The sequence below is a fragment of the Adiantum capillus-veneris genome, chromosome 18 (assembly GCF_014529385.1).
Source record: "Adiantum capillus-veneris isolate H3 chromosome 18, ASM1452938v2, whole genome shotgun sequence".
Lineage (NCBI taxonomy): Eukaryota > Viridiplantae > Streptophyta > Polypodiopsida > Polypodiales > Pteridaceae > Adiantum > Adiantum capillus-veneris.
The window spans coordinates 100,278,289-100,350,377 of record NC_140948.1 but is presented as its reverse complement, the minus strand read 5'-3'; the positions used below and the strand labels follow the sequence as shown (position 1 = coordinate 100,350,377).

Genomic DNA, 72,089 nt, shown 5'->3' with positions numbered 1-72,089 from the left:
CCCCTAAGGAATCACATACTTGTTCAAACACTTCAATGTGTTTCCTAGCATCTTTGTCCCCATTGAATTTTTGCGTGAGTTTGGCAATTTGTACTGCCTTACTTCTAGGCTCTCTATCAGATGCATGACGCATATTTTCCGCGATAGATCGACCTATGGTTTGAGCAAACGCTGCCAAGTCACCTATGTGAGGAGGCAGGGCCGGTGGAGGTACTCTTGGAATCATATGTGGGAGAGGGACGGGTGCCGGTCTTGGCATATGTGTGGATGATGCAGGATATGGAACATAACCGGGCATAGGTCCACTCGGATAAGGGCTAGGGAGTGGCACTCGAGGAGCATAAGCAAGTGGTACTATTGGAGGTGTGGGGGCCATGTGTGCATAAGGGGCTAGAGGCACATATGGTCGAGGCCCCATATTAGGTACTACGACACTAGGTAGTGGCACTGCGCTAACCGTAGATGTCATCGGTACATTCTTTGTCAGTCTTATCCCTGGAGTGAGCACTGTGTTTTCCTTGATAGAGGGTTGAGCCAAGTTAGGGAAGCTAAAGTTTTCGCTCGGAGGCTCAGATTGCATAGAGACCCCAGGTGAAATGACGTAAGATGGGTCCATGGGGCTCATTAGAGGAGTCTCCATTTGTGATAGAGTAGGCTGTTGAGCCTTGCTCGTATCCAGAAATCTCATGGGGCCAGTTGAGAGTATATTTACCCCTCGGTTTTGCCTTTCTGATTGAATAATGCCATGGATAACATTACAGATCATTTTCTGTTGATCTTCGATGCTCGTGGCACTAGAGGTGGATTGTACAATCTCTATCCATCCTACATGGTAGGCTTGGCCAGAGTGTAGATCCGTCAACACCTCAGTGTGGAGGTCGTATGTCCAATGATCATTAATGAACAATCCTTCTAGAGTCGACGTGTTAACGGTTTCTTGTGAGGTAGAAGCAATGTTGCTCCCCGTGGTTTTACTTGTCACCAACGGTACTCTAGAGGGAACTTCTGAAGGAGGCAGCTCAACAGGGCCTTCTTGGTAAGAAGTTGGCAGGATATCCACATGGACACTCTTTGGGGGTGTGGGGTCCACGTGCGATGTGAAAGGAGAGTCCACTTTCCCACCCCCTTCGTGTGCTTCATTTGCATCAGGTTCCGAGCGAGTAGCTCTACCTAATGTTTCCATGAAACGGCTAAACATACTAGTACTAGGCTGTGGAGCTTCGGGAGGTGCATGGTCTTCTCTCTCAGTGTTTTGGGTAGGGTATGCTTCCATGATTTCTGAGTCGGAGGAGGAATCACTAGCGACTATTTTAGGGTCTTGGGTGGTGCTACCTTGTGTCCCCGCTGAGGGTCTAGAGCTTATCGTGGATGGGTAATGGGTGTCCGTATGAACAGAGGCACCCTCAATATGCTCGTGTTCTAGCACCCGCCTAGAGCGTAAGTGCATGTGCTTTTGATACCCTAAGGTGTCAAAAAGCTGCTCTAGGAGGCCTTGTGACTAGTTTTTAGCGTGTTTTTTGTTTGTTTTTTTGCTAGATTTTTTAGAGCGTGTCGTGGAATGGGCCGTGTGATAGCTCGAAACGAGCGTATCAGTCAGAGGGTCGTGCTGTGCTTTACAGCCCTCCGTTTGGTCACTCTATGCCCTCGGAATCCCTAAAACTGTCAATTTCCAGTAGGGAACTAGGCCCAAACTAGAAAGTCTAAGGGTGCAAGTGGGAAGAGAAAGGAGGAGAGTGGAGGACTTGTCCCACATGCTCTCATTCTCTCTTGAGGGAGTAGGGTATATATATAAGAGTGAGTCTAGTCTATATCATAAGACTGAGGCCTTGGCTTGGGCTTGGGCTTGGGCTTGGGAAAATGATCTCGATCCCGATCTACCTTTTATACAAACCAACCCGTCCGTTTTAAGAGTCACGTTTTTTATTTTCGAAAAATTTAGCCGCTCACTCGCGTTTTTATTTTTCGATTTATTTATTTTTTTTAATAATTTTTTTTCAGAAATTTATTATTATTTTTTTCAAAAAAACCTTTTTTTTTAATGCAAAAAATACAGAAATTGAAAACGCAGAAATTGAAAATGCAGAAATGCAGAAATGCAGAAAATTGAAAAAACGCAGAAATGCAGAAAATTGCAGAAATTGAAAACGCCGAACTTGAAAATGCAGAAATTGCAAGAAATTGAAAAAACGCAAAAATGCAGAAAATTGCAGAAATTGAAAACGCCGAACTTGAAAATGCAGAAATTGCAGGAAATTGAAAAAACGCAGACAATAGCAGAAATTGAAACTTGACAGAAAATGCAGAAAACGCAAAAAACAGAAATCTCCACACACTCCTTCCCTGCCTTTCCTATGATAGAAATTGCACCACAAGGAAGCGTAAAGTGCTAACCGAGCTTAGTGTAAGGCATATCCCCAGCAGCGACGCCAAAAATGTGCGCTCCTTGCCGCACTGTCGAAGCAAGGGACTTGCCAATACACCGTGTGCGAGCCACAAACGGCTCCAAGCACACAACAAGCCTAAACTAACAAGCTCAAGAGAACAAAGGGTGTGTCACTCACCGCTCTACGCTCGCCTTTGTGGTGGATTCCTCGCCGCGATGAAGAAGAAGCTGCAGTCGTGCCGCGCTCAACCGCTTCGCCGCCGTCGTGCCTTCGTAATGCTCGATCGCACACACACTCTCCCTCTCTCTCTCTCTCTCTCACACACACACACACACAAGGAGGTGAAGAAGAAGAAGATGGAGATGGAGATGGAGCAAGAGCACTCTTCTATTGCACAAATGAGAGAATGAGTAAAAATTAGGTTTAGTTGGCTTTTATAGGAGCTCACCCCATTCACACTTGGGCGCCCATGCTTAGCCAACTAACCCTAGCATGTTCGTGTTAGAGTGCGCCTCTCATTGGCGATCACTCTTACCCTTTTCCTATTGGTCCGACAAGCCCGGTACCTCACTCTAAATAATACAACGTTTATAGATCATAGGGTGTCCGTGTGCCGTGAGGGTTAACAAAGGCTATTATGAGGGTCAAAAGAAACTTTGGTTACCAAAACCACAGACCTCGGCTTATGCGATGGATAAAGGTTTCAAAAATCATCCCCAAAAGCAACAAAACTCATATGTATATCACCAAAGGAAACCAACCAACAAAGCTTGCCAAAGGTACACAGGAAATTTCAAATCCAGCTGGCCTTCATACCAACATAAAACTTCATCGATAAATAATCCCAAAAATGATACGACATCAAAAACATCATGGGAAGTGCCATCTACAATTCTTCAAGCACAAGGTTACTATCAAGGAAATCGGAGAATCTGGCTACCAAAGATGCCAGGTAAACATTCTTCAATCAGACGACTTCAGCTTGAAGATAATCGCAATTTCACGGAAGGCAAAACCAAGGACAATGTCACACTCAAGGCAAAGGATATCTGCAAAGACACGCTAATCACACGATGCAGATACAAATGGGTGCCAAAAGAACAACACATAACGAAGAAGATTGAAGTCATCTCTAGCTCTCAAGAAATGTCAAGACATGATAAACAAATGTTACGGAGAATGGAGCGAGCCAATCTTCTCAACCAAGGGACCACCAACAAAAAAAAGAAATTTTGACAACCAAGGTCACCCAGGTATGGCAAAAGAAACCAATATTGCCAGTATGGTCCTTTACAAATCCTCTCTTCGAGGATGGGAGTTTTGAATTTCAAAACCTATTCTTGGTCGAAAGCTCCTGAGAGTAAGTCAAGTCGCCATAAAAATCATGGCATAAGAGTCAAGAGTCGGGCAGCTAAGCCACTAAATGAGCAAGAGTCAGACCCAAGCTTCATGTCTTAATATTTTTTGTGGTCTATGAGTCTAGATATTTAGATCATAGCTCAAGCTAGAAGAGTTGAGCATATTCTAAAATGGGGTCACTCATGCTGGATAGGTGAGCATAAGAGTCGAAGTCTACTATTTTAAATGGTGGAGTGGCAAAGTAGTCCAGAAAACACTCACGCACATGAACACGGTGAGGAGAGTGGAAAAAACCTCGTCGACAAAAACCCTTCTTATGAGTAACAGCAGCTCTTGAAGTCAAATATATTTTTGCTTCTCTAGCTACGTTCACTCTTGGAAGCACCCATTCAAACTCCTCTCGCACCGCATATTGTTTCCCATGCATCTATATGTGCAAGCATATATAATGTCCCATCATTGGACACTTGCATTTGACACGATTTGTGTTCCACCCATGCACTTACACAACAAAATGACGATGACGAAGCGGTAACAGGTTTCATCAGCATTTGCTCAACAACAACGACTCTGACTTCAAGCTACTAACACTTATCCAATGTATATCAAGTCAATAATAGTAGCCATATGGCCATAAGTACTTTAACTCAACAAAATTCGGTTACATCAAACATAAGTACATATAGCCTAACATTTAATGGTGACTAAAGGCATTTTTTTCCCACTGGGTTTTTCCCTTTAGTCCTATCCCGGATCCAAGACCTTCATTTTGTAATATACGACACATTTTATTTTTACTATTTTATTTTTCTTATATAAACACAGAAAAGCAGACCAACGACATCCCCAAACAACTACATGCTCATCAACTAGAAAATCAACGGGGAGCGGCCCATAAAAAATTCAAAAAGGCTTCAAGATTACAGGTACACATGCAGAATGACACCCAAAGAACAAACAATACAGAGCTGCCAAGATAAAGACTTACTGCAACAACAAACCTCACTCGACTTATTCACGCTACAACAACAAATCGGAGGGGGAGAGCTATGGCTTCAACTACACTACATGTACAAGAAAAAGGTACCTCTACAACATACAAAGCATCTGGTAGAAGCAACTGCAACAACAAAAGCTTCAACCAACACCACACCATGAAGCACTCATCAAGGCCACTGCAGACATAGGGTCTTGTCGGGGACGACAAGACTTCGGAGGGGGAGAGTGTTGAAAGGTCAACCTTTCAACAACCCTTCCACAAAGATTCCATAAAGATTCCTCAAATATTCTCTAAAGATTCCAAATAAAGATGCTGATGAAGTGATGATGACAAAGATGGATGTTGTAATGTGAAGATACAAGCTCATGGACATCATCGAATATCCCATTATTATTATTTTGAGCCATTACTGCCACTTTTGTAATGTTTACGGGAACTTCATATTTTAAGTCGGCAATTGTATTTAGGCCACAGATGCGCCACAGATGCGTGTTGGATGAGCAAAGCCATCTCACGGTGTTGTAATTAAGCTCTATAGAAGCCTAGGGACAAATCGAGTCATTTTGGTCGGACATTAGGTTTTCTAAGGTTTAGTATATAAACCAAAACCTAAAGCTTTGTAAAGAGACTTCTAATAATCTGATCTTCTGTGTCGTTGGGAGACTGCGAGAGAGTGAGAGAGAGTGTGTGTGTGTGTGCTACAGGAGCTACGGTGGTCGGAATCGCAAACAGAGAGTAGCAGTGTGTTGCCCACGAGGAGAGCTATGTGTTGATGCTTACATCACGCACGTTCGCCTGTGTTTTGGCAGATTCACCCACGAGCTACTTTTCGAGTTTCAGTGAGTAACTGTTGTCCGTTTTTGCATTTCAGCATATCCACGCGATCAGAGCGAGTAGAGCTACACATTTGGCAGTTTAGTTTTTGGAAACATCAACCTGCAAAAACCGGCCAGACATCCTACGTGTTTTTTGCACGGAGGGTATTGGGTAGGTTTTTTTGGTCACGGACCTTAGGAAGAGTGGCCTATTGGTGTTGATAGGATATCCCTCAAGTTTCGTAACGTTTCGAGAACGTCTAATGGGCTTTTGGCTTGCGATAGCATCATAGGAGACTCTCACATTCACAGAACGGATGGCATGTAGATTTGATATCTCTGTAGGAAGTAGTCATTAGTCGGTCGAGTAGAGGTTGACACCCTTTGCTTGCTTCCACGCGCCTGCGGGTCGAGCTCCGTCCTTAGTTGACATTATATGTTAGGTGAGTTCTCGCTATGATGACGTCCATCGCGATGTATCCGTCCAACAACTTATGATGCTTCACATCACCAAAGCATTGGTATGACCCCATTTTGTGCCTTGTATGATCAAGAATGTGTCTCTCCACTCAACTTTTTGGATCCTACCATAAGAGTTAAAGCATCTAGGAGGATGCTCGAAGAAATTCGGATGGTAAGAGATCCAAAAGAAGATTCAAAGAAGGTGACAAAGTTTTTCTTCGGATTCATCCAAAGAGAAGTAGCTTATCACTTGGAAAGTACAAGAAGCTTAGCCCACGCTATTGTGGTCGTTATGAAGTAATCAAGTGTAAAGGTACCTAGGTTTACAAGTTGAAGTTTCCATATCGCGATCAAAGTCCACGATGAGTTCCATGTAAGCTTACAAAAACCCTATATTCCCAGTGATAATAATCAACTCCTCAACGATGAACAAATTATCATACCCACCCAAAACATCTTAGAGTTCCAACCCTCTAGAATTTTGGAGTCTTGAGAGAAGGTCCTTCGAAATATAATTCTTAGAGAACATGGTGTTAAGTGGCAAGACTATCTTGAAGAAGATGCAACATGGGAAGATGAAGCTACCTTAGAGAAGGACTACCCTCACTCTTTCTGAAGACGAGGACATCTGGAATCCCTAAGTTGGGGAGATTGTAAAATACCCAAGATTTATCACTAAAAACTATTTCAATTACTTTGCAAAAGTATTTGAGGTTCACATTTCTATTAATCTATAGAGAGTTTTGACGGAACAATCGGATCAGAAATCAGATTCCATTTTAGATCTTTACGAAGAGATAAATTTATGCAAAGTGGCATCGCAACAATCCATAATTAAGTTATGGCATGGGGATGATAATATATAAGATTATTGACCTTGGTAATGAGTTCGTTGAATATTAAGACACACTCTAGGATTTTTTAGTAGGTCATTTGGACTCCAGGTTTATTTAACTATGGCACTTACTCACTTGGGAACAATAAGTTGCTAAGGTTAAGAGCAATTTAATGCCTTAAGATTGTGATTGAGGATAAGAGTTGATCCATGGGGAAATTCAGAGAAAATTTTGGCTAAGTTTTGTGAAAGAAAGAGTATTTTTAGGAAATGAAGGGTGTTTCTAAGAAAGAAAAAGTATTTTTAGTAAAGGAAGAGTATTTTTAGGAGAGCAAAAGAGGTAAGAAAAGACTAGAGCTTCTTTTTTCTCGAAATAGGCAAGCTTTCTCCTAAAATTAGGGTCTTCTAAATTGCGCATTGGGAATTGCACGCACGTTAAAAAAGAAGGCGCGAACACTCACACGGACTTATCTTCTTTCTTTTCACTATTTTTAGCGCTTTCTTTTGCGATTGAGAGCCTATATAAAGGGCCCTCTTTCTTCATTCTCAAACACACAAAGAAGCTCTTAGAAGGAAAAGCTCCATTGCCTTGACCTAGAGGTATCTTCTCTCCCTCAACCTCTCTCCATCTCCATCTCCCTCTCCATCTCTATCGCCGTTGTTCTTTCCCACAGATTATAGAATTCTCTCTCTCTCTCTCTCTCTCTCTCTCTCTCTCTCTCTCTCTCTCTCTCTCTCATGCACGCGACCCAATGATGGCCTCAAAATGAATGGCAAGAAGCTCCAAAGAAGGTACAATGGAAGGTGTCAATTAATCCAATCGTAGCTAAGGTGGAGGTATCAATTGTCCAACCTCCGATGAGAGAGCGAGAGGTAGTCAAATTTGTTGCAAATCCAGTAGGCAAATTTATAATTTTGCATTATTATAGATGGTGACCTGGTAAGTCAAGCCTAGGAATCCTCTTAAACCGTCCAAAAAATGTGGTTGTATCATGAGAAACAAGCATATGGTTTCATTGAGTAGTAAAAGAATTGTTTGATATTGGGTGTTAGTTGATCATGTATGAAGAATCACTTAAAGAGAAGAATTGCTAAAGGAATATCTTTTTCTAGATGGAACTCGCGGTTAGTGAGATGATCCCGTGGTTAGTGGAGAATAAGTTGAGGTTATCATCTCTCTTTTTGTCCTTGCGGTTAGCAAGATGCCTTACGGTTAGTGAGATACCCCTTGCGGTTAGCGATTAGGAAAGTTTGTGCATTTTGCAATTAGCAAATAAGTAAATTCTTTACAAAGGCTCTAATGGTTAGATAGAGAAAGTCTACGGGTAGTAAAAAACTCATAAGACAATAAGACAATTCTTTTTTGTTGAAATATAGCATTGACTTCATTAGACCTTGTTTGAGAAAGAATTGTTTGGGTGATGTTTCAAGGGCTGTATGAAAGAACCTATGCCTGGAATTAATAACGGAACCCTGTTTGTAGATGTAAAACAATGTGGTAGTAATTAAAAAACACGAGGAATGGGTGAGTGCGATGTGGAAAGTGGGAGACTAGTATCCAAATGGAACTATGTCTATAGATGGGTCCACCCAATTAGTCGAGTATTTTTCACTAAGATAAGAATAAGTTTTATTTCCCAAATTCATTTTTCATGTCACACCACTAACAAAACCTGAAAACCTTGTTCATGCTCACTGCTCCCCCCTCACCCTCCTTGCTCGTGCTAAACCCTCGCCTTGCCCCCTTCTCTCACTCATGACCACCCCCGCCTCCCTCTCCCTTGCTCGCGTTGCCCGCACCCATCCCTACACCCCCATGCTTGTGCATCCCCTGCTTGACCTGCAAACTCCTCCCCTTCCCTCCGCCCTTCCCATATGTCTCCTTCCTTTCCCTCCTAGCACTGTGTTTGTTGCTCGACAAACCTTCAATGAAAGGACTCTCAGGAATAAGTTAAGTGTCAATGCCCCATTCATCAGCAATAGAAAACACATATGAAAGCTCGTGCTCCGTCTCACAGAGGGACTCAAATGAAGCCCCCTCATCTGACCCCAATAAGCCTACCATCTAACTTCCTATGGCGCCAGTAGAGCAAGTGAGCCTTGCAGCACAAGTGGAGTGCTTCCATGCCATCTCTGTCATCTGCAAGATTATTGGCAGTCGTCCCAATCGAGGAGAGGTGCGTGACCTTCTACAAGTATGCCTTCTAGCAAAGGTGGGGAAGATCATTGACGTCCAGATTCTTGAGCGAGGGTACTAGAGAGAGTTTGAGACTCCTAATATGGCTGTCAAGGTCAGCTCAAAAAGCCCATTGGCCATCCAAGTGGTCAGAGCTCATTTTCAACGAGCGCCATGTGTTTGATCTAGCATCGGATGTTCTTGTTGAGGAGGCAGACTTGCCTATTTTGGTTTGTTTCCTTGGCATGCGAAGGGATTACTTACCGCTTCTTTTCAGGATTGGTTTCAAGATCGGGAAAATCTTGGAGATCTCGTGCACTGCAGCTTCAGTTGTAGCCAAGGCTATTGGTGTGCCTTTAGTACGCATTCTGGTTTGTGACACTCATACTCTCCCGAAGGTGACCCTCCTACCTAGGGTGAATGGGGGATGGTTACGCCAAAGGGTGGAGCATTTGGGACTCCCTAACTAGTGCTTCATTTGTAGGCAATCGGGCCACTTAACAAAGGCATGTCCTCGTAGGAGATCTCAACCCACAGCGCATGCATAGCCTCCCAAGGTTAAGCACGCCTAGTAGACGGTGTTGGGAATGGGATCGTGCTAGCTATGGTGGATGAAAGAGAAACATAGCGTCAATGTGTGAGTGTGTGTGTAAGCAAGGTTATCACTCAACTGAATTAGGTTCCAAGATAGAATTAGCTTGGACTCATAAACACAATCTTGAGTATTGACTTGACTTAGCACAATCTCACCATAGACAAGCATGTAGTGCAAAATAGAGTTGTGTTTATTCATTCATGAAATGAGCTTTAAGTAGCTCTACAGCTTTGCTCCACATAATTCCACTCTTCTCTCCTTGACTCACACTTTAGGACAAAGCTCACACTTTACAATCCTCCCCTTGAGGTTTGGACTATGACAAAATACTGAAGATGTATGATCCACACAGGATGATAAGCTGGTATCCACACAGGATGGTAAAATCCACACAGGCTGACAAAATCCACACAGGATGATAATATCCACACAGGAAAATAAAGTCCTCCCCTACAAGTAGAGAGGCTGCATCTTCAAAGTACTAGGTTGGTCTCTCCTTTGTCTTCTTCGTCTTCTACTATGTGAGCTGATCCTTTGTTAGGTCTCTTGCCTTCATTGCTTCTGCTACTGCTGCTTTCTCCACTGCTCTACTGCCTCCATTTGAGTAGCATCAAGAAGGTGGGTGTCCCTTCTTACCACATTTTTTGCAAGGATTGTTTGTGTAGCAGTCTTTTGCTACGTGTCCCATTCTTCCACATTCATAACACTTTCTTCCAGTTGCTGATGTTGATGGTGAATGTCTTCCCCTTGAGGATGTTGTGACAAAGGCCCCTCCTGATGGAGTTAATGATCCTCTTTGCTTTCTTTCTTCTGCTTGGACTGAGTTGATGACATCTTGAAAAGGTGGAGCTGGTTCTTTTTCTTCAAGAATTGTGACTAAGTGGTCATAAGAAGGTGGAAGTGCACTTAATAGTATGGCCACTTTGTCGTCTTCTGGTACTTCGACCTAGATGTAAGTGAGTTGTGTGACAATGCTTTTAAGCCTATTTACTAGGCTAGCAATGTCCTCCCCTTCAATCATGCTGATCTTGTAAAGTTGTCTTTTGAGACTAACTTTACTTCTTTTGGCCCTGGCTCCAAAGTTGCTTTCTAAAACATGACATGCATCATGTGCATGCATACATTCGTCTATGAAATGCACATAATTGTCATGCAAGGAGGTGATGATCATTCCTAACGCTTGTTCGTCTTTGGCCAAATTATGTGCACTTGCTATGAGTGTAGATACCCTAGTGTGCACTCCATTGGGTTCTGCTTGTTGCTCTAAGCCAATTCTGATGACAGACCACAAACATTTTTTCATAGGATATCCTCTTAATTTCATTTGCCAGGTGTGAAATCCTTCCCCGTTTAATTTTTCTATTCCCTTGTCCCCCATTTGTGCTAACAGAGGGGTCTTAGCTTAGGAGACTCTCCTAGCCAGTGTCTACCTCTTTTACACGAGCACAATTGATGATAGAAAATTTTTTTACAAAATTTTGTGCTTGGTTGCAAATTTTAAGATTTATTGCATGAGAGAGAGAGAGAGAGAGAGAGAGAGAGAGAGAGAGAGAGATTTCTTTAATTTTTTGTGAAGCTCCTCTTCACAAAAAAAAAAGAACTGTTCTTTGACTTCTTTGAAGTCCCAGCTCGAAGCTCGATGAAAAAACCGCCTTTGAATGCTTCCGAAGTATTTTTGTAGGAATTCTTTGATCACCTTGGTTTCACTGTAGGTGGGAAAGGGTTCCAAAGGAGGACCTTTTGCAACTCCCCTTGTGGTGCTCGGGGCTGTGTGAGCCGGTTCTTGTGCCAACGGGCAAGGCGGGTAGGGCCGGGCAAGTGGGGCAGAATCGGGCAGGCAGGGTCAGGCCGGGCAGGGGCTCCGGACAGTCCGGGCAAGCGAGGCAGGCGCAGACAGTCGGGCAGCCAGTCAGGGCAGGCGTGGGTAGGTCGCCGGTCGGAGCGTTCATGCACGCACGGCGTTCGCCAACGGGTGTGCAGGCAACAAGGGCCACCGAACGGTGATTCCGATTTGCAGCCGGCCGTTTGGACCCGAAATCAGCACTTCAATGTAGCTGACCACTAGCCTCAGATCCGTCGTGGGCACCCAAAGTGTGGCCCCTCAAAGAGCAAGTGTTGACCCTTGTTTATAGGATGTTCCCACCTTGGTAGGGCCCGCTTGAACTGCTTTGGGGCTTATTTTCTACAATGTTTTGGTGGGCATTAAAGGCCTTTTAGGTGCACACACACACAATTTGGGCCTTGAATTTGCAGGGAAAACTAGAGAATGAGGGTGTGTATGAGAGCAAGATTGAGCAAGCTTTAGAATAGGCAAAAGAGATGCGATTTTAGCATGGGTGGGCTTGACGGAAAGCACTTGAATGGGGCTACGTGCACACACCAAATTGCAAATGCCTTCCTAAATAATGAACAGCTATTGAATGCAAGATGCAAGTTCTTAATGGCTAAATTAATGAAATTTTATGCTAATCAATCTTCCAATTAGCTAGTGAGTAGTGGCCCAAGAGTCTTTAGCTTAAGAACATGCTCATGCTAGCCAATGGAACACTAATCAAGCATGCGGTATGCAATAGAAGAACAGATCTAATGGATCTATCTAATGAAAAGTAATGCTAATTGTACTAACACACAAACGCATAACAACAATCCTAGCTAGCACACGATAGCTCTGATACTAGTTGTTGGGAATGGGATCGTGCTAGCTATGGTGGATGAAAGAGAAACATAGCGTCAATGTGTGAGTGTGTGTGTAAGCAAGGTTATCACTCAAGTGAATTAGGTTCCAAGATAGAATTAGCTTGGACTCATAAACACAATCTTGAGTATTGACTTAGCTTAACACAAGCTCACCATAGACAAGCATGTAGTGCAAAATAGAGTTGTGTTTATTCATTCATGAAATGAGATTTAAGTATCTCTACAGCTTTGCTCCACAACATGTGGGATAATTCCACTCTTCTCTCCTTGACTCACACTTTAGGAACAAAGCTCACACTTTACATACGGTACCTACGACACACGGTCTGGTATCTTGACAAAGGCCAGTGATCAGCCAGTTGATTGTTTGCAGCAGGTGCCCGGTGATCGTTGACAAGGAAGGGCTCACCACACTACCCCCCCTGGTGGTCGACCTCCTGCAACTGAGTAGCATAGCTGAGTAGCATTGGGTTCAAACACCGTTTTGACCCCCACCAGCAGGAGCCCCCTGAGAAGGCCCCCTCCACCTTTAGACTCCTTTGTTCTGCCTCCTCCTCCTTCCCCTCCTCCCCCACCTCCTCCCCCACCCCACCTCTCGCTCCTCGTGTTGCTCTAGTGGGGCCCTCAGCCTCATCACTCGACCCAACCCACACTCCTCATACATAAGGGACCAGACACACATCTGTAGTGAGACGATCTTTTGGTAGTGCTTTCACTATGAGTCGCATGGCTCGAGAGGGACAACCCCACTTGAGGATGCCACTTCAGGTTCAGACCTCTCCTTTTGTAGTAGTCCCTTCTTGGGGTTTGACCAGCTTTGAAATTCATAGACAATGAGACTTCTTTGACTACAGCTTCACATGTTTCCTTGGTGACCCTTCTCCCGGACCTAGAGGAAGATTGCTTTCGAGTTCCTGTCCTATTTCTAGTAGCTGGACGCATTGAGGCCTTGGACACATCGATAGGTTTCTCCTTTCTACTATGCGGCAGGGATCGTATAGAGTGGACCTTGCACATAGTTATTAAATGGCTTCAAGTCTAGTCTATAGTGTGACGTCGTTGGAAGCAGCAGGTTGCAGGCACATTGTGGTGCACTTGTTTTCTGCAACTCAAAGACCCCCTTGCTATGTATTTGTACATGAGGATTCTTGGACAGAGGATGTAGCCCTATGGATTGCATGCTTGGCTTGGGCCTAGGTGGGATAGTCACTTCAGATGCGTTTGTTTAGAGGTCGCTCGGATACGGATTACTCGCAATCCAAGATGGCCTCAAAGATAGCGAGGTTGGCTACTGCTACAGCATCTGTTTTTTGTCACTGACTCCATGAGGATCCTCTCATGGAATGTGCAAGGATTAGGAGGGCCCCAGTTTTAGCGTTAGAGGGGCCAGGTGTGTCAGGAGCTTCAGCGATGCCTTATGGGTCGTGAGATTGATATTCTTATGCTACAAGATCATCATCTCTGTGAGAGCCGCATTAGACGATGTGGTCAACTGCATTTGGACCTGGAGGTATTGAGGGAGGGGAATGTATGACTATTGTAGACTCATGGCAGTAGGCCATTGTGGGCAGTGGTATTATTGCGCCACGTAGGGCTCAATGGATCACTGTGCAGGTTCAGGGTTGCTTCATGGATTTCTTGAACATATATACACCCAATGTGGCAAGTGCATGACCAGAGTTTTGGTCTCATATTGTAGAGTCTTTGTCGCATGCAGAGAAGTGGTGTGTTAGGGGAGACTTCAATATGTTGGAGGACCCCTTTGACACGATTGTGGAGGTGGCCATGCTACTATGCATGGGGCTGAGTTGGCAGTTTGGGAGCGTCTATGTATGACTTTGAGGGTTTTTTATGTCTGGCAACACTCAAGCTTTGTGAGGCCCCCATATAGCGTGTATTTCTGTTTATCTGACCGCAGAGTAGGAGGATTGAATCTGTCTCAAATAGATTGCTTCTATGCCACGGACCACATCTATGACATGGGGGGATATGTTTTCATCCTGGAAGGGACTACTTTTTCGACCATGCGCTAGTGATTCTCATTGTGACAAACAAACAAAGGAGGGTGGGTGCGATGCTATCCACCTTGAGTGGATCTTGTTGGATCCAGAACTTAGAGAGAAAGTGGAGGCACTTTGGACAGAGATCTTGGACACGCAGGATAACCCCACTAGTAGAGTGGCCTCTGGACTGGCTGAGCTTAGTTGCTTCTTCCTCCAGGAGTCTGCAGTTCACTTGGCTGTAGCAAGGGAGGAGGAGAAGCGACTCATAGGAGGCATTGTTTCCTTGTAGAGGATGCAAGAGAAGCATCCATTCAGTCCTTGGTTGGAGGAGAAGATGCAGCAGGCTAGAGGGAGGCTAGACAAGAGTTGGCTAGCATTGAGGAGCAGCATCATGAGTTTGTTTTCATTGGCAGGCAGCTCAATGAACCCAGGTGGGTGACAAAGTTACTAAGGAGTTTTATGAGATAGTGCGGCCACACCATGTGCACACCAATGTCAGCCAATTGAGGAGACACAACGAGTCAGTTGCTTTAGAGCCTAAGGAAATGCGTGCAGTTGCTATTGACTTTTACCATGATCTGTTGTGAGTTGATCCTCAGTCAGACGTCAAGATGCATGCAGAGAGCAGGTTTGGACATAGATGCCTTTCCTTGTTAGTGAGGAGATGCGATAGAGACTTGAGATTCCTCTCCAAATAGAGGATCTCCATGAGGCCCTCAGAGCACTCCCCCAAAGTAGTTGTCTAGGGAGGATGGTTTGACTCCCAGCTTTTTCTTGAAGTACTAGTACTTGCTTGGTTTAGATCTTTGTAATGCATTCTAGTACATTTTGCACACTGGTAAGATGCATGAAAGCATGAGTGAGGGCATGATCTACCTTATTCCCAAGGAGGGTGGCTCCATGGATGAGATTTGACAGAGGCGACCCATCACTATCCTCAACTCATCCTACAAAATTATGGCAAAGGCTCTGAGCTTGAGGATTCAACCACTACTAGAGAGCATTATAAATGGGACCCCGACAGGTCTTGTCAAGAAGCATAGTATCCTTGACAACATCTTCACTTTTTGGGAGGTGTCTACCCTTTAATGTCTTTGAGGAGAGGATTTGGTGATACTCCTTCTCAATGCTGAGAAGGCATATGAAAGAGTTGATTGGGACTTCCTGGAGGGCACTCTACGCAGGATGGGTTTCCTAAATGCTTGGATCAGAGGTGTGCCAGTCAAGTTCCCTTGGCAGGGGGGAGAGGGGAACGCTCCATGCTCAAGAATTTGATCAGATAGGGTTTCCCTCTAGCCCCCTTCCTCTTTATATTCTATGTTGAGGCGATGAGCAGATTCTTGACTTCTCAGTAGGTTGGCTTGTGTGGCCTGGAGATCCTTATTAGGGCAGATGAGATCCTTGACGCTAAGTTTGTTGATGACTCAGCCTTGTACTTGGAGGGCTAGGAGACCAATGTGCACAGGTGTGAGAAGGATCTTGAGCTGTTTTTTTGTGCATCAAGAGCAGTGATCAACTTGAGGAAGACATTAGCGTTCTAGCTCCTATGCTTGATTGGTTGTTAGGTGAGGGTTTTAGATGGATTCCCCCAGGGACTGCAGTTTGTTACTTGGGTTGTCAGGTTGGCTTAGACTTGTTCCCTAAGAAGTAGACTGCTCCCCTCCTCCTGTCCATTAGAAGGAAGTTGCTACATTGGAGTTTGGAATGGCTCTCTTTGGCAGGTAGAGTTGTACAGGCCAACCAGTGTTGTTGTCTACTATGTGGTACATCACATCTTGCTGGATCTTCTTGAGCTCTAGTATCAGTTAGCTAGAGAGACTGATCAAGAATTCTCTTTGGTCAGGGAGGTGTGACACCCAGTTAGCTCGGGCCAAAGTAGCTTGACAGGTCAGCACCTTACCATGTTCTCAAGGGGGGCTAGGGATCATAGACCCATCACAATAGAGCAAAGACCTTCTTGGAAAGTTTGTTGTCAGAGGACTCCTTCCAAGGGAGGAGCCTTGGAAGGAGTTTTTGCTTCATCGACTTTGAGCTTGATTCCCTCATGCACGAGGCCCTTGGAGCCCTTCCATAAGGTGGATCTTCACAAAGATGCGCAAAGTTGGTTTGAGTAGGAGTTTGGAGGATCGGTTTGTTGCGAGCCTGCTTTAGTCTTGAGAGCAGCTGAGGAGTGGCCTAGAGTAGCACCAGCGCACCTACATAGAGGAGCGGTTGAGAAAGCCCCTTTTTTGGAACCCCATGGTTTGCACTTTGAGAGGCCACCTGGTTGGTAGTAGGCTTCATGTTTCTTGGGGTCCCATGGCAGAGGGCGAAGCCCACACTCTCGGTGTTTGGCTTCAATTTTTAGGGTTGCCTGAGGAGAATAAAGCATCCTACTAGGAGGCCTGAGAGGGGTACAGAGCATGTGCCAATACATTACAGAGACTTTATGGGCTGAGTGGCTCACCCCTCTAGAGGCAGAAGATCCCAAATGGATGGGGGCCTTCACGCGACTGAAGGTCCTCATCGCAATTCATGCTTACTTAGAGTCCATAGCCCCCATGTTCTTTGATATCCAAGGAGAGGTTTGCCTACGCAGAGTCTTAGTAGAGGCTCCACAGGTAGCAGAGTGTTTTTTTCAGAGGATACGTGTACTGGGTATCTGTGGGAGGACTTGTGTCATAGATCCTGACACAACAGATCTTGAGACAGGACACTAGTGGCTTTGGGCTTGGGAGAGTTGCCCTTTGGCATGAGTGCAGTGGGACCCTAGAGAGTGGTTTTGGAGAGACCCTTTCTCTTCAGCCGATCACCCTGGCATCCCCTTCTTTCAATACATTGTTTGATTGGGGTGACACCAACTGGCAGCACGGAGAGAGGCTCATCCTATTGTAGCACTTCATCGATAGGAGGAGGGCCTCATAGATGAGTTCTTTCTAGGTTTTTGGGAGTGGTTGTGGGACTCCAGATAGTCGAGACAATTCACTTTGTTCCAATGGCTAGTTGCACAGAGAGCTATAGCATTGGGGAGCTGGCTAGTGCATAGTGGCTTGTCAACAGCCTGTGTAGCTTGTGACCATCCTTTGGAGAGTCAACATCACTGTCTATGGGACTGGCCCATGGCACAACACGTTTGGCTTTGGGTACTTTGATTGATGCCAACTCTTTCCACAGCGCAACAGTACATTTGGGTTGTTGTAGACTGGTCCACCCTCACGGGCCGTCCGCTCCATTTTGAGCTAGCCTCCACCAGCAGGATGATAGTGATCTAGGGGGGCCAACCTACACTTCAGCCTACCATAGAGCTTACCCCCCAGGAGTGGTGCAGAGTGAGAGAGGTGTGTTGGGAGCTCGTCCGTGGCATGACACTTTGGTTCATTTTGCGGTGTGTTGCTTCCGCATCTCGAGGCTTGCCTTGTCCCACCAACGGAGACTATTCATGACTTTTGGTTGGAGCTGATTCATACTCTCAGGGGTGAGTTTGAGAGACTTCAAGGCAGGTCTGATCGCATCCTAGAGCGTAGAGAGGCTTTCCTATTACTCTAGCGCCCATGGCATTTCTTCACCATGGTCTAGGGTGTGCCTAGATGACACTATTGGCCACCTATGTGGCTCTTTCCTCCTCCCATTTTGTGATTTAGCCCCATTGTACATATATTTGTTTACTCACTGGGAGATTCTCCCCATGCTTTTGATGTAGCCCTCTTTAGTAGAGGTGGTTTGTAGCCCTATGGGTAGTTTTATTAACTAATGTAAGGATCTTTTTCCTCGAAAGAAAAGAGAATAAGTTTTATACCACATTTAGGACTTTATAAATGACAGTCGTGCCTCTTCACAACATGGGGAAAAAGGCATTGTTTATATATCTTAGGTATGTCAATGAAATTTTATCTTTACAATATAGGAACTAGTCCCCATTATAATCCTCTGATTTATCAACTTGGCTTGTGGTGTATGACCCTTACACCCACGATCACAATGGATAGAGCACTTCCTCTCTTCTATTGCTCGTATCCTTACTTCATTGAATTGAAGTAGGGTGTCATCAATGGAACTTCAAAATAAAGGAAGGCCAATTATCAAGTCATCCCAATCATCTGGTTGGGGACCTCACAACATGGAGCGCATATCTACATAGATCTACAAACAAACGTGTGGTAGAAATTGATGACACATAGAGTTTGAACCACATTTTTGACTCATAAAAAAAGAGACTTATTACATGTACTCTAAGGGTACAAGGTTCCTTAAAGTGAAATATCCCAAAAATGTAACTATTTGGAGACAGGTTGTAGTACCACTTGAGCCAATGGACAAAGCTCTTGAAAAACCACCTCTACTTGGGCTAGAGGGCTATCTCTTTTCACACTCAAGAATTGTGAGAAGATTAAATATTGATGATGAGAGTTTGGGTGTGTACCTTTGGGAAAATGATGCTTTAGTATAGCTCTCATGGAGTGTGAAAGCCAAACTAGAGACATTGTCTGACTATAATGTATTGTATGACATCACCCAAGATGAGTCAGATCTATTACCTTGTTACAACATTAGGGGTAAGTATAACAAGGGGTTCAACACTATGAGTGAAGCCAAAATGGAGAAAATAACTTTCAAGGGTGATTGAGTTAGACATCAAATGCTTGGCGATAAGAAGGTGGATCCTCAACCACATCAAGCTTTCTTTGGGAGTGTGAATCATGAACAAGGATATACACATCAAATTACAAGGCTAGATGAGAGCAAAGACTTCATCCCTGGGGATAGGATTAATGGGGGACTTAACCCTTCTAATCCACAAAAATGGGTGGTAATCAGGAAAATAAAGAGCCAAGGGAGTCACATTGCAATAGTACTTATTCCAAGACCTGGAACCGATGGGACCAATACCTCTAGCACATAGACAAGTAGGAGTAGACTCTAGGAAAGTAAGATGTAGATTTCTTGAAGTGGGTTAAAAAGTAAAGATTCTGACGAGCTTCAACCAAGTCTTGTGAGCCAAAAGAGTATATTTTTTTCATACACAATATGAGGGTTTCAAGATGATCCTTGAGGCCTTGGTTTTAGACACTAGGAATTTTTGCCCCACTAGAAGAAGATATAACTTCTACTACATTCACTAGCGTTTTTGATTTTCTATCCAGATGTTCAGGACAATCTATGATCAAATGTCCTATGCCACATTCATTGCAATGAAACCTTTGGCTGACAGCAACTCTCGTTGGACTATCCTTTATTAGATGATCTCGTCCATATTGATAACACAATCCTAAAGGTTTTTGTTGTTGTTGTTGTCTAGCATAAGGTCTCTATGGATAAGCCATCTGCTTAACCTCCCCTAATGAGCAATGAGCATTAAAGTTCCTTTACCTATCATCATTGATTCACTTGAATTTGTTGTGCTTGTTATAGTCTCTCTATTACTTGAGGATGGAACTGAATTCCATCGATCATAAAATTCACGTTCTACTCGTTTATGGTCATAGGGTTTCCTAAAACCATAACTTTCTTCATCAATATATGGCGTTACTAACATTAAGGCTCCTTCATCTGCACTCCTTTCAGGATAAATATACCCGACGGTGACTGATTCTCACCTGGCAATGGAGGTTGTTGTCCTCAAACTGGTCTTAGTCTCTCTGCTCCTTGTGGTACTTCTATCTGTCCTGGGGGATACCTCAGTGGTGGTGATGCTCAATTCAAAAGATTACCTTTCATTGGAGGCTGATGTTGTTGATTCTAGTGATATTGCCTCTTCCTTATGTAACCTCAATCGTAGTAGCACTCCTCTGTAGTGTGATTTGTCCATTTTTAAAATCAATGGCACACCCTTTTTGTCTCGACATTTGCTATTACAGATTAGCACATTTCATCACATGACTCAACCTCTTCATAAGCTCCTTCGCTATTTGATCCACATCTACAACCATTTTAGATTGCTCTACCTTACTCGTTGTCTGTCCACTTATCACCAATCTTGAGTCTACAAACTTCTCATCCGTGTCCTGTGAAGCTTTGCCATAAATCTAACAATTATCTACCAAGTACATGGATTCTTTTGTCACCTCATCTAACATCAAACATTTCTTCAAATGAAGATCCTTTTTAAGGTTCTCATCCTTCACGCCTTCTATGAATAGCAATACTAATTTGTCTTGTTGAGAAACTTCTCGTGGTGGACACCTTTCCACATACTACTTCAATCTCAGTGCAGCTTCTTTTACTTTTTCGCTCTCTTTCTCCTTAAACGAGTACATATGAGAGACAAGATCATGTTTTCCCATGCTTAGAAAATTCTTGAAACAAATTCAGAAAAATGTCCTTCGGTCCACATAATCTTCTTTCCTAGTGGTTGGAGCAATGTTCGGGCAGTACCCTCCAAGATTAATCCAAATCCTTCATACTGCGTGTGATAACTAAATATCCGCTCTGCTCGCAAAGCCTATCTAAATGTTGATAAATGGACATAGGGATCTCTTGATTTTCTATACTTCATCCCTACACATTTTGCTACTTGTGATGGTCTCATGGGTCATGGCTCTATCATGTACCTCATCATGTGTGGTACTCCATAATATCCTTCATTGAACACTATCGGTGTCGTTATTCTTACAGGATCTCTTATAGGAACTCTCTCTGGTTCTCTTGGTGGCACTCTCTCTAGAATCCTCTCAGTTATCTCATGCTAGTGTGTGGAATGGTTGACCCCATATAGGCCAAATTACCACCTTTCACATTCATGTGTTCTGATTGTGATGAACTACTCACTCTTGGCTCAAAAACTTTTTGGTATCATGAAGCTCACCGTGCACGTTCTTGGATCCTCATAACCTGAACCATTAATCTCACTTCTGGCATTAGTGGAGCACTTGCCACTGCTCTTCCAACAATCAATCACAATCAAGTGATATGTCAAACACGAAATGGAAATTTGTGAACTACATTTTCAAAAAAGAAAAATCTCCCCCCTTCCTACATGATTGTATCAAGGAGCTTCTCACTCAAGGTTTCCTTAAGGATCCCTACCCTCCCTTGGGGAACTTCCTCATGGTTCCAGCTTGCCTTGGACTATGCAAGCAAGAGATTTTTAACACTTAAATAACATCGCTATCACATGTATAAGAGAAAAGTCCAAACACCCAAACCAAGGGTAAAGGGGTGGACTTAGAATGTCGAAATGCTTGATTTTGCTTTGTGCAAGTAGGTAGAATAGGTATGTAGAAGAGGAATGTATGTGAGAATGGAAGGTACATGCTTTCAAATAATGCAAAAATGGCACTAATATCAAATTCCAACAATAAATTGGACCTATCAAATTGTTTTATTGTCACTTTGTATGTGCATTTCTTTAATACCACTCCACTCTAGTCTCTCCTATGATCCTCTTTGTTTCCTTTACAAAGCGACGACAACACTTGGAAGATCTGGCAACCCATATATTTGCATCATCATCATGGCCTCCTTCCAAATAGGGGTTGAGTTAGAGTCTATGTAAGGCCTTCCTCACTTGATTCAAAAAAATCCTATACAAAGCATACATGAGATGATTTGATTCCCACTCATACCTTATTTGCTTGGTTCAGGCAAATTGATGTTGGAGGGGTTTCTTGGTCGTAATTGTCTCTCTGGGTGTTCAAATAAGGCATGTAGCCAATCATTTTGAGCATTTTGGACACAATACTAAGTTCAAAAGTTCCAAATAATCTTTCATTTTATGATTACATGGAGACATTGTCCTTGCATCATACGAGCAAGGAGGGAAAAAAGATGTAGAGGTCCCAAATGATGCGATAGGGATGGGTGTCGATTCTTGGAGGGGCCCTCCTCACATAGTGTTGGCAAGAAGGTAAAAGATGACTTGAGAGCCCAAACGGTGCGATGAAGGATGTACTTAGAATTTGGGGACCCATTATTCATATCATGTAGGCCAAAGCAATAAAGCACGGGGAAACCTCCCAAATGACATGATTGAGCTTGTAGAAAAAAGGAAGACCAAATCTAATCATGCCATATGGGCTTGATGGAATGTCTTGGGAAATCAAACTTGTGACCATTGTAACATAGCTATTGATGCCACGTGGAATCACCTTATTAGTGTCATGTGGCATCAACAACTATATTCCAATGGTCATAACGGGCTTGTATAAACTTTCTTGCGCGTTTGTGACATTATTTTCACCTCTTGCAACAATCTGAATGATGGCACCCCATATTGTTTCATTATGCATCCTATTTCATCATCTACGCTTTCTCCAGTGACATGTTTTCTCACTCTTACCCTCCCAACCCCTCACAATCCTAAGCCCACAAGATGCAAGAGTGGTGTATTTTTCAAGCCATGCAACTTCTCTTCATGTTGTGTAGTCCCCTACTCCAAGCCTTGACCACCATTTTGAACAATGCGATAGCACCGCTTCTTGCAATCAACTAAGCTCCATATCATGTTGTGTAGGAAAAATTTCCAAATTTAGTGATCGTGTCCCACACTATGTGATAGACTTTATCCATGCCATTAGCTAGCCCCTTCATTGCATCATGTAGGTGGCTATGTCCAACATTCCTCGGTCCCATACGACACAATAAGTCCCCTTTGTGGAAGCAAGTAGCACCTTAATTGGTCATTTGGGACTTCTTCTAAGATCTTCCCTCGCATCTTGCCAACACTCTCTCCCCCTTTTTGGGGTGCAAGCATACAATGAGGGTAAAAATTATGAACTTGGACTCTATAAATCTCCAAGCATTAGAAATCACCCTTCAATAAGTTGAGTCAAGTTGCAAAGGTATACTTTGGTCAAACTGTTTAAATAAATGTTGATTATCCTCTAGCTAAAAATCACTATGTTCCTTACTTAAGAAGAAAACAATGAGTTTGGAAGCACTACAAGGATAAACAAGGGATCTTAGGATCCAAGAAGCTTTAAAAATGTGGATATAAAGAAGCAAAATACTACTTACATTTTTTATTGTCCATGAATGCTTGGTAGTATTCTCATAGTGTGTTAATAAACATCACATATGTGTTCAAAATGCTGAAGGTAAGAAGACTCCAATTTTTATTGGATGAACCAAGAAAAAATTGCTATTACAAATGAAAAGACCCTAAGCGTGAGTCCTATCTTTCAGCATAGGGATATAGGATTATGTTAAAGTGTAGCTTTGAAGTTTCCCCTGCTTCTTAAAAATACATTTAGTTATTAGTGGATCAAGCACAAACAGTTTCTTGAAAATATCCTCAGGAAGTTCCCTTGCCAAAATCTTGAGAAAGGTGAAACTATAAATTTAACAAAAAGAAACATCATAAAGCAATCACAATACATACTTTGATCCATGGAAGAGAATAATGTCAAAAATCCCTAGATTGATATCAATGAGCATATCTTTATCTTTAGGCAAGATATTAAGATATTTGACGTTTTCCCAATACCCTCAGTTAATCAAAACGTTCTTAGCAAAAGTTGCCTCCTATAGACAATGCAAATCTTGAGATTGTTATGTCACTATTTCAAATTAAGTGGTCTTCATCATGCTACATAACTTGTTAGATGTCTTTCTCACAACCCACATAAAGGGCAACCTAGGAATGAGTAGACAAGTGGCCTTTTGGGATGTTCTTATCTTCTTGTAAGACTTTATAAGAAACCCTCTTTCATACACTTCTTTCTTGAGAATAGATGGAGTAGGTTTTGCATCCTCTTTGTCATCCCTTGCTTTGGGGGCATAAAATTCATTTTGTGGCATATAAACCTTCCCAACAATCTACTTTGTCCTAGTCATATCCCAAAATATAAGGGGTTTGGATTGCACAGGCAACACCCATAGTTACTAGTACAATATTGTTTGATTTTCAAAAATCCTTAAGTTAGGTTTCCTAGGTCTTTACAGGCATGCCATTTGGGCATGTGCATTTGGCTACAGGTAAGTGAACACTATGTGCAACTGCCAGGTACGCATCTGATTTGATTTTACCTCATTTTTGTATATTTTTCGATTGATTCTTTCCAAGTAGGATGTATATCCTTCTATGCTTTCATCCATTTTTCTCCTTAGAGACATGACAAGGTCATGTAGGAGAGCTAGGCATTTATGCACACATGAGTGATGATGTCACTAGGATTGCCAAGTAGGCTACACTCTAGGATTCCACATAAGATTTATCATATGGTCTATCACAAAGGTTAACTAACATGTAGTAAGTGCACCCGTGCATAAGATAATTAAGTAAATATGTAGGCAAATAGAGTGTTATAGAACGAACAAAGATGCTCAATTATGGCATAGCAATTTGATGTCAAAATTCTTGATCGATTTCTAGAACGAAATGGTAATTTCCAAATTCAAAATTTTTGTGTAAAGAGAATTGAAAAAGTAGGTAAACATGTTTTCTTAGTTCTGGTTGGTCCCAAATTTGTAGCATTCTTCTTTGCATTGTGACCGTTTAGGAAATTCACGAGGAAAGATCTTACTACGGATGGCAATTTCCACTTTTGGTAGTTTGACTTGAAATTGAAATTTCTTTTTTGAAATTTCTTGAAGTTTGTAGAAGCTAATGTAATTTTAAAGTAAAGTTTTGTAATCGAGGTTGTCATAAATTCGAACCTTGAAGAACTTTTTGGAGGATTGGTTGTGAGGAGCTTCTTAAGATTTTTTTTAAAATTCCAAGCATTCTAGCACCTTTTTAATAAAAGATGTAAAAGGGAGAGGTTTGATGAGTAGATGAGTAGATGAGCAAGTAGATTGATGGCAACCTCGTGATGAAGAGAGGAGATCACAACTTGTTGTAGAAGCAATTTTAGACCACCATGTAGAAGAGAGGATTCATACTCACGGCAAGGTGACCTAGTTTGGAAGAAAAGACATCAAAATTTATGCAAGTTGACATCAAAAGAGTGTGTGGTTGTGTGTGTGCCTGCATGCGCGCGCGTGTGAGAGTGGCTTCCTATAAGTTCGATTTAAAGAGTTTCTTTCTCTACGAATTTCTCTTCTTCTTCACCCTTATTGTAGCCACACAATTTCTTGTGGTGGTTAAAGTCTTTGAACTAATCTGGAATTATTTTCTAGCTTAACAAAACATGATCGTCACATAATCTACTTCAAGCAAGCGATGTAAGGATTTCTTTGCAATTCTTGAAAATTTGAAAGAGTTTTAATCCTAGATTTTGATTTGTTTGCCAATTCCAAAGCTTTTTAAGTGCTCGACCTTGCTCAATTCAATTGTACCTGATGTCAAGCCACCACACCAAAGCTCTAGTATGAATGTTTGCAGAATGAGAAGCCAAAAAATTCCCCTAAGCGTCAATTGCACACATGTTTCTCCCACTTTTCATTGATAATTAATGCTTCTTTCTTAGATGATTTCTGGGTTGAAGTTATGGGGAGAGAGAGAGAGAGAGAGAGAGAGAGAGAGAGAGAGAGAGAGAGAGAGAGAGAGAGAGAGAGAGAGAGAGAGAGAGAGAGAGAGAGAGAGAGAGAGAGAGAGAGTGAGATTGGTTAGCATGTACACACTGTGCGATGTGTCTATGAAAGCACGAAAAGTACTTGATGAATTCAATCTCCTAGAATATGCTTATTTTGTCATTCAGGGATATTTTATTTCATGATATGGTCAATCAAAAAAAGGGAGATAGAAGCTCTAGGTCCTTATTGAACAAGCTAAAACGAGGGCTTCTCTTTAGGTGTAATTAGTAGCTAAAAGGCATGTGTTATTATGTTAGAAGTTGACATGCACAAACAAATTCACGTGACAAGACAATTAGTCCAGTGTCCTTGGAAGAGAACTTTGTACTTGGCCATGATTTGGTGGACATGCATGTCAAATATAATGTGCTTTTGATGCACAAAAGATCATTGATGTGATTTCTATCTGGAATGTCATCTCTTCAATTGCACCCTTTGCACGACATGCTCAAGAAGGAAAGGGTGAGGAAGCTGGGATGTTTTTAGAGGATGTGCAACGAGGGTTTCTCTCTTAACATGGTCTTCTTAAATTCACTTTGTGCTCTTGGAAAAAATATTGTGCTAAAAAATGCTTTGGACAATATGTATGTAAAATGTTAAAGTATTTTTTAAAATGCAAAGGAAGTCATTGAGGGTTTCTCTCTTAACATGGTCTTCTTAAATTCACTTTGTGCTCTTGAAAAAAAGATTGTGCTCGAGGATGCTTTGATCAATATGTATGCAAAATGTGAAAGCATTTTTTAAAATGTAAAGGAAGTCATTTGGGAGGAGAGTTAGTTGTCACCCTCAAGAGGCCTTGGAACTTTCAAAACTAGTACGTATATAGGGAGAAGCACAATAATGGTTGCATGGATGATTAAATACATAGGGAAAAATAGAATAGTTTTGTAGTTTTATTATACTATGCTAATTTGTTTTAGCTATGGGATCAATAATGTAATCCTCTCTCTCTCCCCTCTTTCTTTGTCTCCTTTAGTTTCCCCCAACACACAAAGGCACACCCATGATCAAGGCAAAACCTAGCCTTACTGCATAGCTATGAGATCACTAGATGATTAAGGCAAATGAGAGAAGTGAAGAAACAGATTGAAAAGCATTAACTTGTTTAGGTATGAAGAAGACCCCTGAAATTGTCTAACACTGACATAAACTTACAAAAATTATAGGTTTGACAATCTTAAAAATATTATCAAACTCTAACATAAATTTAGCAAAATTACAAGTCAAGTTTTGTAATTTAGGGACATTTTTGGTGAAGATATAAGAAGGCAATGTGTTTGGTGAACAATATAAGTCGTTGTGTAAGTCAAAACATTCACATCACTAGAGTTTTTGAAATACATGAAGACTAGAAGAGACTCCTATTTGACATACTACATTCCTAGTTTCAATGCTCTAGCTTGTCCATGCTTTCTGAATTACATGGGCATTTTAATGTACTACTCGTCCATGGAAATGTATTGTTCAATTTTATTCCCAGCAAGGCAGAATCTAGCTTTTTTCTTTTTTGGCCATATTGACAATTGTGAGTGGAGATGTTATATCAACTTAAAGAAGAATATACAATCATCCTCAAGCATTGGTATCACAGAGGGGAGAATCTAAATCCTAATGACGGACTCATGAAAATTTTGACCTCCAAGATGACCAGAAAAAAAAGTGCCTTTAATCATTTTGAATATGAGCCCCAAATGCAAATTCCCAGTGTATAGAGTGACATTTGCTCTGGTGCTGACGAGGAAGGTATGGCGCAACCGTGCTCTCTTCCCGAAGATGCCCTCTTTCTGGGCCTCGACAGCTCCACACAGTTAAGTTTTTTCTTTTCAAGCTCTGCATTGCCTGCACATATACGTGTTTGTGTTTTTGCGTTCTAATTTTAGTCCATTTGCACACGGAACGCACATGCAAAGGAGCTTGCGTGGATTGTATCTAATTGGTGCTGTTAAGGGGGTGGGGACATGCAACACCCAAAGCAGCCCCTTCTGTTATTTTTGGAAATTACCCTTGTTGCATGTTAGAACATGCGATGGATTAAGACATCGTGAACTTCAGATACTGAAACAAGGTTCTGTTCTTCATTTTTCAATCAGAAGTTCACGCCAAAAATCGTGGGATAATCAATAGTAATGCAAATTTGTATCACACATTAGGAATCTGGTCTTCAAGGCTTCCTTCAATGCATAATCATGTTGCACGAGCTTAATTAGTACTATTTTTTTTGAATATATGTATCACAGATTAGGAATCTGGTCTTCAAGGCTTCCTTCAATGCATAATCATGTTGCACGAGCTTAATTAGTACTATTTTTTTTGAATATATGCTGGACATTAGGAAAAGATCCAAATTATGGCAAACAAAAATGTGATTTGTCTTGATTTTGCCTGCCCGTGGCTCCTCTATTCTAATTAGAAATAAACCCATATTTTTGGACTTATGCTTGAAAGTAAAGACCAAACATGATATTCATAGTGCATATGATGTACCACTTGATTGGCTAGGGGCAATTGCTGGCATGGCACTAGAAAGAAAGAAAGAAGTTCTATCAGCTCTGTTTCAGAGAGAAATTATACTTGAATTTTCGAGAGAGGAAACTGATCAGATTCTAGAGAGACATAGGAGGATTCTCACTTTGACTTGAAGTTTGGCATGGACCACCTTTCTAGAGAGAGAGAGAATTTGTGACTGGTAGACAAACGCAAAGGCCAATTGCATCTGCGACCTATATGCAGAAACCTTACTCTAAAAGTTGTCACACGTAGCTTACTACTTGAGGCGCAGAAGAATTTTGGAGCGCATCCAGCTTTTCATGATTGACAAGTTGAAGAATACACTTGAACTTAGTTTCTCCAATTGTCCTAGTGGAGCTGGTTGAGCCGCCTGTAGCCCCAGATGATCATGAGAAATTCGTTGGGTACAGGGATTAGCATGCCAGCCACAAGGTATATCATGAGGTTCTAGTTAAGTGGAAGGATAGAGACGAAGATGTGTTTCCTTGGGATCGCTGTCGTGCTAGTACCAATGGATTTCTCTTTCAGGGGAGGGAGCTCAAATGTACAGCGAGACTGCATTCTGGAGTGAGGTTGGGAGGTTATCTGGGGCATAGGGGTTGAGGGCACTTGGGGAAAGACCTCATGCAACCGGCTAAGTGTGGGCAAGCAAGCCACCACTACTTAGGCCGGGGGAAGAGGAAATCGTCACTCTCTTCATGGCAGGGCAGAGTATAGAGTTCGCGCCTCCTGGTGTGTGGCCGTAGTGCACAATCTCACCACACATGACTGTGGTAGCATATCAACTATCTTTTCATCTGTAAACGTACCCTTTAAATGCTTGTGCTTATGTGTATACAAGTTTCTTAGAATTATCTCAGTCTTTTGACGTCCTGCCACATGTGTTAATTAGCAAGTTTAAATTTCATCGGTTATGTATACTTCTTGGACTTTAATGGTTTTTACTTCATGTGTTTCTTGGAACGACTTCGTAGCAATGTTTGTGTTTTGTTCATTCTGTTGTTTGTAAATGGGACATGGATTTTTTTGGGAAGGTTTTAATAAGCCAGTAAGTACACAAGCACTGTTAGCGTTTTTTGTATATTTTTCGGTTGTTGGATGATTTTGTTACCTTGCATCTCTATATAGAACACTTCAAATCATTGATTTCGGACTTTCGCTTCTCTAGGTCATTAAAAGCAACAGTACTGGATGCGGGTTTCCAAGTTGTGTGTACACAGGCTGTACATTTTGATTCCGAGCTTCCCCATTATAACACCAAGGATGGAGTGCACAGAGGATTTGAAGGGGAGGTGACGGCACCTGTCTTAATGTGGGTGGAAGCACTTGAGGTGCTTTTTGACAAACTCAAAAATGGTAATTTCCCCTTTGAAAGGGTGAACGCCATTTCCGGAAGTGGCCAGCAGCATGGTAGTGTATATTGGAAGTCCACATGTGCTGGTAAAGCTTTGAAGACGCTAGATGCATCAAAAAGTTTGCATTCACAGCTTAGGGATGCGTTTGCCACCATAAATTCTCCTATTTGGATGGACAGCAGCACTTCCAAGCAATGCAAAGCCATTGAAACCGCAGTGGGAGGCCCTGATGTGCTTGCTTCTATTACTGGATCTCGTGCATACGAGCGCTTTACTGGACCTCAGATCAGAAAATTATATGAATGCCACGAAGATGTTTATAATAACACCGAGAGGATATCTTTGGTGAGCTCCTTTATGTCATCTCTTATGGTAGGGGATTATGTCGGGATTGACTATTCTGATGGAGCTGGGATGAATTTGATGGACTTGAGGCAGAGGGTGTGGTCAAAACAAGTGCTAGATGTAAGTCTCTTCTTAACTGTACTTGGGTTCTCTAAGAAGAATTTGTGCTTTTTGACACTGTATGTACACTTTATCTATATCTTCTCAACATCCGGCATTTTGGTGCTTCATGTTTTGCGTAGGTCACTGCTCCAATGCTGGAGGAGAAGCTTGGCAAGTTGTCCCCTTCTCATGAGGTAGCGGGAAAGTTAAGTGGCTATTTTGTTGAGAGGTAATGAAAGATATTTTAGGGAAGTGGCCACTATGCATCAAATGAATTTTGTGATTCTTCATGTCTGGATATGTAGGTATTCGTTTAGCCCTGGTTGCATTGTGATACACTGGTCTGGTGACAACCCAAACAGTCTTGCAGGTGCATTCTCTGCTCATTTTGAAGCAAGTTTTTGGACTTAGCATTTGAGTCTCCTTAGTCCTTAATAGTCTGTTAATACACTTATAATAATAGAAAAATCTCAAAGTTGTAAACTCACTTAGGATCAAAATAGCAAATTTCAGTCACCTAGAAAGAATCTGCTTACACTCATCTTGAAGGGTTTTAAGTTTTCATTAATAGGGATGCTCAAAGATCAATCATAATACTGAATTACATAGGTCCACTTCACACTTTATACTTTTACATGTTTTTTACTGTTCACACATGCAATCTTGAGTTTTTGCTTCTTGGAAATGCAATGGTTGTTTGAGGTCGATTCTCTCTCTCTCTCTCTCTCTCTCTCTCTCTCTCTCTCTCTCTCTCTCTCTCTCTCTCCCCCCCCCCAACACACACACACACAACAAAGGAGGCTGATTTCTATCACTTGAAAAGTCCATCAAACACCCAAATGGTGCCAATTCTGAAGGCAAGTACGTCACAGCAGGCCTGAAGGCAATAATTTGGAAATTGTAAAAACTGGAAATAACTAGCCACATGGCATGTGTGAAAAGTGAAAGCTAGGGAAAAACCTCTCCTAAAGAGAGTAAAAATTGCCCTATCAAGCTAAGTGGGGAGAGGATGAGAGAAGTCTCTGAAAGATAGGCACTTCCACCAAGAGCAAATTCCTTTAATGCAAATCACCATCAGAATCCACCAGCGTTGAAAAGGACAATGAACATCTGCAATGGCAAGAGCTTGAATGTCGGGCATGTAGAACCTGATAGTAGTAGGCAATGGATAGAAAGAAGGAAGAGAGCTGTCGGTGACGAAGATAAGGGAGAAGAGGCAACGGACATCACCAAGAAACTACAAGAGGATGCCACAATATGTGTAACAAAGCACTGCACTGGACCTGACAAGGAGTGTCACGAGATTGTGACAAACCATTATATATATTTCTTTCCCTTGATTTTTATTTTATTTTTGGGGCCCTCTTGTTAAAATCACAAATGCTTGGACATTGCATGGCCAGTGTGAGATGGCCGTTGGCCAAGAGTTTCACCCGCAGGAGTCAAGGCCAGGCAGTCATGAGATGGTTGGGCCGATTGGCACTGGAATTTGACTCGTAAAGAAGTGGCTAGGCTCATTTAAAGTCATTTAGGCCCCTCGGCAGGACTTCATAAGTTGGTGGGTACTAGGAATTAAACCAAAAGGAGCAAACTGGACACATGGCAGTAGGAGAGCAATTTGTAGGTCAAAACTCACTCCAGAAGGTCTTATCCAAGAGGAGGCACCCAATTTGAGGATGGGGGACTGGATTTTGAACATTGTGAACATAGTGCGTGTGTGAGTAGTGGGTACAGGTGATCACAGCTTTAATGGAAAGCTTGCCTTCTCCCTTGACTCATGTAGTGCGATGGTTTGCTCTCATGCATCTCTCTCTCCCCTTTGCACATATGGTAATGCCCCTCTACTTGGGCTTCTCAGATGACCATGTACAGTTATGGGGGTTATATGCGCGTTTGCCAAGGCAAGAGCCTTCTGTACAGGAACCGGATTAGCTAATTGCTAATCCCCTTTAGGTATGCATAGTTCCATCGTGAAGAATTGCGAAAGTTGAGAGTTTTCTTGCGTGAAAACTCGTCCGATTTACAAGGGAATTGTCCCATTGCGTGTGGGAGCCTCTTAGACACATGTGGACGTGTTTGCTCTGCTCAAAATGATGTGAAACAAAAAATTACAGGCTGCTGTGTTTTTTTGCAGGTTTAGGGTTTTGCATCTAAACTGCAAGTGATTGCCAAGGGAGCCTCGGGAAAGCCGTGATTGCCAGGGTTTAGGGTTTCTCTTCTAAAGTGTAAGTGATTGCCAGGGGAGCCTCAAAAAAATCGTGGGTGCTTGTACAGGACAATTTAGAGAGATTTTCCGCGAGGAATCTCCTCTAATTCAAAGGGCAAGTGACCCTACAAGTGCGGGGAGCTTGAGGGCTACCCACACGAGTGATCGACACTTGAATCAGAGTGCAAAACAGAAAATTACAGCTTGCTGTAATTTTTTGCAGGTTTATGGTTTTGGCCAGTTTTGATGCTATAGGTCCGAGGAGCTTTGGGGAAGCTAGGGAATCACCGAACAAGTGCTTTGGTGCAAATTAGAGGCCAAAAACAAAGAATTTAGGGTGCTGTAATTTTTCGCCAGGTTTTGTAAAGTGCTCTAAAGTGCGTGGAAAGTCACTGTTTACTTGGGATTTTGTCCGTGTAGACTTCTACTGTGGTTATGCTGCCGAAATCGAGTTAGGGAATATCAGCCTGATAAAAGTGGGATAGCTTGTAGAAGTCGACAGGTTTTTCTCAAGTATAATAAGAACACAGAAATACCAAAAGGGGCGCCACTCTTTGGGGCCAACAGGGTGTCGCTGTCTGCTTGGAAGCACTCTAGCTGCCAAGCTGTGTTTTGTTTGAAGTGTAATTCCTTGTCAGAGGTTTATTTGTGAAGTTCCTTTGTGTCGTAAAGTTAAAGTAATGATTGGGGGAAAGCTAAAGTCTACCGCCTTACGGGCCGGTTTCAAGGAGCTAACAGCCATGGTGGCAATTAGTCCACTTGCTGAAGGTGGCTTGTCAAGACCAGAAGTGGGGAGGGAACTGCAAGAAGACAATAAAGGAGGCTCCAATTTTGGAACCTAGTAGAAACCTAGTACAACGAGTTGAGAACAGAACAATAAAGTCAACAAATGTAAACCTAGATAAACTCAATGCGAAGAACACAAGGATTCAAAGAAGGCAAGAACATAGAAGAAGATAACAAGAAATAAGAAACCAAGGAAATCAAACGAAAGAAAAATACTCTAAAAACAAACTTCACTCACACCTACGTACCCACAACTCTCTTTGTCACAAACTGTTGACGTGTCAAGTCACTGAAGACCAAAGCCGACTTGCAGATCCCAGTCAAGGGGCCTAAATCCTAAGAGGAGCAACAGAAGAAGTAGAAGCAAGAGTAGCAGTTTTACCAACTTACAAAGTCTTGCGTGCGGCCCAATCTTTAAAGAAAGTTCCCACCAAATTATGGAACCCCGTCTGATGGGGCCCAAGCGCCTAAGGGCACAAGCTAGCACGCACATGTTCGCGCACACATACACAGTTCTTGTGTGAAAACTTGATGATGTGGTAGCTGTACGAATGTCTGCGATTTGCACTAATGACTTGGCAAACTGTATGGATTTTTGTGAATCGCACTGACTGCTGATGACGTGACAGATTGTACGGACAACCCTTTTGCGCTAGCTTTTGGGCCAGATTGCTTTTTGGGAGTTTTAGCTTTTCATGTAACTGCTTTTGAGAGGCCAAGGGCCTTTAAATATCACTTGGAGGTCTCTTCTTTAGCATTCTTGCAAGAGCGGAAGAAGAGCAAGAGCCTCAGGTTGTTGTACTGAGTTGAAGCAATATAAAGAAATATCGAAAGGCACACCGGGGTTTGGGGCTAGTGCTCTCTTAGGGTGGAATTCCGCCACTCCGTGTCTTGTGTGCTGGATCTCTTTCAGTTCAATCATTATTTGAAGTGCTTAAAGTTGTTTTGCCGAGGTGGCCTGCTAATCTACTCGAATTTTCCGTGTTGCCTCCCGTTCTCGAAGTGTCAGGAGGGTTCGTCTGGTTCTTGCGGGATTCTTTGTAAGAATCCATGTGTGTCATGAGAAAAGGGATCGGATTTCTCGGTAGAAGAGAAATTGAGTGTGCTCTGATACCACTGTAACAAACTTGGACACCCCAAGTCTGGAATCCGGCACGACACAAGAGAGAGAATCACTTTAAATACTTCACACACAAATCACAGTTCAATTGAGTCGACACGGCCCGGCGTAGTTCCGTGCCCAGAGAGATTGGGCCCAAAGGCTGGCCCTTTCGGTATTTCTTATTGAATTAATAATTGAGCAAAGTACAGTTGCCCTTGGGTCGCCTCTCTCATCGGCTCGTCAACACACAATGAGCTAGAGGGAGCCCAAGAGACTTATTTAAAGGCCCTTGGCCTTGGAAAAGCAATAGATGAAAAGCTTTCAAACTCAAAAGTAGTGGACTCCCAAAAGCTAGCGTTGAATCGAGCGAACGCGTTTCATGGAATTCCGTATCGTTAGCCACGTCAGCAGTCTGCACGTTATGTGGGAATCCGTACAGCCAGCCGCTTTGGTCCTTTTTATTCTTCCTAGTGTCCCCAGGGCCGTGTCGGCAAGTGCCCATAAGTTGGGACACTTGTTTGGTGTTCCACGTGATCAGTTTGTGACAGAGGAAGACGAGATAGCTAGGCAGCTTCAAGCCTATCTTGCCAAAGGTTTTATTGAACCTAGTAAGTCTCCGTGGGGCGCTCCGGTTCTTCTCGCTAAAAAGGACGGAGGAATGCGCTTCTGCGTAGATTCCAAAGGTCTCAATAAGGTCACCGTCAAGAATAAGTATCCGTTACCTCGCATGGACGACCTTATGGATCGACTCTCGGGTGGTCATTATTTCACCAAGATCAATCTACGTTCTAGGTACCATTAGATACGGATACATTCGCGTGATGTCCTGAAAACGGCGTTCCGTATACGGTATGGACATTACCAGTTTTTGGTTTTACGCTTTGGGTTAACCAACGCTCTTGCCACTTTCCAATGAATGATGAATGATCTCTTTCGTTCATATTTGGGAAAGTGGGTTGTGGTGTTCCTCGACGATATCTTAATTTATAGCAAAACACTCGAGGAGTATCTGCAGACTGCAACACCTTCGTCTTGTCTTGCGTGTTTTGAGGCGAGAAAAATTGTATGCAAAGCAAAGCAATTGCGAGTTTTTCGGCACCGAATTGCTGTATCCGGGTCATGTCATCTCGGTTGATGGCATTCGCATTGACCCTGAGAAGATACATGCTGTGCTGGATTGGCCCATTCTTCGCACGATTATGCAAGTAAAATCTTTTTTGGGTTTTATTCGCTTTTTAAAAAAAATTATCAAAGACTAAGCTCGTATTGCCAAGCCCCTTACTCGTTTGTTAAAAGGCGTCAGAAGCAAAAAGCGTAGTGTTAGTCCGTTCGTCCGTCCGATGGACCGACGAGCTCGATCAACGCTTCCAAACATTGAAGTGACTTGTTACCAACTGCACCGATATTGCAGATCGTGGATCCGAATAAACCCTTTGTGGTGGAAACGGATGCCAGTGATTATGCTATCGGTGCTCTTCTTTACGAAGATGAGTGGCCTATTGCATTTGAAAGTCGCAAGCTCATTGACGTGGAGACACGTTATTTCACACAAGAGAAGGTTCAAGGAATTGTTGGCATTCATTCATGCTTTGAAGGTTTGGCGCCATTACCTCTTTGGCGCTTGCTTCGTGGTATGGACAAACCACCATTCTTTGAAATATCTCTGTGATCAACCTGACCTTCGTGGTCGAAAGGCAAGGTGGGCCGAACTTATGCAAGAGTTTAACTTCGAGATTCGCTACCGTAAGGGTGCTACTAATATGGTAGCCAATGCTATTAGTAGAATTCCAGAGGTCAATACTCTTTCGTCTGTTGAAGTTTCCATCGACTTCTATCTCTCTCTCAAGGGGCGTTGCCAAAACGATCGTCACTTTGGTGCAATATGGCAATGGGTCCTAGAGGGAATGCGTAACCCGGAAAGCTATCACTGCACCGATGTTGCAAATTGTGGATCCGAATAAACCCTTTGTGGTGGAAACAAATGCCAGTGATTATGCTACCGGCGTTGTCCTATATGAGGATGAGCGGCCTATTGCATTTGAAAGTCGCAAGCTCATTGACGTGCAGACACGTTATTTCACACGAAAGAAGGAATTATTGGCGATCATTCATGCCTTGAAGGTTTGGCGCCATTACCTCTTTGGCGCCTGCTTCGTGGTATGGACGGACTACCATTCTTTGAAATATCTCTATGATCAACTTGACCTTCGTGGTCGAAAGGCAAGGTGGGCTGAACTCATGCAAGAATTTGACTTCAAGATTCACTACCGTAAGGGGGCTACTAATATGGTAGCCGACGCCCTTAGTAGAATTCCGGAGGTCAATCTCTTTTGTTTGCTGAAATTTCCACTGACTTCTATCTTTCTCTCAAAGGGCGTTGCCAAAACGATTGTCACTTTTGTGCAATCTGGCAACGAGTCCAAGAGGGAATACGTGGCCCAGAAAGCTATGGCGGTCCGGACACCTCTGAGCTGGCTATGGAGAGGAAGGTAGCGGAGAAGTATTCCATTTGTAATGGAGTACTTTTCAAGCACGGCGAAGTGTGTGTGCCCATTGATGAGGATAACCGCAAGCAAATTTTATACGAGTGTCATGATGCCCCCTAGTGCAGGTGACCTTGGCATATACCGTACTTTTGCCTTGGTTGGCCGGTATTTTTATTAGCGGCACATGAAAGCTTTTGTTGAAAAGTATGTGCGGTCAACTCAACAAAGCTGAATGTCAAAAACCCGTCGGGTATATCACATCCTTTGCAAATTTCTGATAGTAAATGGTCAAGCATTTCTGTGGATTTTGTAGTTGGATTACCCCGAACTAACCGTGGGCACGATGCCATTGGGATCGTCGTTGATCGACTCACGAAAATGGCGTGATTTATCTCCACATTCCATCGTAAAGAGCCACGAGTTAGCTCAACTTTTTGTGGAACACTTCTACAAACTATATGGTTTGCCCGATGAAATTGTCAGTGATCATGATCCAAAATTCACATGTAATTTTTGGCAAATGGTCTTCTAGAAATTGGAGACCCGTCTTTGCATGTCGTCCTCAGATCATCCTGAAACTGATGGATAGACCGAACGCACAAATCAAACTATGGAGGACATGCTACGAGTATATGTCTCCCGATGACAATTTGATTAGGAACAATATCTCCCACAGATTGAGTTTGCTTATAATAGTACAAAGCATTTGGCTACTAGTTATAGCCCGTTTATGCTTATGTACGGTTACCAGCCGAAACCACGAATTGCCACCGGATTCAAAGGGATCAAGATGCGATAGGTAGACGATTTCTTACACGATATGCAAGAAATGCTTCAGATCGCGAAAGAGAGCATAAAGATGACACAAGCTCGTGCTACTGTTTATGCCAATCAACATCGGCAACCCCACGAACTCCAGGAGGGCATCTGAGTGTACCTTAGGGTATCGAAGGATTCCGAAACGATCGGTGGTGAGTTTGGCTTGTGTCTTGTCTTGTGTGCAGGATGGATCCGGCGAGGGACTAACAATGCTGCGATCTTTTCTTGTCGAGAACTGTCTTCTTAATTCAATCATTCAACCAACGAGCAATTGGGGTGGTCCTCAGTGGGGGCACCAAAAGATGGACATGGGAAAATGGGATACACTCAGAAACACACACAAAAGCCTCTCTGTAGCCCAGGGTATCCACAATATCCCAATCCTCTTAGAAACACTTTCAAAAAATACACTTCCTCTAGCAAGAATTCAATTGCAGACCACCCAATACGCAGACATCCATTAAGATCAACACTCCCCACACATTTATAGTGCATGTATTTCTTGGACCAATGCCGCACACAACACCTCTCTCTCTCTCTCTCTCTCTCTCTCTGTGTCAGGTGACACATCCAACCCTATGTGTCCGTGGACAAGCTACAACACGACAAGGGTTCAGTCAGTCCAGTCAATCTAGATTTAGAAGTGATCTGGCACTTTTGTGAGTCTGTTTGCAGACCGTGCATGCCCAGACACTTAGTAGATGCATATCCTTTGGTTGCACACAGCATGATTACAAGCATTCCCATAAGAATCCTTCAGGGGAATTTTTTAGTGCATTTAGCCTATTTTCCCTAATTTTGACATTTTTCACTTATTATTTTTAAGTGACTTTTGTTGGAAAGTAGGTAAGGCAAATTGAGTAAGTTTGTATATAAGCAAACCTAGACTAGCACTAATTGGAGAAGAGGCAACAGGAGCCAAGCTCAACAGGCAGCTTCTCAGCAAGAACCTTGGTGGTTTTCCTTTCAAGCAAAGATCCCATCACCTAGCGTTTTTCCTCCAACAAGCATCCCTAGCGTTTTTGATCTTCATCGCCATCACTTCCAGCCATTGGCGTTTTCAGCAAGAGCTTCATCGCTAGCAGACCCCTCACCTAGCGTTTTCGAGAATTGCAGCCCGTCGTCGACATCGATCTAGCCTAGACTTGCATCAGTCACATGCATTCAGTTTGTACCAGTTTGTGCAATCAATAGTAGACCACTCTCGCCGACGAGAGTGGGGCCTTTGGAGGAGGGTTTTACAACATCTCTGGTGTCGTATTCTCTTCTCTATCTCTCAGTCTCATACACCTTCACGCACAGTGTCCACTCACTTTGTTTGTGTTCATTGCACTCTCTCATTAAGAAACGGAAGGCTCTCCCTTCCATAAGAAAAAGGAACCTTGAGCACAGTTCGGTGCACTTATCTTGAGCAAAGTTCAAACATTCATTCCGCTGCACCTTACATTGGTATGAGAGCTTTGACAGTGTTCTGTATCACTCAAGGAAAGAACCACTGAATTTATTTTGCTTGTTGAGGTCGCACGACCCCAAGTTGCTTGGGCGTGTCGATTCCTAATCGTGTTTTTGAAGAGTGACAGGAATCCCAGGAAAGAAGGGCTTGTCCAGCCTCCCCTTGTGCCTCTTTTCACTCATTGAGAGCGGACCTTGCACTTAGCGGCCGGCCAATTGACGTGAGGTGGGAACATTCTACTCTTATGAGCTACAACATGGCCTCTCTGTTTGATGAATCTTATACAATGTTTGTAAAAACGGAAAAGCTAAAAAACTATAAGCGGCAATAAGGGGTGGGAAGGAGAGGGAGAGAGGACTATGGAGGACATTGATTTTATCCGCGATCCTCCAATGAGAGGCATCTTTAAATACTGATGTATATGATGCTTCGATGGCAAGAGCCCCCCCCCCCGGCCAAGCACTCTGGCAAGACGACTCCTATGTTGTGTTAATATCATAGTCATAGGGGACGCCCATTTTTGGGCTTCCCGTCCCCACTTGCTGTCCCGCCCTCTTTTTTACACTAAAAATCCATTGGAGCCCCGTCCCCCGCCCCCACTCCTCGGGACGTGTCCCTTGTGACTATGGGTAGTATCATGTGATCTTTTGTCGTAATCTCCATTGATGTCGAGAGGGCCCCCTTATTTGGGGACATGGAGAGCACCCCAACTCTTATCGCCCGATCAAGCAATGTGTCTCTGGTTTAGGGTTTAGGGTTTACCATAAGAGTAGCATGCAACCATGTGATAGCTTCTTTTTAAGGTTATACTAGGAAAAAAATTAAGCTGCTTTAGTCAAGTCTTTGTTTGTTACATGTTGCTCACTTTCTGTGACGATGCTATTGCCAAAGCTGTGTAGAAATGTCTATAGACAGGCCTCATGCATTTCATTAAAGAAATCTTTTTGCAAACTTTTGTGTGGTAGTACTTGATGGGCATACAATGCTTGCAGGTTTAGCTTTGGACCGTCCAGGTGATTTGGCTATCAGCTTGGGTACAAGTGATACGGTAACTCTCTCTCTCTCTCTCTCTCTCTCTCTCTCTCTCTCTCTCTCTCTCTCTCTCTCTCTCTCTCTCTCTTTGTGTGTGTCTCTTTTTACAAGAAAAGAATCTTCTACTACAAAATTTAAAATATGCCGATCACCATAGATTGTAATCCCAAACTTCATAACTTGTAAATTTTTCTTTGATTGAAAACCAGCTCAAGTGGACATAGCTTAAGGTAAAAACGCAAACTCTACAATGACATACTACAATATAGATGTACTTGAGATAACAATTCCATTTTTTATTTTATTTTAGTGTTTCTAATAAATCTTCTCAAGACAAAAATACTATGGTTAAATGTTGCTTATGTCTAGCTATCAACTTGGATAGGGGCAACTCGTTCCAAATGAAACTAGTAGTTAATAAGCTGTATGAGGACAATGGAATGGGATCCATAGTAAGAGGTGGTGGCAGTCCGTGGCTTTGCGGAAGTAGACGTGATATTTGTAGGAGGATCTCTCTGTCTATGTACCGTCTATAAACGTGTCACTTGGGGGGCTCGTGTCTACTTCTGTTGGTACGCTTTCTTTTCTTAGCCTTCTCTCTCTCTCTCTCTCTCTCTCTCTCTCTCTCTCTCTCTCTCTTTTTGAGGGGGGGTGAGAAAAGGGGCTATATTTTGTGTACATAAGAGGCCTCTGGAGATGCGCAATGGTCTATCACCCAAAGGAAGTACATAAGCCACGTATGTAGGCTATGTAAACATCAAGATGTCTTTACGATGTAAAATGAACCAGTGGGGGGTTGCATAATGCCATGTGATGTGGGCATGATCCTGATTGAAAAGAACCGATGATCTCGCCCATGTGTGAAGAAAGATGCATCGACTCTACTCCTCTGTGTGTGTCTGTGTTGTATGTTTTAACCAAATGCCAAGTCCCCTACTTGGACGCCCTTGGGTTGAGTGCTATTTGCCTCAACTAACACCATGTCTTTGCAATGTGACGAGACTAGGAATTAAGTTTTAACTTTTAAATGTTTTCGTCCCATGCAACTCTTATCAATTTAGCTAATACCGAATCGTCTCTCTCCCTTTTAAAACAAAAAGGAAGATTCATACCAATTTGCAAGATATAACTGAGTATCTCATAAGCCATTGTTGGCCTATCTTCTAAATAATAAGACAATATGAACGACCATACAAAGGAAAAGATAGTAGTTGTCAAGGAACAATGTATAATAAACCACTAGGTGGTGAACAGGCTCTCAAGCTGCTCTACAACAATATTGAAAACTTAGAAGATAACCCTTGATCTTAAAGAATATACATTGCTTTGCTCAATTGTGGTGCAAGGCACAATATATGCTTCCACCCATCGACGCCCCAACACCACCACCGTCTGCTTCGACACCACCTCTTTTGTGTGCCCAACCACCTCCTCGTGTTCCTTGATCCATCATCCTTCATAGCTAGTGTTGTAGCAGCTTGGCAGTTCTCACGGGCCGAGCACATGAGTGATGGCAGAGGCTCTTAAAATGGTATGGTTGTACATTTTGCAGCAACCGTAGAGAGCGCGCTCTCTCTACTAGGTAGCGGCCAGAGTCCCATACTCTCCTTCACCCTACCTTTTGTTGGCATGGATGTTTGGACAAAGGCTTCCATTGTGGAGTTTTTCCTTCGCCACACTTTGCAGACCACCCAACCTTGGGCAGGCTGCATTCTATCATGCATTGCCACGGACGGCCTTGGGTAGAGTATGGAGGCGATACAATGGCCACATATAGAGGACAACTAGTGTTTGCTGCTAGTTCTTTCTGTGGACCATACTACACCGCCCCCTCGCATCATACGAGTATGGTCCGAATCTGCAATTGCCAGCACACTTCGATGCTTTGTAGGTTACTATGGCTCTTGGTTTTTTTTTTCAGAGAAAAAGATCCTTCTATTACTTAATGAAACTGCCCATAGGGTTACAACCACCTCTTCGAGAGAGGGCTACAACAACCATGATGGGGAGACTCTCCCAATGAAAAAACACTATATGTACAATGAGACTAAATCAAGAAATGGGAGGGAGGAAAGCCACACAGGTGGACGGTAGTGCCATCTGAGTACACCCTGGACCATGGTGAAAAAAGGCCCAAGACGCCAGAGTCGAAGGAAAGCCTCTCTGCGCTCCTGCATGCGGTCGGAGCTGCCCTGGAGTCTCTCGAGCTGTCCTGTGAGAGTGTGGATCAGCTCTAGCCAAAGATTGCGAATAGTCTCTGCTGGTGGTACAGGGCGAGCCTCAAAGATGCGGAAGCAGCGGGCCCGCCAGATGAACCACAGTGTCAGGCCATTGATGAGCTCCTAGCACTCCTCTCTCTCACTGCACCACCCCTGTGGAGTAAGCTCTGTGGCAGGCTGGAGTGTAGATCGCCCCCCTTGCGTCACTATCATCCTGCTGGTGGAAGATAGCTCAAACTGAAGTGTCGGGCCCGTGAGAGTGGACCAAGCTGTTGCCTCCCAAGTGTACTGCCGAGCCGCGGAAAGAGCAGGCATCAGCCAAAGAACACGGAGCCACACGTGCTGTGCCAAAGGACAGTCCCAAAGACAATGACGTTGACTCTCCGCAAGGTGGTCACAAGCTGCACATGCTGCCGAGAGACCACTATGCACAAGCCAGCTCCCAACTGTTGTAGTTGTGTGCGACCAGCCACACTGAAACAAAGTGACTCGCCTCGGCTGTCTGGAGTCCCACAACCTCTCCCAAAAAGCTGCCAAGAACTCAGCTGTGAGACCCTCCTCCTGCCAATGAGGTGTTGCAGCAAGGCGAGCCTCTCTCTGTGCTGCCAGTATGTGACGTCCCAGTCGAACAGTGTACTGAAAGAAAGGGATACCTGGTGGTCTGCAAAAGAAAAAGGGTCCCTCCAAAGCCACTCTCGAGGGTCCCACTGTACTCGTGCCAGTGGACAGCACTCCCAGGCCCAGAGCCTCCACTGTCCAGTCTCAAGAGCTGCTGGGTCAAGATCGATGACACAAGTCAAGTCCTCCCACATATGCCCACCACTCGGATCCTCTGAAAACAGCACTGCCACCTGTGGGGCCTCTACTGCAACTCGCTGTAAGCGTCCCCCACCCTGTAACTCGAAAAACAAGGAGGGAACAGTCTCTGAGCAAGCCCGAACTGAGATGAGAACCTCCAATCGCGTGAAGGCTCCTATCCATCTGGGCGCTGCTGGCTTGAGAGGTCTGAGCCACTCAGCTGGTACTGCCTCTGAGATGTCCTGGCACATGGTCTGCACCCCTCTCATGCCCTGTAGCTGAAAGCCCTGTAGCTCCTCTGACAAGCCTGAAAACTGTAACCAGTCACCTAAAGAGCGGTCTGGACCTGCTGCCATGGGACCCCAGGAAACATGAGGCCCACTACCCACAAAGTGGCCTCTCTTCGTGCTAACCATGGGGTTCCAAAGAAGGGACTGTCGTAGGCGCTCCTCCGTGCAAGTAGGCTTCCGCTGCTCCAGGCCTCGCCACAAATGCTCCCAAGATCGAAGCAAAGGAGCGCGTGCAAGTAGGCTGCCGCTGCTCCAGGCCTCGCCACAAATGCTCCCAAGATCGAAGCAAACTCACAGCGAAGCGGTCCTCCAGTCTTTTGCTCAAACCAACTCCGCGCATCTCTATGAAGATCCATCTGGTCGAAGGTCGCCAAGGGCCTCCTGCCTGAGGCACCCTAGCACAAAGCCGCTGTAGCAAGAACTCCTTCAAGGGCTCCTCACCTGGAAGAAATCCTCTGATGATGAACTTCCCAAGAAGGGCTCTGCTCTGTTGTGCTGGGTCTATGATCCCAAGCCCTCCCTGTGAACCAGGAAGAGTGATGACCTGCCAAGCCACTTCGGCATGGGCTCTCTGAGTGTCACGCCCTGACCAAATGAAGTTCCTGAGCAGCCTCTCTACCTGGCTGATACAAGAACTCGAGAAGATCCAACAAGAAGTGATGTACCACATAGTCGCCAACAACACCTGGTTGGCCACTACAACTCTGCCAGCCAAAGAAAGTCATGCGGAGCTCCAATGTAACAACTTCCTCCTGATAGACAGGAGGAGGGGAGCAATCTACTGCTCAGGAGACAAGTCCACTTGAAACCCTCACCTGGCATCCAATCGGGCATAGGAGCACTACCAACCGAGAAAGCCACTATCTTTCTCCAGTTGATTAGTGCGTCAGATGCACAACAGAAGGTCTCTAGAGCCTGCTCACACCTGTGAAGGTTGGTCTACTGGCCATCCAAGTACAAGGCTGAGTCGTCAGCAAACTCAGCGTCCAGTAGCTCATCTCCCGGAATAGGGAGTGCTAAGCCCCGTAAACCAACCTTCTGCGACCCCAAAAACCTGCTCATCGCCTCAATATAGAACAGAAAGAGGAAGGGGGCAAGAGGGCAGCCCTGTCTAACCGAACGTGTGAGCATGAAGCGATCACCTCTACCTCCTGACAAAAGTACCTGACTATGTGCTCGTCTGTACAAAGTTGACACCCCTCTGATCCAAGCATCTGAGAATCCCATCCTGCGTAGAGTGCTCTCTAGAAAGTCCCAGTAAACTCTGTCGTAGGCCTTCTCAAAATCGAGAAGAAGAATCACCAGATCCTCACCACGGAGTCGCGCTAGGGCAGAAGCCTCGCAAAAAGTAAAGATGTTGTCAAGGATACTGTGGTCCTTGACAAAACCAGTATGAGTCCCATGTATAAGGCTCTCTAGAAGTGGTTGGATCCTCAAACTCGGAGCCTTGGCAAGAATTTTGTAAGCTGAGTTGAGGATGGTGATGGGGCGCCACTGTCGAATCTCATCCAAGGAGGGTGTGAGGTAGATCAGACCCTCACTCATGCTGTTAGGCTTCTCTCCTGTGTGCAAGATATATTGGAAAGCACTACAGAGATCTGGGCCAAGCAAGTCCCAGTACTCCAATAAAAAACTGGGAGTCAAGCCATCCTCACCCGGACAGCTATCACGGGGGAGTGCACTAAGAGCTGTGTTCAACTCCTCAAGCTGAAGTGGCAGCTCAAGCCTCTGACGCATTTCCTCAGTCACAAGGCAAGGCATCTGTGCCCACACGTGCTCCCTGCATGCATCCTGACACTCTGACTGAGGCTCTGCATACAACAACTCACAGTAAAAGTCAGTAGCAACTGCACGCATGTCCTCTGGCTCAGAAGCAACTGACCCGTCGGGCCTCCTCAACTGACTGACCTTGGCATGCGTATGCCGAGGTGCCACTGCCTCGAAGAAAGCACCAGTCACTCTGTCACCCACCTGCGTCCACTGAGATGCATGTCGATGGAAATCAAACTCATGGCGCCTCTCCTATGTGCTAACAAGCTCCTGGTGAGCGTGCTGTAACTTCTCCTTCAACCAAGGACTGTCTGGATGCTGCTCCTACATCCTCTGCAAGGAAGCAACGCCCCTTCTGAGACACTGCTCCTCTTCTCTCGCTGCAGCCAGGCGAGCCAAAGACTCATGGAGAAAGAAACGACTAAGTTGAGCTAGTCCCGAGGCCACTTTGTCAGCAGGAGAATCCTGCATGTCCAAGCTCTCTATCCAAAGAGCCTCCACTCGCTCTCTGAGTGCAGAGTCCAGCAAGACCCTCTCAGGGATGCGAAGCATCGTGCTCCCCCTCCTCTGCCTATCTGCCACTGTGAGGACCACTGGTGCATGGTCCGAGAGGAAGTCCCTGCCAGAATGCCAACTGTCCCACCTAAGTCAGAGAAATGGTCACTAGTGTAGAAGCGATCTATCCGCGATAGATTCACTCCTCCCACTCTGCGGTCTGAGCGAGAGAAGGCCAGGCTGTCTGGGGGCTTCACGAAGCTAGAGTTCTGCCACACATCCGAAACCCTCAGTCATACAAAACCGCTCCCAAGCTGCCAGCTCAACTTCATGCACAGTAGCATGGCTAAAGCAATCCTGTTAGAAGGGTCCTCCAACATGTTGAAGTCACCCCTATGCACCACTGCTATGCCTGCGGCAGAGACTCAACAATCTGTGACCAAAACTCTGCTCGTGCACTCGCCACATTGGGCGCATATATGTTCACGAAGCCCACAAGGCAACCCTGAACCTGCATAGTGATCCACTAAGCCCTGCCTGGCACAATAATCCCTCTGCCCACAATGGCCTGCTGCAAGGAATCCGCAATAGTCATACATACCCCACCTTGAATGCCTCCAGGTCCAAAAGCAGCTAATCAAAAAGTATCATATCGTCCACGCAAGAGTTGACCACATCGTCTGATGCGGCTCTCGCACAGGTGATGCTCCTGTAGCATAAGGAGATCAATCTCTCCTCCCACAAGGCAACGCTGAAGCTCCTGACACAGTCGGCCCCTCTGACGCTGAAACTGGGCCCCACCTAATCCCTGCACGTTCCATGAGACCATCCTCATGGGAAGCGAGAGAGAACAGATGCTGCCGCAGCAGCTAAACGTTCTATCTTCGAGGTTGGCTTGGATGGGGAGTAATCCGCATCCGAGCGTCCTCTAGATAGGCGTGATTGCAAAGAGTGCCTGGCCCAAGCCCAAGTAGACCGAGCCGTGCGTAAAGCTACCTCCTCTGTCCAGGAATCCTCATGAATGTGTACATAGCATGGCAAGAACTGCGTATCAGCAAAGAGGTGAACCACAATGTGTCTACATCCTGCTGCATTTGGAGGTGTCACAGTAAACTTGGCCAATGGCCAAAGAGTCTGAAGCATGTCTGTAACTCCTAGGTCTCCCATGTGATGAGAGAACTCTAGAGCCTGTGTCTGAAGCCACTCCAAAACTGAGTTGAGAGTCCACTCAGTCTCGTCCCTGCCGCAAAGGGGAAACGAGAAGCCAACCGCTGAGTCCAAGGCCTCTATCCCCCTAGCTGCAGGTCTAGTGAGGAGTCGCCGAGAAAGCGCGTAAAGTCGTTGGCAAAGAAGTCCCATCGGCGCCTAATGTCGAAGCTCGTCAGACCACGAAGGACTGCTGCAAAGGGAGACGTCTGTACTTGAAGAGGGGGTCGCAAGAAACGCTGTCCCTCTCTCGCCAAGCGACTCGTGGCAAAGGCCCTGCTAAGAGATCTCCTAGCAGCCGAGGATGGTTTTGCCCCTTGGGTCGACTGTGGGACTGAAGCGGGAGGGAGGGGTGACGGAGTAGGGGAGGGAGAAGAGGGGTGAGGGGGATCGGCAAGGGTAGGGGAGCAAGGAGGAGAGGCGGAGGGAGCAGGAGGCGGGGGGGAGGTTGAAGGGGAGGGGGGGAACTCCGGGGGGGGGGGGGGGGGGGGGGGGGGGGGCTGTCAAGGGTGAAGCTGGGGTGGAGGTTGGGGCAGGGACCTCGTCCTGCTGAAGAGGACCGAATCGGTTCCCCGTGGGAACCCACTGTTGCTGGGCAGGCGCGTGAGGACCACTCTGAGTGCCAGGCTGTCGTTGTGGCACTTGCCGTCGTTGACCACGAACCTGCTGCCAACCCTCCTCCGTTGGGGCCCCAGGCTCAGAGGGCGGCTCTGCCTGTGTGCTGTGTGTCTCTGCCTTCTGCTGCTGGCCAGCCCTTGAAGGCTGGGGCCTCCTCTGTGGACAGGATGCGGCCCTCGATTGGACGAGCACGTAGAAAATGCCGAAAGTGTCAACGACTTCAGCTGAGCAAGACCCGGGGAGGGGGTGAGGGTAGCGAGGCGGAAGAATTGGGAGTGCGAAGCTGGCGCGGCGCGGCTGAGGCTGAGGCTGAGGCTGAGGCGAGCGAGCGGGCGGGCGGGCGCTGGCTGCGCGCTGGTCCGAGTACAGGTAGTGGGCAGGCAGCTGGGCAGCGCGCGCTAGAGGGAGGGAGGGGGGAGCGATGGCGCGAGAGAGGGGGGGGTGGGGGGGGGGATGCTGAGCGTGCGCGGGGCCGGGGTGTGAGCGAGGGCAGTAGTGAGCGCGATTTCTTGAGAATCAGTGAGTCGTGAATTTGCGTATAACAAGATCTGGCCATCTATGGCTCTTGGTTTACAACAACTTGCTCTTTTTTTCTTGGTCAGCTCCTCTGACTTCTACCACATGATGAGGATGTTCTTCCCTTGGCTCTTGTTTCATGGCTTCGGCTAAGGATCAAGAGAGCTTGGCGTTGATTTTCAATCTTGTACTCGTTACCACGGTTGATATATGCTTATGAGGTTTTAGGTTCATCATTGCTTGTCACATGGATTTGCATATTGATACTTGGAATGTCAATGGATTGCATCACACTAGCATCAATGGTGGAGATGTGGATATAGTTCTTGTGTAGGAGCACAAGAAATGTATGGACAATTACTATCGATGGGGCAAGTTGTTACATGGGGATTCTCATCATAGTAGCCAAGGTATGGGACGAGACGTTCAATACGCAGTGTACAATACGTGCACTAGACGTATTTTTTAGAATTAAAAAAAAAAAACGTCAACTTTTTTAGATATGATACTTTAATAAGGATACATGGGGTGGGTCATGCATCTCCTCAATGACTCTTCGATGTGTAACCATAGCACACATAAACAAGCACCATGATACTCTAAAAGACACTTGATCAACTAGCAAAAGACCTGACAATAGAATACGTTTTGAGCAAAAAAATGCTAGAATAGAAAACGCTATGAGATGAACTATACGTTTGAATACGGGACGTCTTGTATTCTAAATAAAATACGCGTATTTTGTATGCATTTTTGTAGGTCCCTGTTGGTGACAATGTGTATGTGACCATGGCAAATTGGTACATGGTAGAGCAATGTGGATTACTTTGGACATTGATGACTCTTTGGTAGGTGTGATGTGTATATATGCTCCCACTTTCCCACTTTGGCACACTAGAGAGTTGGGTTTTGGTTGGAGATTGTGGATGTATTGGCTAGTGTGGATTCGGGGATTGTTGAGGGTGATTTCAACAATGTAGAGACTTACGAGAATTAGTGTGCACTTCAGCCACCTTCTTTGCCATTTGTTGCTCCATGTGATGCTTGAGACAGATTCCTTTTCGTAGTTTCTTGTATAGATGCCTGGCATATCCCATCCTTGACTCGCACTGCGCAAACGTTTTAGTTTTCGTGGGGTTTCAAGAGGCAGTCAGGTCACTTACCGGAGCAATAAGATAGATTTTACGTTGGTGCATGGGCAACATCTCATGGTGTGACAATTGCGGTTTGGCCCATTACAATACTCCTGATCATGCCCCAATTTCCTTGTATTTGAGATTTCAGACCTCCTCTATGCCTAGACGAGGATCAGGCATCCCTGATTCAGTGTTGGAGGATGTAATTGTCTGAGACAGTTCGGGATGTTTAGACATTCTCTAGTTCCGTGGATCCAAGGGTCCATTTGGCTACATGCATTACTGCGTTTTCTCAAGTTATAAACAGATGTCTGTAGAGGGGCGATAAGCTTTTTTCCGGCCCGGCACCTGATCGTAACCTGTGTACTGAAGGGAACACACATTGACTGGCATTCCAAGGTACGAAAGTTTGCGTATCTTTCGCTAAGGTCGACCAGCCAAAATCCACTAAGGTAAGGGAAGGAGAACCCTCCTCCTGAAGCGCTGCAAACTTAAGCCAGCATGCACCTATCACTAAACAACAAAGAAAGTTAATTGAAAATAAGAGTTAAGTGGATCATGGGTTTAGCCATGGAATCTGCCTTAAGGATAGGAAATCCACAAGTCATCGATACCTAAGTCTGTCGGAAGCATGCACAGATTTGTCAAGGGCAAGCAAGAGTTAAGGCAAATAGCTTTTGTCTATTCGATTTATTACTAGAAGCCTAATGATTGTATAACTTCAAGCAATACGGATAGAGGGATTTGAACCCCCACGACTGAGTAAGGTCACAAGGACCTAAACCTGGCATGTCTGCCAATTCCATCATATCCGCACATTGATTCTTACTTCGAAATGTTCTTATTGAGTTGGAAAACCAACCCTTTTTCACAGTTGACCAAATAAAGCCAAGCCAATGGTAGAGCAAAGCTTAGATAGCGTAGCAATTAGGCTGCCACTGTACATTTTAATTCTCCCAGGAAAGCGGCGTGACTTACTGCCCGCATCACAAATTATGACGATTCCTTAGGCTTAGCTCTTAAAAAGCGAAGCGTTGCGCCGCTAATGTCCGAGGACATTATCTATTCGGCGTAGTTTCACTAACAGGAACACTAAAAAGGGCTCTTGTATCAACAACGCCCATACCTCTCATTGAACCATCTGTGGCACTCATAGCTACGGCTCTTACTTTATTGTTGCCCAATTATTGACTTCACAAACAAACAAGTAACATTAATTTTTTGCTGGGTTTGTTTTTTCCTTCGACTACTCTAAAATAGTGAATTGTAGATGCTAGGCCTGTTCCCCGCATTGACATTGACTTAATGAAAGAAGAGAATCTGTCATTCACTTCCTAACCTTATGGCAATAAGTGCAGAAAGAAAAAAAGCATAAAATATCAAATAGCAGGTATAACCTACGCTATGACCACTAGGAAACTGCGAGGCCTATCCTATAGTAATCAAAATAACCTTTCTAAAGTAAAAGGAAAATGCCATAAATATATGTAAAAGAAAAGAAGATAACCTTTATCATGAACGGATATGAATTGAACTAATATAGTTCTTCTAGGAATTACTTTCGCCATAGCGTGTTCTTTAAGTTTTAACAAAATCTGCTTGAAAAAGGCTAAATGCAAGCTAGTGTCCCTTTTTTCACCTTCTCTGCTTGGCAAGCTCTTAGGGATGGTGCCCTTGAATTCATTGCAAAGAGATCTACTCACACTGGATGCTTACAGTTTCTCAGTGCAAAAAGAATTGTGTTAGACAGTGAATTGTTATTGAGATGCAGATAGTTAATTTTGGCCATGAGACCCAGCTCGAAAGGAATGCTGCCTGTGAGGCGGTTATTTGAAGACGCGAGCCATTCCAAGCTGCTGCAGTTCGCAAGGGTAAGCGGGATACTTTAATGAGGTTCACATTAAGCGTAAAGTAAGGTTTTATTTAGCTGGAGTTAAGTTGAATCGAACTGCTACTTTGTTTATTGCTTAGGGGGCAGAGAGTATTTTAAAGCCCAATGCCCCTTTCTGAGAGTTACCTCTAATATTTTATTATAACTCCGGGCGCATCGAGGGCAGGTAACCTCTCCCTCTACCCAGTTTCCCGGACAGAACTATTCCTTTATAGTCTCCCCTACTTCTCTCTTTAACGGCGGACAAATACTTTGATACATGGAAGTTCTCGTTTCAGGAGATTAAAGCCGCATGTTAAAGAAGGGAAGAGGCAACGTCGAAGATTTAGTTGTGGTTCTAAACTCGATTCTAAGCCGCACTATGCCAATCAGTGCAAAAAGCGGCAGCCATTCTACGTATTCCCTTTCATCTAAAGGCCAAATCTGCCACTATAGCTAACCATTAGGATAGGAACTACCATGAATGCAGGAGACTGCCCTAGCTAAGCGAGTTATTATTAACACCAAGGCAAGGTTTGAGATTTGACGGAAAAAAGAGGAAATGAGTAAAGCTAGAGCAACAGAACAATTATCTACTATCTTAGAAGAAAGAATTACCAATTATTACACTAAATTGCCAGTGGATGAGATCGGTTGAGTGGTAGCGGTTGGAGATGGAATTGCACGTGTTTATGGATTAAACAAGATTTAAGCACGAGAAATGGTAGAATTCGCCAGCGGCGTGAAAGGAATGGCTTTGAATCTTGAAAATGAAAATGTAGGAATTGTTATATTCGGTAGTGATACCGCCATTAAAGAAGGAGATATGGTTAAGCGCACTGGATCTATTGTGGATGTTCCTGTAGGAAAGGCCATGTTAGGTCGCTTAGTTGATGCGTTAGGAGTACCTATTGATGTTAAAGGTGCTTTAAGCGCGATAGAACGAAGACGTGTAGAAGTCAAAGCTCCTAGGATTATTGCACGTAAATCTGTTCACGAACCTATGTAAATAGGGTTAAAAGCGGTAGATAGCCTAGTCCCTATAGGTCGTGGTTAATGAGAACTGATAATCAGCGACTGATAAACCGGAAAGACTGCTATAGCTATTGATACCATTTTGAACCAGAAACTAATCAACGCACAGGGCACTTCCGATAGTGAAAAAGTGTTTTGCGTGTACGTAGCGATTGGATAAAAACGTTTAACCGTGGCATAATTGGTTAAGATTCTCGCAGAAGCTGGTGCTTTAGAATATATTATTATTGTTGCAGCTACGGCTTTAGATCTTGCTCCCTTGTAATTTCTGGCACTATATTTGGCTTGTGCTATGGGAGAGTTTTTTAGAGATCATGGAATGCACGCATTAATTATCTATGATGATCTCAGTAAGCAATTAGTGGCATATTGATAAATGCCATTATTGCTACGTTGACTACTAGGTCGTGAGGCTTTTTCTGGAGATGTCGTCTATTTACATTTCTGTTTATTGGAAAGAGCCGCCAAAAGGTCAGATTAAACTGGTGCAGGTAGCTTAACCGCTTTACTTGTCATTGAAACATAAGCTGGAGACGTTTTTGCTTATATTCCTACTAATGTCATTTCCATTATAGATGGATAAATCTTCCTGGAAACTGAACTTTTCTATCGCGGAATTCGGCCTGCTATTAACGTAGGATTATTTGTTAGTCGCGTTGGGTCTGCTGCTTAGCTTTGCGCTTTGTGGCACCTTGAAATTGGAGCTAGCATAATATCGTGAAGTTGCCACTTTTGCGCAATTTGGGTCAGACCTCGATCCTGCTACTCGGTATTTGCCACATCGCGGCGCTAGACCTACTGAGGTACTTAAACAAGCATAATATTCCCTAATTCCTATCGAATAATAAATTGTAATTATTTATGTAGTGGTCAATGGGTTCCTGGACTAAATCCCTTTAACGCAGATCACAACATATGAAAAAAAACTTCTTGACAACCCATACATATTTTCAAAGATTTGAGAAGAAAAGCTCTTAAGTAAAGAAATAACAAAAGAAATTCATTTACTTTGTTTAAAATAAGCTGCAAGCTTGAACCTGAACAGAAAACTTGACATAAATGAGTAACTCTACTAAAAAAAGAAATCTCTCCTTTATTTTTAATAACCTCACCAGAAATCTCTCCTTTCTTTTGAATAACCTCACCGTATATCTCTCCTTTATTTTGAATAACCTCACCAGAAATCTCTCCTTTCTTTTGAATAACCTCACCATATATCTCTCCTTTATTTCTAAGAACCTCAACATATATCTCTCCTTTCTTTTTAATAACCTCACCATATATCTCTCCTTTCTTTCGTTGAGAAAGGTATTCTTGTTTGTTGCTCTTTTTTTAATTTTCTTAAATCTAATTGGGCTTGGGTTTGCTGAAACAGCATACTGTATGAATGTGGGCGCTAGTAGTTCTTCAATAGTAACTCAAGCGTCTTCACATTCACAGTTTATGCAACTAAAGGAGGAGGATTGCCGTTCAATCTTATTTGAAACTTGGCAAGATTGTGATAAAATACTAAAAACCTGCCAACAAGGTAGATTGCCCAGCGCTGAGAACGGTTATGAATTCGTTTCACAACTGTAGCCTACGCAAATAAACAATCTAGTAAACTCTATCTCTGCCAAGTTAAACCCCTCCATAGTCAGCAAAGCCACAATGCAGGAATGGGCTCAGATTTCGGTACTGTTTAAGGAGGCAAACTCCCGTCTGTTCACGTCGTTCCATAAGGACCTTATTCCTGGCTTGATGCTCATCTCTGGGGTATCTCTCCCTTTAAGCATGTCCCCGGAAGAGGGCATAGAACTCCTCTTGAAGGTCCCCTTCTTCCAGGAAGTGATAGCGCATTATGCCGCGCAAATAGTCTCCCAGGCGCAATCTTTGATTGACATGTATAAAGCCCTGTTTGAGCTCTTGCCTTCGACTCCAGAAGTAGTTTTTGTTGAGCAAGACATGCCGCTGAATCCAGAAACAGAAATAACTGTTTCGCAGGAGGAGGCGGATAAAATCCAAGCCATTCATAATAAAGCCAGGGACGCTGTCCAGATTTTCGTTAAGTTCCATAGACTTAGAAGCCGGATTCGTAAAGGGACTGCCTTTAAACTTAAACGTAGACGTCGTGGTTAAAAAACCGTCTCACGGGCAGAGCGAACACCGTGGGGAGGGTAAAAACCACAGCTGACGACTGAATCCGAATATTACGGATTACATATATCAAGTAATTACTTTCTTTTAGGGAAGGGATGGTTAAATTATTCGGTAACCAACCGAGAGATCATCAACGACAAAGATTGACTTTTTTGTCTTTTAATTGAGTTAATTTTCTTTAATTACGTAAACTCATTTTGAAATAACGCAAAAAACATTTCCAGGGTTGGGCTTGCCTTGACCCAACTCCCCCGCACCGATAGCTCAATTGGATAGAGTCCCTGGCTTCGAACCAGGTAGTTAGGGGTTCGAGTCCTCTTCAGTGCAACATCGTTTCATTTCGGGCTTCGATAAAGCTATATACCACTAACTCTCACTCTTATTGAGAAGAAAGCTTTCACAACTTGCAAGGTAAAGCATGTATCTTCCACCCGGTATTATGTTCAGTCCTCTTTCTTTCAGTTCTTATTTTATTTAAAGTAAGCGGTTCCCTACGCTTTTTCCTATAGCCCACCTTTTCGATGTTTTAAATCCTATGCCAAGACTAGGGAGCGAGGGGCACAAAGTGTCAAGCAGGGTTGGATTAACCTTTCTCGCCGATCCAATTTATACTGGGATCAGAAAGAATGAGTTGAGAACGCCACTACGTTCCTGTACCCTTTGCTCTTAAAAAGTATCGCTGGTTTTCCCTGCATAATCTGGGCGCATGGTCGAATATGTCCAGTCTAGCGTTGGTAATTCCGTAGAAATAAATGGATGCACGAAGTTCATTCTAACGCCGTAGACATCGAGAGTTTAATTGGTTGAGCCTTGAAGTGTCGAAGGGCAATCCCAACGCAAACTGTAGACATTGATAGTTCCTCATACACGCCTTGTTTCTAAATTACCATGTTATCGCCATGACGGGTTTCGTAACCTCGTCGTGTACTCGAAGCGACAGTGAATTGATCTCTAATCACAATCACCCAGTCCTCTTAATGGTGTCTCTAGGGCAAACAAAACAAGCCAACCACGGGAAGGAAGGCAGAAAATTGAGTAAATAGAAGCAAAGGATCAATAATGTCTGGGTTATTGCACTGGCCCACTTTCCCTTCTTGCCTGCTTTCGATACTTTCTGCCTACAACCTCTAGCCTTTCTTTCTATCAAAGCAGTGCTTGCTTGGTTGCGGGGAGGCTAACCTTTCTCACTTCCACGAGGCCTACTTTGGCTGCCTTTGCAGGATATCGCCTATCTTTACTTTTTAGGGGTTACGGGGGCTATCTTTCTTTCTTGATCGTATCGGTTCCTTTTTTGCTTTGTACGTACCCTGCATTAGTCTTGATCCTAAGTGGCGAGGCAAGGAAAAGGTATTCTGTACAATGAAACAACGAGGGCCGCAAGCAACGGGCAGCTCATATCTATGGCAACGCCAATCTATCGGTTACACGAAAACGCATCGCGCCTTCACTTCGGCTGCCCCCTTCGTCCCTTAGAGAGCAGTAAGACTTTAGCCATCGCAAATCAGTCAGTACTAACGTGTTCATCCCTTCGGGCCTCAATTTATTCATGTATTCAAAGCGGCAGCTAAAAGTTCAAGTGCTTCGCCGTGTTACACGTAAGTAGGGTCTAAGGTTGTATAACATAGTGACGAGGCTCTTGTCCTAAGCGTAGTACTGCGATTAGGCCATGCCAATACGATTTCAGCGGCTTCGCGCCTACGTATGCCCTGGTTACGTGTTATCGCTTCCCTTCAAAAAGGCTTGTATTTTCTCTAGGTTTCGAAGCAACACAAAAACAAGCCAACCTATGTAAGATTCAGCTTGCCAAGTTTAAGTTTAAGTTCTTTGAGCTAACCTCCTTCCCTTATTAAGCTACTGCAAGGCAACTAATAAAGCAACAAATTTCTAATCTATCAATCAATACATGGAAAGTGGCAGCTTGGACAATCAGCTTCATGGCAGCAACATCAAACGGGATGGTCACAATGGGCAGCCTGTAGCCGCAATGGGGCTTAGTTGGGAGAGTTAGAAGCGGATAGCTTTCGGTATAGCATTTCGCTATTCTTGCATAAGTGTTGTTTTCTCTACGTCCTTCATTAGGGTTTTTTGCTCATTTGGCGAATGTGCTTCTAGACAACGCGCTGAGCTAGAGGCATACGTTTCTGACTTCGAGATGGCATGATTCACTTTTTTTGCCAAGCTTTTCACGCTACAAGGAACAAGAGCTACAGGATCAATCATGATGCATACACTGACAACCCGAGGAGTTTCCAACAGATGAGTTTCTTAGTGAGTGCGAGCTTGACATCAAAGAGACTCTTATTCACATCTAGTCTGAGAAATCTGAATTCGCCTATCATGCTTTGGTGTCAACATAGCGGATACAGGAGAAATCCGAATTCGCCTATCATGCTTCAATATCAACATAGGCAGATACATGTGCAGTTGTATAGGCACTATACGCGGGGCGCACTCTCACGCCCAAATGTCCCTTTTCCTTTTTGCTCTCTCTCTAGTGTTTTCCTCTTTCTCAGATGAGGATGGATTCATCACCCATTACATTGTATCAATGGTCAAACATACCCCACACAGTTCTAGGTAGTAGCACTTCTAGATTCATTTTAGTATCTCTTTCTTTCTTTTTTATACCCAGAAATGGTATTAGATTCACCAGTGTTTAACGTATTGGTCTTATAGGTGATTTTGGCCTTTTGAAGACGTTAATATATCATTTCATTTCACCTCTCTCTCTCTCTCTCTCTCTCTCTCTCTCTCTCTCTCTCTAGCAGAAGGGACCCTTCTCTATGGCATAGGCCACCACTGATAGGCTCACCCGAGGATATGCAGCTTTGGCCATGTTAGAGCGGAGATATCATTAGGCACACTTCCAAGAGCCCCGCATGAAGGGTTGGCTATTTGATACATTAGTCACTTCAGCCCTGATGTATGCAGCAGCAACGTGGGCACCCGGATTGACAGATAGCCAGTGGATGTGGATTGAGAGACCACAGGTACATATGATCTCCCGCTTGTTTTGAGGCAAGCACACAGTGCCACTGGACATCATCAAGGCAGAGCTCCCCCCCCCCCCACCCCCCCTTGGTAGTGGAGGCACTCTTTGAGACGATTTGCTTTATCTAGAGACTGAGCGCTCCTGACCAACAGACTCACATGACGAGCATTCGAGTCAGCCATACAGATAGCAGAATTTGGGTATGACAGAGGTTGGTACACACAGGTTACAGCATGGTTTGGAGCACATGGCCTTGATCTTGAGAGCCTGCCACCTTTCCAGTATCACCCCGACTCACCCAAGGTTCATCTTCCACGTAGTGAGAGAAACATAGTGCTCCGACAGGATCTGTGGCAGCTATATATCAGAGAGACCGGATCACATCTCTCCTTTAGCGGAAGATGTCACACTACAGGGATCATTTCCTTACCATACTGGAGGACGGGTTCATATAGTGACCACACCATATGGACATCTACATACCACACAGCTCATGCGTGGCGATTAGCCAGCTCAGAGTCTCATCACACAGGCTAGAGATAGAGATGGGGCACGCTCATGACATTCCCAGGGAGGAGAGAGTCTGTCGAGTATGCAGAGAGGAGGTGGAGAGTGAGGAGTACTTTGTTTGCAGATGCAAAGCTTATGATGATATTTGAGACAAATACGAGTCACTTTTCAGAAGGCAGCCTACCCTCTGAGAGATCATGCACTGCCGATATCAAAGACAGTTGGGGCGCTACTTGTTGGAGATACAGAGACACAAAGATACACTTCTACAAGCACCTACAAAGACACAGGGAGGGGGGAGACAGTCACAACTTACAATTTTTTTCCAGAGGACCACACCCCCTCCACTCCCAGATCCACCGAGGGGAGTGACTCTCCAGCAGGTTGAGATGTGCCGGGCCAGGCGACTCCCACGTGTTATTGGATGTCGGGCCCCACGAATCCACCGCAGATAGATTGAGGAGATCCAGACTTGAGCTTGTTGAGCTGTTGAGGAGAGACGAGCCTAGAGGATGGCTCACCCAGTTGCGTTCATCCGAGCATCCCTTGCTCACGACCCTCCCATGTACCACATTTTACACCCTCCTATTGACACTGGATGGATCTAGCTAGATTGATGCATTTGCATGGTTGTACTACCCTTAGCATATAGACATGCACATATCCCTAGTACTAGAGCTCCATCCTCCCCCATAGATCCCATCACAACCCAAGGGTTTTTATTCTTATCCTTATTTTGTACCAGTTTGTATTGTTTTGTCTTTTCCGATAGATGGAGGACATGCACACATGCATATTTGATTCGTCTCATAGGCCGACTTCGCCGTCAGATAGATGTTAAAAATCAATCTCTCTCTCTCTCTCTCTCTCTCTCTCTCTCTCTCTCTCTCTCTCTCTCTCTGTGTGTGTGTGTGTGTGTGTGTGTGTGTGTGTGGATAGTTTCCTACGACGTTAAAATTCTCTTCTTCTCATGTGTGTGGGTGTGGGTGTGCTCTAATAAGAAGAGGAAAATGGTCTAACCTTACTATCATTTAAGTGTCGTAGATCGGTTATGCCATTTCCCTCTTGAATAACAGGTCTTGAGTTCAACTCTCCTTGTTGGATAGATATTTAAGGTCTCTTGGATAGTTTCCTACTACGCTAAAATTCTCCTCTTCTCTCTCTCTCTCTCTCTCTCTCTCTCTCTCTCCCCCCCCCTCCCCCCCCCCCCCCCCCCCCCCCCCCCCCCCCCCCCCCCCCCCGCTTTTGCTACCACTCTAACATGGTATCAAAGCTAAGGTGAGCCTCCGGCTGGCGCTACCTTCTCTGCTCCTGGGTTTTCCCCATCATGCAGCAGCGTTTTTTTATTTCGAAAACACCGGGAGGTCCTTGTTTCTCTTAAAAAACATGTAGCATTTATTAAAACAATCTTGCTGGCAGCAATAAACTTTGGGCGTTTCTGTGTGTGTGTGTGTGTTTGGGGGGGGGGGGGGGGGGGGGGGGGAGGGGGGGCTAAGGCCAGGCTCATGCTGAGCCATGGGCAGCCCTCCCCTTGCCCTTTTCCTGCTTTGGATGCCTCCCTAGATCAGGTACACACTGCTTTGTTTACAGATTCACCTGCGTTTTTGGCATGTGCTTGGCAGTCCTCAGAAGGAATGCTGTTGCATGAGAAATTTTAGATCTCTGTGTAATGTCCAAGAGAGTAAATGTTAAACTGTTATAGAAACTACGAGGCTTTTCTTTCTATCTGTAACAACACAAAAAAGTAGAGAACTTGAATGTGGAACCACCATCTTTTAAACTCTTTGGCAGAGGAGGAACGATTGGCAGTGGATAATGACCATAATGATTCCAGTTTTGAAACGTGGAAAGTGGCAATTGAGAATGAAATGAAGACATAGGTGGTGAAAGTGAAGGTCCTTCAACCATGCCGAAAAACACCACCAAGTGGAATAATTGCACAACGGCCACTACTTAAATAATTTAATTGGATGGCACACAAACAATAGTATAATAGTTACAGAAATAACCTCAGCCAAAATTCTACTGATGTGGAATTTTGAAGAGGTCAGATGGGACGACAAGCGTGCGCGATCGTCGGCCACGACTCCAGCCGTCGACAGTCATGGCGGACAGCACCACTGACGAGCATCAGCGCGCGTGTCAGACAGAGAGGGGGAGGCCACAGTCCGCCTGCGTTCGTGATGAGCGCGCGGCGGTGTGTGCAAGTGATAGAGCACGCGAAGATGTGCAGGCCTTGAGGCTTGAAGCGGAGGCACTGTGCTGCAGAAGGGAAGCGCTAGCAGAACGAAGAGGGAGAGAGAGAGAGAGAGAGCTCACGTTTTTGGGGAAAACTCAATAAGTGAGTTTTGGGTTTTCCCACTTTTATTATAAGTGACCTTCAAAAAATGTGTCCAGGTTCAATATGAACCTGGATAAAGTATAAAAATGTACAAAAAGGGGTTATTTAGGCCTTTAATCCAACAACCTCCCACTTAAAGGCATAAATGACGCCCTTAAGTTAACCAACTCCCACCAGCTGTATGCAATGCTCATGTTGAGCCTTAGCAAGACTCTTGGTGAGAACATCTGCAGGGTTATCCTGTGTGTGAATCTTAGTCAAGGTGACTAGGCCATCCTCCAATCCCTGTCGTATGAAGTGGTATCGCACATCAATGTGCTTTGTCCGTGCATGAAACATGGCATTCTTGGCTAAATAGACAGCACTTTGGCTATCACATCCCAAGACAGGAGTACTAGCAGGCATACGAAGCTCTTTGACAAGTCTGCCCAACCATATGGCCTCTTTAGAAGCCTCAGTGGCTGAAATATATTCAGCCTCAGTAGTACTCAATGCCACAATTTTCTGCAGTCGTGAACAACAAGAGACAGCACCACCAGCAATAGCAAACACATAGCCACTAGTGGACTTCCTGGTATCCAAGTCACCTGCCATATCTGCATCACAATAGCCCTGCAACTTCAGGTCACTTTTGCCATAGCATATACACCTAGATTGTGTACCTGACAAGTATCTCAGAATGCATTTCACAGCTTCCCAATGTGCTTTGCCGGGATTGGACATGTATCTACTAACAACTCCCACCGCATGGGCAATGTCAGGACGAGTGGCATACATAAGAGAACCACAAGCTGATGCATAAGGGATTCCCTTCATAGCATTCACTGCCACGTCATCCTTTGGGCAATCGGCTTTGCTAAGTTTTGTGTGTGGAGGTAAAGGTACTCCAAGTGACTTAGCTTCAGCCATGTTAAACCTGTCAAGTACTTTAGCAATGTACTTTTCTTGAGATAAGAAGAGCAATTTCAGCTTTCTATCCCTCTTGATTTTCATGCCCAAGATGTGCTCAGCATCACCTAAATCCTTCATTGCAAAAGCTGAATTCAGCTGACGTTTAAGAGCATCAATGGTAGACTTATGCTTCCCAGCAATCAACATATCATCTACATATAGCACAAGGATTATAGGACTTCCATCATTATCCTTCTTTGTATACAAACAATGGTCTGAATGGTTGCGTTTAAAGCCTTGAGACAGCATAAAACTATCAAACTTTTTGTACCACTGACGTGATGACTGCCTCAAACCATACAGTGCCCTTCTTCGTTTGCATACAAGTTCCTTTCTATCAGGAACTACAAAACCCTCAGGTTGCTTCATGTAGATATCTTCATCAATGTCACCATGAAGAAAAGCTGTTTTTACATCCATTTGATTCAATTCTAAGTCAAGCTCTGCAGCGAGAGCAAAAAGGACACGCAATGTCGTAAGCTTTACAACAGGAGAAAAGATCTCTTGAAAGTCAATCCCCTCTTTCTGTGCATACCCTTTGGCAACTAACCTTGCTTTATACTTGGGCTTTCCATCAACACATTTGACCTTGTAAACCCATTTGTTAGCAAGAGCCTTTCTTCCTTTAGGCAATGGCACAAGATCCCAAGTATTGTTTGCATGCAAAGATTTGATTTCCTCTTGCATCGCAAGCTCCCACTTACTGCTTAACTCACATGATTTTGCCTCTTTATATTTAAGAGGCTCTCCCTCATCTATCAACATAACATGATGCAAAGAGGGGTCAAAGTGCTGTATCAACCTTCTGCACGAGTAGACCTGCGTACCCAATGATCTACATTCTCAGGCACAGGTTCTACATCAAGAGGCAACTCATTTTCAGCATGCTCATGCTGCTGAAAATCATTTTCAGCCATGACAGGTGGCTGTCTATCCTCATTTGGAGCATCTAAATCATGTCCTACCTCTTCTGGCTCAAGGTTAACCGGCTGATTATCAATTTCAGCTTGCGGTAATGCATCCTGAGGCTCTTTTTCAACATCAATAGGTGGCAAGAGAGGTTGAAATTTGACTGATTTCTTGTCAATTTCAGAAGATGTAGCATTTTTCAGCAATTTAGCCTCATTGAACACTACATCTCGGCTGCGTACTACCCTCTTAAACTGAGGCAACTATATCCTGTAGCCCATTTCACCCTCTTCCCCATAACCTAGGTAGAGTCCTTGGATGGACTTGGCATCTAGCTTTGTCCTCAAGTCATTACGAACATGGACAAAAGCCTCGCAGCCAAACACTCTCAAATGATCATAAGAGGCAGGTTTGCCAGACCAAACCTCCTCTAAAATGTCATTTTTCAACGTACTGTTAGGAGAGCGATTGCATACATGAACTGCAGTTTTCAAAGCCTCTCCCCAAAACCCATGAGGGAGACTACCCGTGGACAACATGCAACGCACTCTCTCACATAAAGTACGGTTATACCTCTCAGCCACACCATTAGAAGATGGATTATAAGGGGCTGTCAACTCCCTTTTAATCCCATATTCTTCGCAATAACGTTGAAATTCAGCAGACGTGTACTCCCTCCCATTGTCAGATCTCAGACATTTAAGCTTACTATCCTTTTGCGTGCTCACAAAAGCATGAAACCTCTTAAATGCATTAAATGTCTCACTCTTATTCTTTAACAAATATGCCCAGCCTTTCCTAGTGCAATCATCAATGAATGTAACAAAGTATAATGCACCACCAAAAGACTTAACAGGCATTAAACATACATCGGAGTGAATTAAATCAAGAGCATTAGCTTTGCGCGAGACACCAGAATAATAAGAAGACTTCTTTTGTTTACCATACAAACAGTCATTACAAAAATCTAACTTGGTGTCCTTTACATCAACCCTCTTCAAAGAGGAGAGCACATCAAGTCCCTGCTGGCTCATATGGCCAAGTCTTTTGTGCCACAACTCCAAATGAGAAGCAACTTCGGCCACTGCAAGAAACTTTCCAGGCAAAGCTTTGCCATGTAAATAGTACAATGTACCACTCTTGCATCCCTTGACAATGAGCATTGATCCCTTAAGCAACTTCCATGAACCCCAGCAAAAATGGTTGTATAACCTTGTGCATCCATCTGGCCAACAGACAATAGACTCTTCTTGATGCCTGGTACACACCTTACATCTTTAAGCATAAACTCTTAGCCATTGTTTAATGCCAAGCGCACAATGCCCATTCCTTCATTGTCACAAGCATGGTTATCCCCAAGGTAAACCTTGCCATACTTTCGTGCATGATAAGAAGCAAAACACTCCACAGATGGAGTCACATGAAATGAGGCACCCGAGTCTACTATCCAAGACTGTGTAAGGCCATCATTTGCACTTCGCAATGCATCAATGACATCTCTACGTGAGATAAGCATGTCTTTTGCATTTGCTACAACAAAATATGAGGAGCATGAAGCTGCAACCAAGATCTCCTCATTGTCGGATAACTCTGTGATAACCGCACTAGAGGATACATTGACAGTCTCCGAATCCTTGGAGGAGGTACCTGCTGATTTTTCCCCTTTCTTATCCTCTGTCTTCTTCTTCTCCTGTGATTCCTTCTTTCTTTCCTTCTCTTTCTTGAAATACGTGCAATCTGGCTTCATATGGCCTTTTCTGCCACATTGGTAACAAGTCACATCCCTATCCCTAGACTTGCTTTTGCTCCTGTTTTGAGTCTTGGTACCTGTATTTTGCTTCTGACTTCTGCCTCTCTCATTGTAAGCAGAACTGCCACCTTCCCCACTACTAGACTTGCGTCTAATTTCCTCATTTAAAATGGAGCCTCGCACTCCATCATATGTGAGGTTGGGGCTATTACTCAAAGAAACCACAAGCGTTTCCCAAGAGTCTGGCAAAGTCATCAACAAAAATATGGCTTTCAACTTGTCATCAAAAGGTTGAAGCCCAATATCCTGTATAGCTGACTCATAACACTGGTGAAAGCACTTAAGTCTCAGAAGCCGACTTGGCTTCATCAAGCATCATGTTCACCAGTTTGCGCATCAAATGCACGTGATTCACAGGGGTGGCATTCTCATAAGTGGCCTTCAACTTATGCCAAATTGCATGTGCATTGTCCAAGCCCTTTATGTCCACCAGAATGTCATCGGTCACAGCATTTTGATATAGGCCTTTGCCCTCTTGTTGAGCTTGGCCCAATCCTCATCCGGCGTAAAGCCAAAAGGGCGTCCTCACAATCCTTGAGGAACAAAATCCCCTGCATCCTGTCCTTCCATAGGTCGAAACCTGTACCGTCAAATCGCTTGATTTCCATCAAGCTCTTGGTATCAGACGACGAGGAAGTAGAGGCCATTTGCACGGATAAAAAGGCAATAGAAAGTGTCTACACAAAATCTGAAAATTTCCAGTGATCACAATGTACAGCACGTTGCATACAATGTGCTGAAAATTTCAGCAATTAACAAGTATCCCCAATGCGTACTTGCATAAACCCACAAAAGGCGTACATAAACCTCAATTTGTGTACATAAAAACAGTCCAATTCTGAATTTTCTGCAAATTTACTGTTTTGGCGCATCAATTTGCATCAAATGGACCTGTTTTGAGTGGGAAAAGTAAGGGGCATTCATGGGAATCGATTTAGAACACCTACGTTTTGCTGTTTTGACCTGTAATTTTCTGGTTTTTACCTGTTTTGACCTAATTTCAGCCTGTTTTAGGCTGTTTTGGGAACCCTAACCACCCTAGGTGACACCGGACGATAGGGGCTTCACGATGAAAGCGGAAATTTGACGCGAGAGAAGCCTTAAGCCTGCTGTCCAGCCTCTTGCGCAAAGCTTCTGAAACCCTAATCTGGCTCTGATACCAGTTGATGAGCACGCGGCGGTGTGTGCAAGTGATAGAGCACGCGAAGATGTGCAGGCCTTGAGGCTTGAAGCGGAGGCACTATGTTGCAGAAGGGAAGCGCTAGTAGAAATAAGAGGGAGAGAGAGAGAGCTCACGTTTTTGGGGAAAACTCAATAAGTGAGTTTTTGGTTTTCCCACTTTTATTATAAGTGACCTTTAAAAAATGTGTCCAGGTTCATATTGAACCTAGACAAAGTATAAAAATGTACAAAAAGGGATTATTTAGGCCTTTAACCCAATAGTTCGGGGGGAGAGAAATGAAATGAAATGAAATGTAATATTAATGTCTTCAAAAGGCCAAAATGACCTATGAGACCAAAAGGTTACATGTGGTGAATCTAATACCAAGTCTAGGTACAAAACGTACAAAGAACTGAAAAGAAAATAGTGGGTAGGGGTGGGGTGAAAGTTGATACAAAGGAGGGGGGGGGAGGGGGGCTGGGTTGATACAATGGAGCTCTCTGGCAGTATAGAGAGAGAGAGAGAGAGAGAGAGAGAGAGAGAGAGAGAGAGAGATGAAATGTAATATTAACGGCCAAAATGACCTATGAGACCAAAAGGTTACATGTGGTAAATCTAATACCAGGTCTGAGTAAAAAAAGTACAAAGAACTGAAAAGAAAATAGTGGGTAGGGGTGGGGTGAAAGCTGATACAAGGGGAATACAAAGGGTGAGCTGATACAATGGAGCTCTCTGACAGTCGAGGCATCATATACATATACATCAGTATCCAAAAGGCTATAGAGATTCAATGTCCTCCAAGGTAGGCACTTTGTCGGGACGGCTCCTATGTCTCTCCAGTATGGTATGGATCCTTTGTCGCAATGTGCGTCGATGTCGAGAGGACCCCCTCATCCGTGGGTGACGGGACCGCCCCAACTCTATCACTTGGGCCTCGATCAAGCAGTATGCCTTTGGTGCCTCTGGTGTTGTTATGTTGTTGGGGCTGCTCGGATTCCTCTGTCTGTGATGACTGAAAGAAATCTGTAATCTTCCGCTGTTGCTAAATCTCTCTCATTGTGCCCCTCTTCAAGAGGTCCTCTTTGTGTTTGCTAATCTCCAGTAAGTATAATCCGAGGCATCTCTGATCCTGGTATCTCATGACTCTAGAAAGTGGCCCAAAATCCTCTTTGAATAGACAGTGAAAGCGGCCTCGTATCTCATAGTATACTGGGCAATGACATATGTAATGTAGCTTTGTCTCTCGCTCTATCTGGCACACTTGACAAATCCTAGACTCAGCGGGTACTCCTCTAAATCTACCTGTCTCGATCTCTAGCTGATGTGAGGATGTGCGTATTTGACTAATAGCACATTGTATCCCGTGGGATAGATGAGTGTCCATGTATCCTGGTCTAATCACAAAACCATCCTCCCTGAGTTGGAGAAGATGCTCTCTATAGAAAGTCATCTTCGTACCTAGCTCATGTGTAGGTTGTATCCATGTCCTCTTCGTATCCAGCTGAATCAAGTCCTGTCTGATGAGCCTGGTAATCTCTGCCCTAGTGAGGGAGGTGGAGGGTGCATCCAGATAGTACTGAAATGAGAGAGAGAGAGAGAGAGAGAGAGAGAGAGAGAGAGAGAGAGAGAGAGAAATGAAATGATATATTAACGTCTACAAAAGGCCAAAATGACCTATGAGACCAACTGATTACAATGATGAGTCTAGTACCAAGTATGGGTACAAACAAAGAATTGATCTAGGAGTGCTACCGACTCCTATGGTATCATGCCACAATGGTACAGAATGGGGATAAGTGTCACCATGATATAATATGCAGTAGCATGAGGCCTATCCTGATCGACACTCTGGGTGTCGTGCTAGAATCCTATGGATCCTCTGTCGCAATCGCCGTCGGTGCTGCGTGGCTCCCCTCCTCAGTCGCGGTCGTCTCAATCTCTAGCTCAGTCAATGAGAGTACCGTTGGTGTGTGTATGGGTGGGAACCGAGCTCTGTGATGGTGGTGTCTCCTCTGGCTCTGTGGTACTCAGACTGAAGAAATCTGAGATGCGTCTCTGGGGCTGTCTCTGTCTTTGCCCTCTCAATAGAGCGTCTCTATGTCTGTGTATCTCAAGTAGAAATAATTCGAGACATCTTTGATCTTGATATCTCATGACTCTATCTAACGAGTCAAAACCATCTCTGAATAAACAATGAAAGCGTCCCCGTATCTCATAGTAGGCTGTGCAATGACATATGTAGTGAAACTCTGTCTCTAGCTCTGCATGGCATAACTGACATATCCTACTGTCTGCTTGTATGCCTCTGAATCTACCTGTCTCAATCCCAAGCTGGTGTGAACATGTGCGAATCTGGCCTATGGCACATCGTAACCCATGACATAGATTCATGTAGTTGGGCCGTGTGACAAATCCGTCTGTCGTGAGTTGGAGAAGATGCTCTCTATAGAAAGCCCTCTTCGTACCCAACTCCCGTGATGGCTCTATCCATGTCCTCTTGCTATCAAGCTGGATAAGATCCTGCCGAATGAGTCTAGTAGTCTCCATCCGTGTAAGAGCCAAAGATGGTGCATCAAGAGAATACTGGAAAGGGGGCAGCTTGTCCATGCTGAAACCATGCCTTTGAAACCATGAGCTCATCTGTGCATACCAACATGATGCATCTCCCTATAATGCCAGCTGTCTGGATGACTCAAGAGCAAGCCTAGCATACCTGTCCCTGGTGGTGTCCCATAAGCTGTGTACAAATGATACTGATCTGGTGAGTGCCTCAACCTCCATAGGTGGGGCAGCCAGCTCCGCACGTATGATGTCATGTGGAACTGAGGCCTTGGCTCTAATCAACCTAGAAATCATAGATATCAAGGGTCTCTCCATATTACTCCATCCAGCACTATCAACAGAAGGTCCCCAAACCTGAACCCCGTAGTGCATAACTAAAGCGACCAAAGTGTCGAAAAGCCAGAGCTTTGTTCGAGGTTCTTGGAACTGAACCTGCGAACAAATCCTCTCTAAACCGCCTAGGGCTGCATAGGCACGAGTCAATCTAGTGTCTGCTGCCACTTTCAGTGTGAACCTTGGTCCACTAAAGACCACCCCAAGATATGTGTATGCATCAGTGTACTCCATACTGTCTTGCCCATATGTGAATGTAGGTGCTAATCTCCTAACCCACTGTGGCGTGGTATTAAATACCATGACCTTGGTTTTACCAAGGTTGACAGACAATCCACTATCCCCTGCAAAACTATGCAATGCATCCAAATGTCTCTGCATACCCTCTGGTGAGTCTGATATCAACACGATATCGTCAGCATACAATAAAAGAGGGATCCATGTCCCCGCAAGCTGAGCACCTCTATCTCCTCCTCTGTCAATATAATCAGAGACCTCATCAACATACATACCAAATAAAGTAGAGGACAATGGGCATCCCTGTTTCATTCCGATAGTGGAGTGAACTATGTCAGATATCCCCTCTAATGTGCGTACATGACCCATCACTGAGCTGTACAATGCCATAATCCCCCATATCAGCTCTGTGGGTACCCCCAATTCCATAAGTTGACGCATCAATCTGGCCCTCGGTATTGTGTCAAAAGCTTTGCGGAAGTCCACAAAGCTGCAATATATCCGTCTACCATGTGCTCTACCCTCCTCAATGATAGCTCTGAGTGTAAAGACATGATCTAGTGTGGAGAAACCCCTCCTGAAACCAGCCTGCCCAGGTGCCCGTATGCTCATAATCTCTGCCCAACTGCTCAGCGTATGCTCAAGGATGGATGCATACAACCGTGCCAATGTGTGTCCTACCATGATAGTACGGTAATTCCCTGGCACTGTGGGGTCTCCTGTCTTGAAGATAGGTACAATAGTAGATAATCTCCAAGACTCAGGAAAGCCCTCACACATGACACGGTTGAATAACCGTGCAAGCATCTCTACCAACAAATCCCCAGCATGTATAATGTGCTCTGCTACCAAACCCTCATGATCCTGTGCCCGTCTGGTCTTCATCCTGTCAATGGCGCGCGCGCGCGCGAGAGAGAGAGAGAGAGAGAGAGAGAGAGAGAGAGAGAGAGAGAGAGAGAGAGAGAGAGAGAGGGGGGGGGGGGGGGGGGGGGGGGGATATTTTTTTGGGGGGCGGTTAGTAGTTACCATTCTCTCGACTTTCTATTTTTGAAAAAATAGAAAGTTTTTTTGGCTTCAATTTTTCAAATTGAAGGGGCATTCCCAACTGAGCATTCTCCCAGATTCTACACAAAAGCCTCTCCACGATGTGGGTGCCCTATTTGCGAAATTAGCTTAATTTTTTGTCGAAATTAGCTTAATTTTTTGGGGGGCGGTTAGTAGTTACCATTCTCTCGACTTTCTATTTTTGAAAAAATAGAAAGTTTTTTTGGCTTCAATTTTTCAAATTGAAGGGGCATTCCCAACTGAGCATTCTCCCAGATTCTACACAAAAGCCTCTCCACGATGTGGGTGCCCTATTTGCGAAATTAGCTTAATTTTTTGTCGAAGCTCTCAAACTTATGGGTGGATTAGGAGGTAGAACTTGTGGCACAATTGGGGGACATCGTATTTTTTAGAAATTGTTGGAAGTTCCGCAATTGAGGCCAAGTTATGATTGTGTGCACGCGCACGTGCATGTGTGCCTCAACATGGATTTGTGAGGAACTTCCTGATTTACATCCTTTTCCCCCCCTTCTCAGTGTATGCAGTAAAGGAAGGTCTCTTACCATGATTACGGCATTCTCTAGCATCCAATGCATTTTGGACACACAAAATTTGGTTGAGCATTCTGCGTCTTCGAGTTGGTTGAGCATTCTGCGTCTTCGAGTTACACCTTGGCTCTTAGTTTGTGTAGTAACAAGATGTCTTGGTTGGTGATTTTTCTGATCCATATGTGTGTAGCATCTTGACCCAAGAATGCAATTTCTGTTGAAGTAGCAAGTCCTTGTACCTTACCAAACATTCATGCATCTTGCCAAGGGCCAATGGGCGCTTGTCACACTGATAAGAGTATGGATATCAATTTCTCTACTGGATCAGTGACAAATAGCTTAAGAGAGCATACACTAACTTTTGTTTCAAAGGGTCATTCAAGGAGATTTCCAATCTAACATCGTAACAAGGTTTGAATCCATCAACATTTCAAAACCAACAAAGATCATCTTCACCAAGGAGGAGCTTACGTGGGCTTTTACATCAATTGCTGTTTTATTTTACTGAAGGTTTTTGGGATAACTTCAGATCCTCATCCTGGATTAGAAGGCCATGTATTTCCAAACCCTGTGGATCCTGGTACTTACATGCTGATGCTTTGCTACAAGAATGGATCATTGACCCGAGAAGGTAGGTACTGTGACGGTCTTTCCACTTCAAGCTTTCTTCAGTGAACTCTTTTTATGTCACGGCTGATGGGTGGTTTTCTGTTGCATGTTCATCTGCAAAGCTTTCTTCAATGCGCTCTTTTTGTGTCGTGTCTGATGAGGGGTTTTCTGTTGCATGTCCATCTGCACAGAAGTGCGAAATCGTGTGGCTGAGGGGTCCTGGGAAACTTTCAACAAGAAGTTAGTTGAGACGACTCCTTTGAATGGTATGCATGCTACAGTTGAAGGGGTTGGCACAACCTTTTACTCTAGTTGTGAAGAAAGATTTGTCTATGTGATGCAGATGGGAATGTTGGGTTTTACTACATTGAACCGGAGATTATTCCTCCCTTACCAGGTAACCAGGCTTTCCCCAACTTGTGTACAACCACACATTCTTCTTGTAACCTTGTTTATGGGTTGCTTTTTCAGTTGGACTGCATCGCTTCAAACTGAAACAAGCTTCACCAGGGTCTACGGGTCTCAGCACATTCGCACCAGAAAGAGTCGACTGTTTTGATTCTAACACAGAGGTATGAAGGTGATCATCAGAAAACTCATGTGGAAGGAATTCAGATGGACTTTGGTTTTATGGTCATGAGCAACTGTTTGTTTGTAGGTGAGAGCAATTGCTGAAGGCCAATTTCTATCTATGCGTGCACATTGTGAGAGGATAGGAATGCCTAGCCCTCCAGAGCGCGTCATTGTAACAGGTGGGGGGTCTGCAAATAAGCAGTTTTTGAGGATGATTGCAGAGATCTTTGGTTGTAATGTATATACGACAGAAAGACCAGGTTCTCTCTCTCTCTTCCCCCCCCCCCCCCCCCCCTCTTCTGGCCCAACAAACGCTAATTACATCATCGCTTGGCAGATTCTGCATCTTTAGGTGCTGCACTTCGAGCAGCTCATGGATGGTTTTGTAATAGCAAGAGCCAATTTGTCCCTATATCCGATTTGTACAAGGGGAGAGAAGATGGTAGTGCCTTGCAATGCAGGCTTGCTGCTGAGGGTGGATGGAAAGAGCTTCATGAGCAATATGGAACGCTTGCAATGAATAGGATGAAATTAGAGAAAAAACTTATCGAAGAGCTAGTCATGTGATATTCTTGTGCTACAAAGCTTAATTAAGTGGCCATTATGGATGTAGATATATTATCAAATTCGTTGTTTCCTCGGAAGGCGAGTTTATATGTTGAATGCCAAGTTGATAATAGGGCGTCGCCTGTTGTCGCAAGGATTGTATGATGGGGCAAGATACAAAACACAATTCCGTTTTCGCTGGTTTTTTATGCTTATATGTATGTTACGTTGGGTTGGAGGCTAAATATGACCCTCTATTGAAGCTTTATATCAAATCCTGCAATGCAACTGTTTACTCTTGGCTAGCAAAGATAAAATGAAGGCAAGCCCTTCAAATGTGGTGGAGTAATGGCTTACCCTTCCATGTGCCACCCGGACACCAAGAACTCTGAGGCCTAGTCACCTTTATTTTTTAGTTCCCTTCAATGTCCTCTTCACGAGGAAAAAAAGTAAAGCCATTTTCACTTTTTAGCTTGTAAGCTTGTCCATGCATCCCTTATCTTCAAGCTTTGGAAATAAGGCCGTAAAGCTTAAACCTAAACGCTCACCTACTTTTTAGCCACCTTCCAAACAGGGCCTTCAACTTGCCTTCACAACTCACGAGCTTGTCTTTGTCATTGCTCCGGCTCTCCCTCGCGACAGCCCACAGCCCATGCCCATGCCTCTTTACTTGATCTCTCTTGCATCCTCTAGTCTCAGCGGTGCCCAATTAGGTTGCAACCCAAGTCACGAGCGCCTACCTGCGCTCGGTAGCCAATGAGCCACCAGAATTCTACTCGACAACTCTTGCCTGTAATCATCGTTGTATGCAGGGGCCCATCTCTGTCTTGGTCATGGGGCGGAAGCCCCCCATTGCTCATCATTAATACCCTCATCAAATTTGGAAGATTGTCATAGAGTCCTTTGCTGGCACTGCCGGA

At 44.3% G+C, this 72,089-nt stretch overlaps 1 protein-coding gene across 1 annotated transcript; it reads left to right on the top strand.

Annotated features, from left to right (window-relative positions):
* The first annotated feature begins 27,372 nt into the window (after positions 1-27,372).
* Positions 27,373-71,452, top strand: XK-2 (xylulose kinase-2). Its single transcript, XM_086488990.1, has 11 exons — positions 27,373-27,563; positions 29,433-30,084; positions 30,207-30,295; positions 30,372-30,436; positions 39,911-39,966; positions 69,952-70,072; positions 70,242-70,316; positions 70,394-70,447; positions 70,522-70,622; positions 70,709-70,883; positions 70,961-71,452. The coding sequence occupies exons 1-11, from the start codon at positions 27,502-27,504 to the stop codon at positions 71,188-71,190; spliced, it is 1,680 nt and encodes a 559-aa protein (XP_086345116.1). The 5' UTR covers positions 27,373-27,501; the 3' UTR covers positions 71,191-71,452.
* The last annotated feature ends 637 nt before the right edge of the window (positions 71,453-72,089 follow it).

Coding starts and splice junctions, on each gene's coding strand:
- XK-2 (XM_086488990.1), top strand. CDS start 27,502: ATGGCGCAACCGTGCTCTCTTCCCGAAGATGCCCTCTTTCTGGGCCTC. Junction 39,967..69,951: donor GCTTGGGTACAAGTGATACG/GTAACTCTCTCT, acceptor ATTTTACTGAAG/GTTTTTGGGATAACTTCAGA. Junction 70,448..70,521: donor GATTATTCCTCCCTTACCAG/GTAACCAGGCTT, acceptor TTGCTTTTTCAG/TTGGACTGCATCGCTTCAAA.